The sequence below is a fragment of the Taudactylus pleione genome, unplaced genomic scaffold (assembly GCF_031769625.1).
Source record: "Taudactylus pleione unplaced genomic scaffold, aTauple2 ptg000404l, whole genome shotgun sequence".
Taxonomy (NCBI): domain Eukaryota; kingdom Metazoa; phylum Chordata; class Amphibia; order Anura; family Myobatrachidae; genus Taudactylus; species Taudactylus pleione.
In genome coordinates, this window is record NW_028284806.1 from 10,535 (window position 1) to 71,482 (window position 60,948).

Genomic DNA, 60,948 nt, shown 5'->3' on the forward strand with positions numbered 1-60,948 from the left:
CACTCACATATAATACACATTATACACAGTACAGCTGGGTATATCCCTGTCACTCACATATAATACACATTATACACAGTACAGCTGGGTATATCCCTGTCACTCACATATAATACACATTATACACAGTACAGCTGGGTATATCCCTGTCACTCACATATAATACACATTATACACAGTACAGCTGGGTATATCCCTGTCACTCACATATAATACACATTATACACAGTACAGCTGGGTATATCCCTGTCACTCACATATAATACACATTATACACAGTACAGCTGGGTGTATCCCTGTCACTCACATATAATACACATTATACACAGTACAGCTGGGTATATCCCTGTCACTCACATATAATACACATTATACACAGTACAGCTGGGTGTATCCCTGTCACTCACATATAATACACATTATACACAGTACAGCTGGGTGTATCCCTGTCACTCACATATAATACACATTATACACAGTACAGCTGGGTGTATCCCTGTCACATATAATACACATTATACACAGTACAGCTGGGTATATCCCTGTCACTCACATATAATACACATTATACACAGTACAGCTGGGTGTATCCCTGTCACTCACATATAATACACATTATACACAGTACAGCTGGGTATATCCCTGTCACTCACATATAATACACATTATACACAGTACAGCTGGGTGTATCCCTGTCACTCACATATAATACACATTATACACAGTACAGCTGGGTGTATCCCTGTCACATATAATACACATTATACACAGTACAGCTGGGTATATCCCTGTCACTCACATATAATACACATTATACACAGTACAGCTGGGTGTATCCCTGTCACATATAATACACATTATACACAGTACAGCTGGGTGTATCCCTGTCACTCACATATAATACACATTATACACAGTACAGCTGGGTGTATCCCTGTCACTCACATATAATACACATTATACACAGTACAGCTGGGTATATCCCTGTCACTCACATATAATACACATTATACACAGTACAGCTGGGTATATCCCTGTCACTCACATATAATACACATTATACACAGTACAGCTGGGTGTATCCCTGTCACTCACATATAATACACATTACACACAGTACAGCTGGGTGTATCCCTGTCACTCACATATAATACACATTATACACAGTACAGCTGGGTATATCCCTGTCACATATAATACACATTATACACAGTACAGCTGGGTGTATCCCTGTATATCCCTGTCACATATAATACACATTATACACAGTACAGCTGGGTGTATCCCTGTCACATATAATACACATTATACACAGTACAGCTGGGTATATCCCTGTCACTCACATATAATACACATTATACACAGTACAGCTGGGTGTATCCCTGTCACATATAATACACATTATACACAGTACAGCTGGGTATATCCCTGTCACATATAATACACATTATACACAGTACAGCTGGGTGTATCCCTGTCACTCACATATAATACACATTATACACAGTACAGCTGGGTGTATCCCTGTCACATATAATACACATTATACACAGTACAGCTGGGTGTATCCCTGTCACATATAATACACATTATACACAGTACAGCTGGGTGTATCCCTGTCACATATAATACACATTATACACAGTACAGCTGGGTATATCCCTGTCACATATAATACACATTATACACAGTACAGCTGGGTGTATCCCTGTCACATATAATACACATTATACACAGTACAGCTGGGTGTATCCCTGTCACATATAATACACATTATACACAGTACAGCTGGGTATATCCCTGTCACATATAATACACATTATACACAGTACAGCTGGGTGTATCCCTGTCACATATAATACACATTATACACAGTACAGCTGGGTATATCCCTGTCACTCACATATAATACACATTATACACAGTACAGCTGGGTGTATCCCTGTCACATATAATACACATTATACACAGTACAGCTGGGTATATCCCTGTCACATATAATACACATTATACACAGTACAGCTGGGTGTATCCCTGTCACTCACATATAATACACATTATACACAGTACAGCTGGGTGTATCCCTGTCACATATAATACACATTATACACAGTACAGCTGGGTGTATCCCTGTCACATATAATACACATTATACACAGTACAGCTGGGTGTATCCCTGTCACATATAATACACATTATACACAGTACAGCTGGGTATATCCCTGTCACTCACATATAATACACATTATACACAGTACAGCTGGGTGTATCCCTGTCACATATAATACACATTATACACAGTACAGCTGGGTATATCCCTGTCACTCACATATAATACACATTATACACAGTACAGCTGGGTGTATCCCTGTCACATATAATACACATTATACACAGTACAGCTGGGTATATCCCTGTCACATATAATACACATTATACACAGTACAGCTGGGTATATCCCTGTCACTCACATATAATACACATTATACACAGTACAGCTGGGTGTATCCCTGTCACATATAATACACATTATACACAGTACAGCTGGGTATATCCCTGTCACTCACATATAATACACATTATACACAGTACAGCTGGGTGTATCCCTGTCACATATAATACACATTATACACAGTACAGCTGGGTATATCCCTGTCACATATAATACACATTATACACAGTACAGCTGGGTGTATCCCTGTCACTCACATATAATACACATTATACACAGTACAGCTGGGTGTATCCCTGTCACATATAATACACATTATACACAGTACAGCTGGGTATATCCCTGTCACATATAATACACATTATACACAGTACAGCTGTCTGTACATACCTTGCACATGGCTCTTCTCATAATTATTTATTTTATTGGTTTTTTTTATCAGTTCTCTTTACATGGTTGGAGAAGGTGCTCAGCCGTCATATCTGTGTGTGATATCATTGCAGAGCAGCACCAGGTATTTACCAATTTCTTCTTCAGGGTCCATAGGGCTCTACAGGGAGACCTTGGGGTGTAGGTGGTGGTTGAGGACCGGGCACCACACAGTTAAAGCTTTCAGCTCCCAGGATGCACTGGTCCAACCCCCTATATCCCGCCCCCTGAGTTAGTCACCTCAGTTTCGTCGGTGCCCGGCCGGGGTCCGGTCACCATTATGCAGTGGGCTGCTTTGGCACCCCAGATAGCTTTTTATTTTTATGATTTTATTTACTTTTAGAACTTTATTTGTTGAGCGAGCAGCAGCAGACTGTGCGCAGGACATCTGCGCTGCCACTTCGTCACACCTCCGCAACGCCAGCATCGGCTGGTGATTTTGGTGAGCCTCCTGGGGTCCTCGCTAGCAGGCCCCACGGACGGACCCAGTCTGCAACCCGGACACAAGGGGGCAGGTAAGGCGGGTCATTGCTCACGGTGACCCGCGGTTTGGCCGTTGTACCTCTGGTCTCGGGACAGACCGGAGGCGCTGAGAGTGAACTCAGGCTTTGTCCACAGTGATCCACTAGACCACCAGGGTACATATGGAGCAGGAATCCAGCGTCCCGGTGATTAAAAAAATCAGCATGGGGAGGTCAGCTTTCCCCATTAAAGCGGCCCCTCAGCTCAGGGCACCATTCCTCTGAGGTCTCGCTTCCCTGAACTGCTCTCCTCCTCCGACCACGCCCCCTAAGAGGTCTCCGGCGGCCATTTTCTCTAGACTCTCAGGGAAACACAGGGTCTGGTACCGCTCCCTGGAGTCAGGTTATGTAGCGCTATAGCCTACCAGATGTTGAGTCACTGACCACAGAATCTGTGTAGTTGATTGTAGTGCCCTTCTGCGGTTATATGGTATTTCTGCATTGTATGTGACTTATGCTAGCGCTGCCTGCCTGTTTATTTCTCTATACTGTCAGTATATATCTTTCCCTTTTTTTCCTGACTTTGCCCTAACATACAGGTGTATTCAGGGTTTTTCCCAGTACCTCACATCTCTACAATTAATGTATTGCTGAGAGTTGTCACATACAGTTGGTTACTGCACAGTGCCATATTTGTGCTGTGCGCTCCTGCTGCTTGCCCAAGCATAAGACAGGACCAGTATATTGCTTTCCTACTTGTATCCTACATACCCAGTGGTTGCATTATAACCAGTGCCATATTGTGTGCTATACTACTCTACAGCTATGTCTAGCAAAGGCAAGAGTAACAATAGGCATCTGCTCCCATACTGCTATCATGCATGTTATGTGCTGCAGGCTTAAGTGAGGAGGATTTGATACAAGATGGGTTATGTAGTAAGTGTTATACTCCACCAGGCCCATCAGACCCCCCAGCTCCTGCACAAGAGCCCCCCTGGGCTTCCTTTTCTCAGGTGCTGGCTACTATTGCGGACCGCCTAGCGGTAACGGCTGTAATTCCCCCTATGGGGTTGCCACAACAGGTTCAGGTGATACAGGTACCTCCTGTGCCCTCTCCAAGGGTAGACGTATTCTCTAGCTCAGTACAGAGTCTGGTGGCTACCTCTACAGCCTTTCAAACTATGTTGCATGACGAGAAGCCCCTACCCAGTAAGCTTTCTAAGCGTCCTGTGTTATCATCACAGTCCACGCAGCTGTCAGATTCTGAGGTGTCATCTGAGGAGGCAGAAGATGCTGATCCCTCTAACACTGACTCCCTTCTGGGGGAGGACGAGAGTCAGTCTTAAATTAATATTCCTGCCTTGGTGTGAGCTGTTAGATCCATCTTACTCATAGAAGATGACGAGCCAGCCCCTAAATCTAAGCACCCTCTGTTTAAACGACGGAAAGTGGCTTCAGCAGAATTCCCACATGGCGGCAGCCTGGCAGATGCCTGGTAAGAGGTTTCAGCCCTAAAAACGTCTGACCTCTTGTTATCCATTTCCTGCGGCTCACTGTTCAAAATGGGAGACTCCCCCTGCGGTGGATTCGCATGTTAGGCGTTTAATTAAAAGCGCTAATTGCCTATCCCTACAGTATACTCTTTGAAGGACCCTACGGATAGAAAGGTTGAATCTTGCCTTAAATCAATATACTCTTTCAGCGGCTGTTGCCCGTCCGATCATGGCTATTGCATGGGTGGCTAAAACTATAGAGAGCTTGGCTGAAGACTCTTTCCCTCAGATGCTTCTAGGGAGCAGATGTCTTTCGTTGCTCAAATACAAGATCCAGTTTTTTATATTGGAGAAGCGACATTGGATGCCAGTCTCCTAACCTCCAGAGTCTCGGCCACGGCGGTGTCTGCCCGCCGTACCCTGTGGCTACGCTCATGGAAGGCGGATGAGGACTCCAAGAAAGGCCTAGAAGTGTTAACCTACAATGGGGAGATCTTGTTTGGCCCTGACCTTGACAACATTGTAACCACGTTGGCGGCATCAAAAACTGCATTACTGCCTTCAGCAGCTACTACTGCACAGCCCCGGACTGCATCTTTTAGGTCCTTTCGTCCTCAAGGAAAACCTAAAGGTCAGTCCTTTCCTAGGCAGTCAGCTTCCACTAGGGCCGCCACGCCCAGGACCAAGCAGGCCTGGACCACCAGACGCCTTGCTTCAAAATCTGAGGTTAAGCCCTCAACCTGACTGGACGGGCCTCCCTCTGGGTGATCCCAGAGTGGGAGGCCGACTTCTTCAGTTTGTCCAGTGCTGGTGTAAAACCACCACAGATGCTTGGGTAACAGAAGTGGCCTCTCATGGGTACGCCCTCTCATTTCTTCGATGCCCACCCCACCAGTTTTTCTACTCAGGCCCTCCTTCAGACCCAAGCAAGGCCTTACAAATCCAGAAAGCCATATAGTTCTTTCTGCAAGCAGGGGTAATTGTGCCAGTCCTGCTATCTCAGCGGGGGACCGATTTACTATTCTATTCTCTTTCTGGTTCAAAAGCCGAATGGGTCTCATCGGCCTATCCTCAACCTCAAATCCCTGAACAAATTCCTCAGGGTACCCAGGTCCAGGATCCATCATCCTCGCTATGGAGCCTGGGGACTTTATGGTATCTCTGGATATTCTGGACGCATACCTACTGTACATGTACCTATAGCGCCCTTACATCAGCGATATCTCTGGTTTGCTATACTACAGCAACACTTAAAATTCAGGCTTTTGGGCTATCCACAGCTCCACGGGTGTTTACCAAAATTATAGCTGTCATGGTGGCCCACCTGCGTGATCAGGGTATCCGACTGTTGCCATATCTGGACGACCTCCTGCTCTTAGCAGGATACCCAGAAGTGCTTCACCGCCATCTGTGGCTAACCATTGTTTTCCTTCACAAGCACGGATGGTTAATCAGCTGGAAAAAGTCCCTCCCTGAATCCCTCACAGAGAATGATTCATCTGAGAGCCCTGCTGGATTCTCAGGATTAGAGAATCTTTCTGATATCAGACAAGATCTCCACACTTTAACTACGAGTCTGCAGAAGTCTCCACAGTTGCCGGGTGTCGATTTATTCAGCAATGCAGATTCTGGGATCCATGGTGTCCACATTCGTCAGGGTGGAGTATGCTCAGTTCCACTCCAGGCCTTTGCAAAGGCTAATCCTCTCCAGGTAGAACGGGTTGTCCCATCGGATCAAAGCTGAGACAATGGTACTCTTTCCGGAGGTGCATCTGTCTTGGTGGCTACAGACTTCTCATCTAACCAAGGGTCGTCCCTTTTGGATCCCGCACTGGGTACTTCTAACAATGGACACCAGTCTCCGGTGCTGAGGTGCAGTGACCAGTCCACGCTCTCTTTTGGGTCGCTGGACATCGGTCGAATCAACCCTGCCAGTCAACATATTGGAACTTCGAGCGGTCTACAGGGCCCTCGTACTGGCCCAGAACATACTTCACGGAAAACCTGTACAGGTACAGTCCGACAATGCCACAACAGTGGCTTGCATCAACCATCAAGGAGGCACTCTAAGTCGGTCAGTGATGACAGAAGTGTAACGCAATCTGACATGAGCCGAGGGTCACCTCCAGGCCATCTTCAATGTTCATTCCGGGAGTTCTCAATTGGGAAGCAGATTTCCTCAGCCGTCATGACGTGCATCCCGGGGAATGGTCTCTTCATCAAGAGGTTTTTCAACTCCTAGTGAACAGATGGGGTCTTCTAGAGGTAGACCTCAAGGCCTCCCGACACGATCACAAACTGCCAGTGTATGGGTCCAGTACAAGAGATGCCGAGGCAACCTTTTGTAGACGCATTATCAGTGAAGTGGACCTACCAGTTTGCGTACCTATTCCCTCCAGTCTCCCTTCTTCCTCGAATTCTTTGGAAGTTCAAACAAGACGGAGGCACTGTCCTGTTGGTGGCTCCAGCTTGGCCCAGACGTCATTGGTACTCAGATCTTCGGAGTCTCTCCATTGACACTCCGTTCCTGCTGCCTCAATGACTGGACAATTGTGTCGTACCAGAAGCTACGACCCCCAAGTGTTTTAGGATTTCCAGAGTCCTGGCCTTCCTTCAGGCTGGATTGGACCTTGGACTCTGCCTGGCCTCACTGAAAGTGCATGTTTCTGCTCTATCCATTTGGTTCCAGCGTAGACTTGCTCCACTTCCGTATGTCCACACCTTCCTCCAGGGTGTCCTCCGTATACAACCTCCCTATGTCCCTCCAGTGGCTCCATGGGAATTGACATTAGTGCTTTGTGCCCTCCAGTGTCCTCTGTTTGAACCCCTGGATTCTGTGGAATTCAAGTGGCTCACAGCGATGACTCTCTTTTTCTTCTGGCTATGGCGTCCCCTAGAAGTGTGTCAGATTTAGGGGCGCTCTCCTGTCACTCCCCATTTCTGATATTCCATCAGCACAGGGCTGTGCTTTGGACTCGCCCTGGTTTTCTTCATAAAGTAGTTACTAGTTTCCACATTAATGAGGAAATTGTAGTCCCGGCCTTTCAATAACCAGACCTATCAGCAGGTGATACGTGCCCTCAGGATATACGTGGGCCGTAACGGTTCCCTTCGGAGATCAGACTCCTTGTTTGTGCTCTATGGATTTCACAAGAAGGGATGGCCAACCAACAAACAGAAATTGGCTAGATGGCTTCGCATGACTATCTCACAGGCTTACACGCAGGCAGGCCTTCCTGTACCGGCTACTGTTACTGCTCACTGTACTCGCTCTGTGGGTCCTTCGTGGGCAGCTCGCCGTGGTGCCTCAGCTGAACAGCTTTGTAAGGCAGCCACGTGGTCCTCTGTCCATACATTTCTGAGGTTTTATGCCTTCAAAACTTTTGTCTCTCAGGATGCTTCATTTGGGCGCTGGATTCTCCTCTCAGCTCAGGAGCTTCCTCAGCCTTAAATGACTGTTTTGGGACATCCCCAAGGTCTCCCTGTGGAGCCCTATAGACCCTGGAGAAGAAAATGAGTTATGGCAAAACTTAACTTTGTTAACTCTTTCGTCGAAGTCCATAGGGTCCACAGGGCACCTAGCTTCATATGGGTTATGTTTCTGGTCACCGGTTTTCCGTCTCCTTCGACATGAGAGTGTGATTCTTGTGTGTACCAGTCTTCCTTCTCTCTTTTCTCCCCCTCCGGCCTTTTGGCTTGTCACGATCTGAAGTATCTTGGAGGCGGGGTATAGGGGGTTGGACCAGTGCATCCTGTGAGATAGGGAGCAAATCGTACAGCCCACTGCTCCTGTGGCCACTTTAGCCTAGTAGCCTTGCGCTCAAAGGTGCACAAATAGACTTCGATGTCACCTGATGGTGTCAGCTTTAGCAGCACCTCCTGCTCCCATCCATTTTTCCTTATTTCCACTAATTCTTCAGGCAGTAACTGAATTTGGGTTGCTCTGTATCAGGGTTTGCTGCCCTGTAGCCATCACAGCAAACCTTCTCAGAACCTCCTTCATTTTACACAGTGTGTCCACTTTGTGGATAAACTTTAGCAGGTATAATTCAATTAGCCAGTTCAATAACCAAAGTGAAAGCTAGCAGCTAGCTTTGAGTGTTCTCCACCCGTACTGACCACACTGCCATAAATAAACACACAACACCGTGTTTCCTGGCCTCGAAGCCACACACACCAGCATTAGTTAAGTTCCGTATGACCAATTGCCATTTAAAGGCCGTCCCTGCTGCTGTTAGTGCGGCTCTGTCTCACCAAATCGCGGTGCAGGGAGTAGCGTCCTGTAGTGCGTCTTGCTGTCGCTGTGGGTAGTCCCAGTTTCAGGACTCTTTGCCGTGCAGCAGCATCCAGCAAAATGGTGCCTGTACGTGCACCAAATGTGACAAGGATCACATACACCGGTGTAAAAGTTCCCAATGACGGATTTATTACTCCACAGCTTTCCAAGACAGGCAGAAGGTCAGCAGGTCACAAGCAAGTCACTCCCTTTGGAGTAGTTGAACCTCGAAAAATGTCTTCTTAGTGGGCACCTACATCATGGAAGGAATATACCCGCCAATGTTCATGTTTCTAGGTCCAGGTGTTTGGGTGGGCTGGGTATGTGTGTGTGTGGGGGTATATATATATTATAGAAATTGTATAATAAAAAAATATATATTATAATATTTATCCCCATTATATAGATTAAAAATTGTGTTAATTATTTGGGTGTAATGCCAACTTAGGTTTGTTCCTATGTAAGGTGAAGCCCGTTTTTAAAGTTTGGAGGTCTCTCTAACAGAGCACATGTCAAAGTGAGACCCATCTATTCACGGAGGATGGACAAGGACCGGGGTCACATGACTGAGCGGATATTAAACATCACCCTAGAGATCATCTGCCTGCTGACTGGGGAGGTGAGGGTCTTGTATGTGTTTTGTGTGTTAGTCATTACAAGATTTTATTGTAGCACAAGTGGCACGGACCGAAATTGAAAGGCAATTTTTTTTATATTTTCATTTTATCTGCAAAAGTGCTTGTAGGAGGATTTAAGTTCCCCTCTCTCAACCCTGGATCGCTTATCACGCCGAGCACACTCAGAGCGGGCTTATATATGATTATCAGCCCCTCCGAGTGCTGCTTTCTGCTCAGGAGGGACTGATCGGTCCCCTCTGGGCTGCCTGTCACGCGATCCACTGTGCTCCGCTTATATGGGGGGGATATAGGGGAATCTATTAGAATGTGGGGTGTAGGTGTCATCACCTACGGATCTATGGTCACCGGGTTGGGGTGGTTTTATACTACTGGATGTTTCAAAGCCTATATCTCCTGTGGTCTTTACCAAGTTGATGGTGACCATACAATCACTACTCAGTACAAAGGTAGTGACAATCATTCCTTATTTGGATACCTACCTAATGATCAAAGTGGCCTCCCCAGCCTTACCTTAGGCCCAGGTGAAGGAGGCTGAGAAAACTTTGGGATCTCATGGTTGGCTCCTCAGTTTAGGCCATGTCTAAACTGGTTCCTTTCCAGAAAAGGAACCTTCTGGGATTATTATTCGATACCGTGCGACAGTGGAGGGTTTTCCCCACAGAGAAGATCCTCTGCTTTCAGGAGTACTGGGCAAAATGGTGTCCACTTTCTGAGGCGGCACAGTTTGCCAGGTACCACACAAGGGAATATCCGATAGAGATCCTCTCAATGTGGAAGAAGTATCGTGTAGACTTGTCACCCCAGTGGGGCCCATTATACTAGATCTGAGAGCGGACACATGGTCTGGCGTGCAGGCATTCATAAAGTATCATCATTTTGAGACCTTTGCATCCAAGGACGCCGGTTCTGGGTGTAAGGTGCTGAGCATCTCCCAGGGGTGTTACCAACCTTTCTGGGGCAGCTTTGGGACATCCCCTGTGTTTTAGTATCTATCCAGGGATGAAGGGGAATATGAGATTCTTGTAGTTAGGTTAAATCATTTTGTCAGATTCCATGGGGAATACTGAACACGCTCTAGTCCTTTTAGTTCTAGTTTCTTTGGCCCATCATAGTTTGCTCTTATTTGGACATGTTTCTCTCCTTTTTTAGTCTATCCCAACTTTGTCCTTTTGCGGGTCTAATAACATAAAAAAAACCTGAATTTAGAGTCCGCCATTGTGTTATAGAGGGGGGAGGGTTCATTTGAAAGTCCCCAGGCTCTTCAGACCACTGCCATAGTGCGGTGTTTATGTACCCACCCATGGAAACGGAGAAAAGATTTAACGTAAGAAAATCCTGATTATTTTTTTTATCATCTTTTACGACCTATGATTATATACATAATAAACTTGTTTTATATTTCACTGTATAAGTGTGGTCTTATGCACATTCTATGGTAATGTCCAATGATGTTTCTTTTCTGCTCGTCCTCGACCCTATTTTGATGTGTTTGAGCTCTGTGTATCTTTGTATTGCTATTTATTCTCTATTTCTGCAGTTGTATTTATTTATATTGTTATCAATGAACAGGATTGTACAGTTATAACTAAATCTGGCGAGCCTGTGAACCCCGGCAGCTGCTCCCGTGGGTCAGGAGGACTGAGCAGGACCCAGAGCCCCATCACGGTGCCTCCACCTCACTCACTGATACATGAGAGACACAATGACCAGAAGATCCTGGAACTCACCAACAAGATCATTCAGTTGCTGACTGGAGAGGTGACTGCTGGGAATGGGACATTATACAGTAACACCAGGGGATGTGTCTGGGTGATGACTGTATCATTGTGTGTGTCAGGTCCCTATAAGGTGTGAGGATGTCACTGTCTATTTCTCCATGGAGGAGTGGGAGTATATAGAGGAACACGGGGGTCTGTACAAGGACGTGATGATGGAGAATCACCGGCCCCTCACATCACTGGGTAAGAGGAGGGGTAATCACAGTCCTGTTTTAAATATCACTATGTGCAAACACAATCCATACATGTCAAGCAGAGGGCTAATGACACCTATAAATAATGGGGTATCGCCTACATTAGGCTAATAGTGTGGATGTGTATGAATGAATGTGTGCAGGGATCAGTCTACGTAAATCTGCATTGTAAGCACTAAGGTTGTCTTGTTTCTCCCTTTTATTACAGACATCTGCACAGCTAGGAAATATGACGTGTGTTGAATGTGGTGGAGCCAAATTAGGTAACCTGCAGCTCTCCGGCTGCTCGGGGGGCTATAATTCCCAAAGTGCCCTGCCGCGGCATGCTGGGCCTCTTAGTTCCACAAAAGCAGTTTGCCTAGCATGTGGCCGCGTGTGTGAAAGGTGGGGTGCCCAGGACCTTTTCTGCTGTCTGGACTCCATCGTGAAAACTCTCCAGACCTCCGACTAGTAGTTCACTGCTTGGAAGACTAAAGGGGTCGGGGGCAGCTCGGCTTAGCAGAGGCCTTGGGAAATGGACTGGGGCACACAGTTCTCCCCTGTGCAGTTACTCTGTCCCCCTCTACAGTTTTTTTCGAGAAGGGTCCGTTCTGTTGCTGTTTCGTGCACCTGCGTACTCTTCTTAGGATTTGCATGGAAGGGGCATACCAGAAAATTTAGGCAAGTGTGGAAAAATGATGCAAAGTAAGAATGCATTTAACAATAGAGGTGTTAATAGTTTATTTTTATCAATTAACAAAGTGCAAAGTGAATGAACAAAGGAGAAATCTAACTCAAATCAATATTTGATGTGACCAACCTTTGCCTTCAAAACAGCATCAATTCTTCTAGGTACACTTGCACAGTCAGGGATTTTGTAGAATTATAGTCAGGTGTATGATTAACCAAACAGGTGATGATGATCATCATTTTTATATGTAGGTTGAAACAACTTCACTAATGGAAACAAAAACAGCTGTGTAGGAGGCTTAAAACTGGGTGAGGAACAGCCAAACTCTGCTACAAAGGTGAGATGGTGGAAAACTGTTTCATGTCACAGGTCATACACCATGACAAGACTGAGCAGCAAGATACAAGGTAGTTATACTGCATCAGCAAGGTCTCACCCAGGCAAAGATTTCAAAGCAGACTGGGGTTTCAAGATGTGCTGTTCTAGCTCTTTTAAAGTAGCACAAAGATACGGGCAACGTTTAGGACCATAGACGCAGTGGTCGGCCAAGGAAACTTAGTGCATCAGATGAAAGACACATCATGCTTCCCTTCGAAATCGGAATATGTCCAACAGTGCCATCAGCTCAGAACTGGCAGAAACCAGTGGTACCCAGGTACACCCATCTACTGTTCGGAGAAGTCTGTCCAGAAGTGGTCTTCATGGAAGAATTGCGGCCAAAAATCCATACCTTCAACGTGGAAACAAGGCCGATGGAAACAAGGCCGAGCGACTCAACTATTCACGAAAACATAGGAACTAGGGTGCAGGAAAATGGCAGCAGGTGCTCTGGACTGATGAGTCAAAATATGACATATTTGGCTGTAGCAGAAGGCAGTTTGTTCGCCGAAGGTCTGGAGAGCGGTACAATGAGTGTCTGCAGGCAACAGTGAAGTATGGTGGAGGTTCCTTAAAAGTTTGGGGCTACATTCCAGCAGATGGAGTTGGGGATTTGGTGAGGATTAATGGTGTCCTCAATGCTGAGAAATACAGGCAGGTACTTCTCCATCATGCAAAACCATCAGGGAGGCGTCTGATTGGCTCCAAATTTATTCTGCAGCAGGACAACGACCCCAAACATACATCCAATGTCATTAAGAACTATCTTCAGCGTAAAGAAGAACAAGGAGTCCTGGAAGTGATAATATGGCCCCCACAGAGCCCTGATCTCAACATCATCCAGTGTCTGGGATGTAGAGACAGAAGGATGTGAGCAAGCCTACATCCACAGATGATCTGTGGTTAGTTCTCCAAGATGCTTGGAACAACCTCCCTGCCGATTTTCCTTTAAAACCTGTGTGCAAGTGTACCCAGAAGAATTGATGCTGTTTTGAAGGCAGAGGGTGGTCACACCAAATATTGATTTGATTTCAATTTCTTTTCTGTTCATTCACTTTTGCATTTTGTTAATTGATAAAACTAAACTAATAGCACTTCTATTACTGAAAGCATTCTTACTTTGCGGCGTTTTTTCCACACCTGCCTAACACTTTTGCACAGTACTGTAGCTTATTCACTATCTGCGCAGAATTATTTTTGGTAATCTAAAAAAAATGGTCACATATTAGTCCTGTGCTTCTGCGGTCAGAGTCTGGCATGCAAGGGTTTTTGTTTTTTTAAGCGGGTAGAGCTATTAAAATTCAATTTTAAAAATTAGCATGCATGTACTGGACAACACAACCTAGCCCCGTTCCCTAACAGCGCGACTGACCACCCGCGAATAGCCATTATCGCAAACTATACGCCTCCCTATTCCCAGGTGTATATTGCAATTTTCATCCATCGTACACAGAAACACTCTATTGCCAGATATATTTTGCATGGAGTTAACCCCTATTACCAAGTATATACTGTACCTGTACTACAGTGCCATGTATTGCACAAATCCAAAATCTATTCTCCAATCATATATTGAATATATAGCCCCCCCCCCCTTGAAGTTCTAAACATATATTACTGATACAGATGTCTTCACGCATACCTATCCTCTAAATCGCACCAAATAGCCCCTTTGAGCACCCCACGGACTTTGTGACTTGAAAGATCTACAGTAAAAAGCTAGACAATGTCTAGATAGACACCAGACAGTCAATATGTCGACAGGGACAAAAGATCGACTAGTAAGCAGGGCGACTGTTACAAATGGTCGACATAAAAAAATCTTCACTCTAACCCTCCCTTCTGGTGCCTAGCCCTAACCCTACGGTAAGTGCCTAACCCTAAAAAAAAAAGAAAAGCATATGGTGACCATTTTTTTTTTTTTTTTTTTTTTGTGTCAACAATTTTCATGGCGACCTGTTGAACATGTCGTTCATTTTTATCCATGTCGACCTATTGACTGTCTAACATCTGGTGTCTATCTCGACATTGTCTGTCTACCTTTTTACTGTAGATCTTTAGACTGGATCCCTTGTGACTTAGCCGCACCAAAACACTGATCCAAAGTACATAGTAGCACTATAACAGACCTAAGAAACAAAATTAAAAAACTAACAGTCTAGTAAAAAAAAAGCAGAAGACGGGTCCTATACTAGTGACCCTGGTCATGCTTCCTTATGCCTATACTGCGACTTTATACCAATTCCTTTGCTCCAAAAATACTAATCCTAAGTAACTAGTACACTATAAGCAAATGAAGGCGCATAATTGAGGAAAAAGTGCACAGTATGGTAATTGCTACCGATATGGCGCAAAAAAAGGCCAGCTGTATGAGGGAATATATGTCGCTATGCATTTTCTTACACCTTGGTGGGAAGACCGAGGTCAGGAAAGATTCATGTGAGCTGGAAAGTATTGCGTGTAGATAGAAGTGAGGCGACAGGAAACCTAGTTGAGAAGACAGACCGCTGAGCTGATTTTGGAAGCGAGAGGAGAACGAGAGTTAGGAGTGAGGCGCTGAAACGGGGAGAGCAGAGGAGTCCCCACGAAATGGAGCAGCAGAGGAGGAGGATACTGGTGGCTGAGTGTTCACCTGTGGATGGAGATATGGTTGTAAGGGTGATGGGAAGGGTGTGAGGTGCATATCATTTGTGATTTGTGCACAAATTGTGACGAGATGTGTTTAGAGGTGGAGGGCGCACTATATAATTGGGATGTGGTGTTAGGAGGGGGCACATCCACTGTCACTTATGAGGATAAAACCTCTAAATATTGGTCAGTATTGCGTTCGGTAAATATAAGTCAAACTTCTAAATTATTATTATTTTTTTTTTTAATCAGGTTTATCCGAAACCACACAGATCAAAGAGGATTCAGTCTCCCTCAGAGAAGGAGACCCCAGAGAACCGGATATTGATGCACCCACAGACCACGCAGAGGATACAGCTGCTCATATCAGCGACGGATCGGTCTCGTGTGAAGAAGTAGATCTCTCGGACACAGACACCTATACACCCACAGATCACACACCCTACACATCCACTTATTTTAAGGAGGAATCCACCTCCGGGGAAGAAGGAGACTTCTCAGACACCGACATTTATTCGCCCGCTGATCCTACGCAGTTTCTAGCTCACATTAAGGAGGAATCGGTCTCGAGCGAAGGCGGAGACCTCTCGGACACCGACATTTATACACCCACCGAGCAGGCAGAGTATCCCTCGGTTCACCAAGCAGCTAACACCACAGACAGAACGAGCAACCGCTCGGAGAGTCAAAACTATATCATTAACCGCATAGATCACCACAGAGACGACGGCCACGACGAGCCGCACTCCATCATATGCTCCGAATGCGGAGAATGTTTTTCATCCGACTCCATGCTGGTTCTGCACCAGGGGATCCACACCGGGAAAAAAATCTTTTCTTGTCCAGATTGCGGCATGTGTTTTAGCAACAGCACCTACCTCAGCGCCCATCTGAAAACCCACACGGGGACCAAGCAGTTCGCCTGCATCGAGTGCGGGAAACGTTTCGCCAACGAAGCCGATTGCCTCAAGCATCAGAACGCCCACACGGTCAGGAAGCCTTACATTTGCAACGTGTGTGGGAAGTATTTTTCCAACAACTCCAACCGCGTCAGACACCAGAAAATCCACACGGACGAGAAGCCGTTTTCTTGCTCCGAGTGCGGGAAGAGCTTTAGGCGGAAAACGCACCTTACTATACACAGCAGAGTCCACACGGGCGAGAAGCCGTTTAATTGCCCCGAGTGCGGGAAATGTTTTAGCTGTAGCGCGCACCTCACCGCACATCGCCGGATTCACCGGAGAGAAGCCATTTTCTTGCTCTAAATGTGGGAGCTGGTTTAGTTCTGGCGCACATCTCGTCAGCGGTGAAGTCACAAAGGAGAGGAACCAACTCCCGGAGGCAGGGCCTGTATATCTACAGTTCCTGTATGCCCCAATGCCAGGCATGAGAAACAATGTTTTGAGCGTGGCAGCTACACCTGAGCGAAGTCGTTCGTATGTTCTGTTTTGTGCGAGTTTTACAAGTCTTCGCTCACATCAACCTGCACAACTAGGACGAGGCGATAACAATTGTCTTGCTGTACAGGAGAAAGTTTAATTCAGACTAACAGTGCAAGAAGCCAACTCGGGAGCATCCACGCTCCAGTACCTGAGTGGACAGAGTTTCCTCATGCCATCTTGGACCATGTTTTTTTTCTTTTAGTTTGACCTAAACTCGCTACCTGTAGATGTGGGACATGCATAGACGGAAGTATGGTCTAAGTAAACGGGAAGGAGCTCTATGAAAAAGCCGGGCCTCCTTGCTGACCTACCGGATCTCTCCTGCTAAATCGCTGGTGGTTATCCATGAAGATTAAGGCTGACTGAAAATCTGCTAGCCACCACTGGTCCAGCAATTCCCATTCAGTGATTGAACATGGCAGCTTGTGAATGGACAAGCCCGTCTCTGTATGAAGTTGCGGTGTGACCGGTTTCACCTGCAGTGGAAAGGAGATGGACGTATATTTGTTACGTGTTCAGTGGCAAAGTATCATGTTTGTATACTTGATGTTGTACTGGGCAGGAGGATGACTAAAATGGCCGCCCCTTAGACCATTGCATCACTTTGGTACCTCAGTCAGGACCTGTTAAAGAGTAATCGGCTAAGACAATTCCCATTACATCTTCCCTCTTTCTGCTTTTAGTAAAGGCTCCTTTTGAGCTCTACTCTATTCCGGCACCTCCTAAGTTATCTGCAAAATGGCCGCATTCCCATTCAGCCAATCACTTACGCCCATCCAGTACACCCACATACTTATTTCCGTGCGGGCATTTTTGCGGTAGCGAGATTGAAAAAATTGATGGGGAAGTAGATTCTGGATGTGATTCGGTCGTAGGATGTGCCATTATAGCGTCCCTGCTAGTAATTACTTTGTGCTGCTTTTTATTTTGTGTGTTTTCGTCCTTTCCAGCTTTTATCTTGTTATGGTTTTTTATGTGTATCGTCCCGTTTCACAACTATTTGTTTTGGAGATTTGGGCTGGATACCTTCTGGAACTGTGCACTTTATGGATCTGTATCTCGACAATACACTCTATAGTAGGGGTGGTCATGGACCATTGATGAGTAACCATCGATGGCTTCCTACCGATGGTCGATTGTTTTGCCATCCATTGCAGAGATCCGATGGTACAATGCTTTGCAATGATTTTTTTTTTCCCGCTGGCGCAGGAGCACAGTATAGATCTGTCCCCTACGCAACATGCAAAGCTCCATCCCACCTCTGTAATACCCCTACTCCAGCTTTGGCCTCCTGGCGTTGATCCCTTTGTTAAATGAGAGCATGTATTTGCCTTACTTGTAATTTTGGGGCCTGAGAGATACTCAAATGTCCTATGTGGGCTTAAACAGTCCCTGGGGCCTAGTACCAAATAATAAGATTTGGAGACAGTGAAAGAACAGCAACGGATTAGGTATAGATGCATAAAATACAAATCAAACACAGGTCATACAATTCAGATCACACTTTGGAAACAAAGCAAAAAAAACTGACACAGTAGATATTGACCAGGGTATCCGGTCATTAGGTCTACAATAAAAAGGTAGACAATGTTTAGCTAGACAATACAAGTTAGACAGGGGCTGAAGGTCGACACACTAAAGGTCGACTAGTAAGAAGGTCGACAGGGTCATTAGGTTGACACTTTTTTATTTATTTTTTTAAGGGGTAGGCACTTACCGGAGGGTTAGGCACATACTCCAACGGTTAGACACCAGGAGCGAGGGTTAGGCTCTAGAAGGGACGGTTAGGGTCAGGCACCTACCCCGATGGTTAGGGTTAGGCACTGACCCCTATGGTTAGGGTTAGGCCCCAGGAGGGAGGATTAGGCACTAGAAGGGACGGTTAGGGTCAGGCACCTACCTCGACGGTTAGTGTGAAGATTAGGGCTAGGAAGAAAAAAAAGTTGACCATTTCTGTGTCGACCTACTGACCCTGTCAACCTTTTTACCAGTCGACCTTTAGTGTCTTCCTTCAGACCCTAATTGCCTGTCTGAATAGTATTGTCTACCTAAACATTGTCTACCTTTTATTGTAGCCCTAATGATCCACACCCAATAACCAGAGCCCTATGTCGTAGCCTGTGAGATGCAGACACGGCTCAATTTCCGACGAGTTAGCTTGTATTTTTAAAGCGCAAAAATACTTTAAATGGAAATACCTGGTTTTGCCTTTTTAAATTATCGGCGCTTTAAAATTACAGGTAAACTCGACCGGACTCGCGCCCGTGGCTTCACGTTGCAAGCTTTGACATAAGGCCCAAAGAGACACTTAACAAGATATCAACTGAGGTAGCTTAGCCGTCTCAGCACTCCCTAAAGCTGGGCCGTTGTACCCGTATATACCTAAGCTCATGCTGTCCACTGTTGTATTGTTTTGAAGTTGCCGTGTTTTGAGACCAGATCCTGGAACTCTCAGAGAGAAGCTACAGAGATGGCAACCGCAGCTCCACCGATGAAGTCACCACTTTGTAGCCATAGCTGCAGATATATGAAGGTGTAAAAAAAAGATAGTATGTCAATACATTGTCTAGTTTTCTGGCTGGTCTCCTGCCCCATCTTTCCTGCATAGGAGAGCTCCTTTAGGACAGTAAGGAAGAATAACAGCAGGCAGTACAGATGCCGAACACATCAATTATAATACTGTTCATTCTAGCACCCTGCACCTGTGACACCCCGTGCAGTTCCTCTTTCCTGCCTGGGGTGTCGCTCTGCTCTGGTGCCCCTGGCACACTCTGGTCTGTATCTCAGCAGTTTGTTGCATCAGCTGAGTGTGCTAGAAGCACCAGAGCAGAGAGTGACACCCCAGGCAGGAAAGAGGAACTGCACGGGTTGTGACAGGTGCATGGTGCTAGAATGAAGACTATATAATACCGATTCCATCTCCTCGACCCCAATCTCATGTTCTTGGAAGATAGATTTGCTGGGTATATGAATCTGGTGTCAAATCCAAAGTTGGTTTTGAACCAACAAAATTAAGTTTCTCTGTAGTTTTTTTTTTTTTTTTTATAAATCTGTATTATTTCAATTGTCTGTATATATGTAAAATTGTAAATTGTATTTGTCCATATAATGTGACATTTTAATTGTTAAATATGCTCGGTACGGTTTTGTGGCCCGCTTGTTCTGTTGTTTAGAGCTCGTTGAATTTAGGCTGACCGTGTACTTGTTTCGGTAGTCAGAGACTGTGCTGAGAGCAGTCGGGTGCTTTTTTTAAATTATTATTTTTTTTAACCAGTATGCAATAAAAATGCGTGCTCCGATCTATTGTGTATACCGTCCTTTCCTCGTTGTTTTTCACAGTGCCTGCTGGTAGAGCGGAGTGTTTGGACTTTGTCAGATCTCCCATCTGTAGGTCCTCGTCCCAGTTCTCCAAGTGCGAAATTGCAAAAAGAATTACCCTGCGTTATATTTGAACCTCGTATGCTACACCGTAAAAGAGGGATTTCCGCCATTACTCCACTAGTGCTAGTGATTGGTAAAGAGTTTAGATGCAAGACTAATGTAAATCCTGGTGTTCCCCAGAAGCTGGTATGATGACTCTGTGACTTCACTGCTAAATAAACCGAGGTCACAGCCACCGAGATCTTACTATGCGGCATCTTAAAATCCCATGGGATACAGACAAATCCAGAAACGAGCCACGTCGGAGTAGCCAGCACAGGAGCAAGTCCAGGCCAACTCAGACCAGATATATAAAAACAAGCCGAGTCAGGAGCAGGGATACAATTAATAGGGGGATAGGAAGCAACATCCCATCCAAAAAGATTAGGTTCCATTACTAGGCTCCAAGATGGCTGCCCAGGATGGGTCACTCAGAGTTCTCCTCCAGGACTCCACATTCAGCCACCATCCTCCATACGGGCATTTAAATACCTTTCTCGGCCATAAAGTACATACTAGCCTTATTACCGGAGCTACAGCTTCATCCTGGATCCACTTGTGCCTCAGAAGCCAGTGACCGCTTACTGTCTGCTACCTAGACCATGATAACCCTCCGCAATTGCCAGTGGATATTTTGTTTTACATTTCTTCAGTGTTGTATAAGTTGGGTTGTCCTGTTTTCTTTCTGACATGTCGCCTGGGGTACTATTAAATGTTTTACAGGAAGTCCCCATATGGCCAGGCTCTCCCCCCCCCCCCCCCCACCCCTCCTCTCTCTGAGGGCCATTGGCGAAACACAGGGGTGCCATTGCAGGGGCGTGCATATATTGCCCACTACGACGGCATACGCTGCCCGCGGCCTCATAGCGTGCGCTGAAGTAAGCAATTCCTGAGTGAGGTCTGACCTGCCCTTAACTGTGATTGAGGCTGCGATGGTACTCTTATTGTACCGATGTTTTCCCAGTCTTGCTTCACATTAAGGATGTGCGTATAGGTGAAGTGGGCGTTCTTATTTAGTGCTGCAGCGGGATTGCGATCGCTATGGATTAACATTCGCAGTGAAACCGTGCGTACGCAATTTTGCGTCCCGTAGTGAATCAGGCCCTGAGACAGGAAGTGCTAAATAACTAGAAGGGATGTGACATCACAAACGACTTGAGGCAGGACTCATCGTTATCATTCACCTCATTAACATCGATCAGTCTCTATATTGTCCCAGTATGCAAAGATGTACACATGCACCCTACATGGTGGGGACTCGGGCCCTGATGGAGATGGAGGCTAAATATTTATGCAGCGGCTGTGCGAAAATTATAATAATTAAAAAAAAAAAAAAAATTTGATCTGAAGTAATGAATAAAATTAAACAAAACAAAAAAAAAAACCTCATTATCATGCTGAAGTAAAATGAGCTGAAGATAGGCAAGCCCTCCTACTACGCAATGGTTAGCCAATCAGGAGCGGTCTGGGTTTATTGAGTACATGTATTTAATCTTGTTTACGATGCTGTTGTGTTCTATAGTAGCATTCTTCTATGGTATGGTTTTTCTTATTTTTTATTTTCTATATATACACCTATAATAATTCTCTAAGGTCCCCAGTCTCCTACATGCATGCGCAGTGGAAGGCTGTGCGCATGCCCATCTGACTGCTCCCACTGGTAGGGAGAAGGAACAGACCCAGCCTGAGAGCAGACGGGTACAAGAAACTCAGTGAGTATAGGAGCAGGATGGATGGGGTGGAGTAGTGGATAGAGGGGGGGGTTACATTTAATGATCATTATCACAGTTGTAAACTCCTAAAAACAAAACATCTGAACCTACTGCAACGAGATAACCGCATTAAACAGGCATAAATATGGCAGCACGGTGGCGTAGTGGTTAACATTACAGCCTCACAGCACTGAGGTCTTCAGTTTAATTCCCGGTCTTGGCCCTTGTTTGTGTGGGTTTACTCTGGGAGCTCCAGTTTATTCCCACACAAACATATTCTGGTAGATTACTTGGGTTATAACACAATTAACACTGCGTGTATGTATGTATGTCTGTCACTGAAATGTAAGGGAATTTAGACTGTAAGCTCCATATGAATGACCTTTTCTCCTGTAAAGTGCTGCGTAGACTGGTTGCCTTGGAGAAAACACAACAACGTCTAATTTAAAGTGCAATTTGAAAAGGGATCACCAATGACTAGAGTTTGGTAAATTGGGTTGTCCTAACAAATACAGTAAAGCTAGGTACACACATTGCCAATAATCGGGTGATGGGTCTGTTTTCCCGTAGTAAGTAGGCATGAGCGTTTTGATATTTCGCCGATAAAATGGGAAAAAAAATGACCACAATCGCTCTCCTTCGACTATCAAATTGGTCAGACTTGGCAGAAGATAACGGCCAAAAGGTCCCAATATCATGCAGTGTGTGGCCATTCTTGATAACCTGCCCATATTTCCTAGGCTTTTTCGTGACTGCGTTGTGCTCATTGTGGGCGGACATATGCAAATTATCAATCCATGAGCCTGAAAATCTTCAGCCCTTCCGTTTAAAAAAATTGTATAGTGTGTTCCGACGATATCCGGTCCTTCCACTGGCTGAAAAAAAACTTCCCGATTGCCCATTCAACCATAAAAATCACAGTGTGTAGATAGCTTTGTGTAACTACTGGTGATTTGTTGGGGAAACAGAAGCAGTTTAAAAAGATCTTTGGGGGAGATCAGATTTAATGTATTAACCAGACAATCGGAGGGCATTTCAATAGATTGCCAATTAAAATCATAAAAAACCCTCATTAGCTGGAACGACCAATCATGCTGAAGACCTGATATGAAATCAGTGGAAGAGAGGTAAGCCCTCCTACTAAACAATGGCTAGCCAATCAGAAGCGGTCATATGCATTGCGTACCGTAATGGGCCAAAATCTTTTGTACTGGCAGGTAAGCCAATGGGGGGGAAGTCACACTTTTTTTGCCTCAATAGTCAGGATTGGTTAATTTTACATCTTCATCCTCTGAAGAGGTCGCAAACTGTAACGTTTTTTTCCCCCACACGCATTGTGCGATGGCGTTTCCGTCCAATTATGAATAAGGTCCAACCTGAGCATGTTCTATGAACTAATTTTTTTTTTCAGTGGTGAATAGTTTGAATTAGGGATGTGCAGGCTCGGATTAGTTCAGATTTTCCCGCCAAATTCTGATGTATTTATTTTTTCCGCCAAAAATCGGATCTCAGAAAGAGGCAAAACGTCATCTTTCATGGACAAACATCATCATTCCTGGACAAAACTCCATGCAAGATGACGTTTTGCCCGAGAACCGATTTTTGGCGGGAAAAAATAATCTGAATTTGGCGGGAAATACGAACTAATCCGAGCCTGCACATCCCTAGTTTGAATATACAATTCTGTATAATCTCAGCAGTTACCAGGCATTAGAGCAGAATCGTTACACGCTACACAGCCAATAACAGGTCACCCCAATATCACAGCCGTGTGGGTTTGTTGACAGTCCCGTTCCACGTCCACGAGAATGAATACGGGCTTGGGCCCTCGCTTTGCGGCTAGAACATCTTCCACCTTCCTGGGAAGGCTTCCACTTGGACTGCGGACCGTGGCTGCAGGGATTCACATCCACTCAGCCCCAAGAGAGTTAAGGGATATTTATCAAGCCTTGGGTGATAAAGTGGAGAAGTTGTCCAAAAGCATCCAATCGGCTTCTAATCATTCAAAGACTGTGCTAGATAAATGACAGTTAAAAGCTGATTGGTTACTTTAGGCAACTTCTACAATTTATCTCCCTCCAAGCCTTGATACATCTCCCCCTTAGTGATGTGGGGCTGTAATGTTGGGCATGAAACACGCTCGCAGTCTGAGATAGAATTCATCCCGAAGGGCTGTGTGCAGGCCAGTCAAGTTCTTTCACACTAAACTATTTTTTTGATGGACCTCACTTTGCACATCGGGGGCAGTGTCATACCAAAGCAGGAGAAGTCCTTCCCCGAACTATTACACAAAGTTGGGAACATGCTGTTCTCTGGAATGCCATTGTATGCTGTAGCATGAAGATATCCCTACACTAGCACTAAGGGCTCCAGACCATTGTTTCCCCCAAGCTCAGGTCCTTAGGTCGAACTGTCAGCTGGTAAAATGTGGTCCATCTTCCCAGAGAAAGCGTTTCCACGGCTCCGAAGTCCAAAGGCACTCTAGCCAACGGCTGGCACCGTGCATGGTCATCTGAGGCTTGTATGCGGCTGCTTGCCAATGGGAACTCAATCTAAGAAGCTCCCAACCAACAGTTGTTGGGCTGTCGTTGCTACAAAAGAAGTTTGGAACTCGATAGGGTTTATTTTAACCCATGACAGATCTTTTACGTGCTATGCGCTTTCATCACCTGGCGGTTTCCATTCTGTGCGGCTGAGCTGTTGCTGCTCCTCGCCGTTCCACTTCACAATAGCAGCACTTACAGTTGTACTACCTAAACATTCAGGGTCTGATTCTAGGTCCCAGAGTCCCGTCTGCGAGTTTATGCAGATGCTGCTACAAACTCCCTCCCTTCAGTACATCCCGTGCGGCAGAATGTGCAGGGACTGAGTCGGCCACTTTTAGCGCCCGTGAACGCTGTAAAACCGATTGGTGATTCCTTATATGCCACCATCGGTCACGCTATCGGAACTTGCACCAGCCCCATAACAGGTGCAGTGTCTCCATCTGACCACGGCCTCCAATGCTTGCGACTGTGCATCAGTGAACGCACCCCGCTTGCATTGATGCGCCCATGGCACTCCCATAATACGCCCACTGAGCGGACCATTTTTGCGTTAATTTCTAGCCACAGGAGCGCCCGTCACTTGTCCACTTCATTTCTGATACCGTCCGTCTCTATCCAGCGGCGTCTCACTCGTCTCGGTGACACCTTGCGCGGAATCCTGGTAGAAGTTAGTTGGGCGCGCATGTGGCCTCGAGGGCAGGGGGCTTGCACTCGCGGGCAGGGGTGTGGCGCGTTTTAGTCACTCCGGGGATTCCGGAGATGCGGACTGCTCCCCCGGGGTCCACTCTGCAGTGCCGGCTCCCTCACTGTGTCAGGAGCTGAGTGCTGCACCTAATGCTGCAGTGCAGCAACTGGCTCCTGTCACTGAGGAGTCGGCAGTTTGGTGTCACCCCTCGGCGGGTGACACCCAGGTGCGGCCCGCACATCCATTGTGGCGACACTGTCTTTATCACAGCAGCGCCTTTGTCACGCATGCTCCGTAAGAGTTTTTAGACATTGCTAAGAATTGTGTGTGGCTGTGAACCAGACCCACAGTATGTAGATGAGATTAGGGACTACCAGATTGATGAGTGCCACCCACTTCTAGTTTGGACAATTGTCCATCTGGATTTAAAAAAGACCAACCCCTGATGCTCGGTTACCGTGCCTGAGACTCTCAATTCTGGTCAACGGAAACTCCGGAAAGACGATCAGACCAAACCTAAAAGTGATAAAAAGATTGTTTTTCGTCACAATGACTTCTATGTAGGGATGTGCAGGCTCGGATAGGTTCAAATTTTCCCACCAAAAATCGGGTCTCAGAATGAGGCAAAACGTCATCTTCCATGGACTTTTGTCCAGGAATGATGATGTTTGTCCATGAAAGATGACGTTTTGCCTCTTTCAGAGACCCGATTTTTGGCGGGAAAAATCTGAATTTGGCGGGAAAATTCAAACCTATCCGAGCCTGCACATCCCTACTTCTATATATTATGAATATTAGACACTTTCAGACATCGATCGTAAAACAAGTTGTATTATTTTATTACCAAAAACGGATATCTCTCACTTTTCGCACATTTGTAACTAATAATGTATTTATGTGGGTTTTAGTTTTCAGCACAATACAGATAAAAAAATACACGCATGCAATACGGTCAGCACAGTAATCCAAGTAAAAATAGAACCTAAACTAAATTGCCAGCACGTTCTCATACAAATCTTGTAGGGATAATACTTAAAGTGAGGCAGTTTTTTGTCGCGCACGTTAGGGGGAATGATTCAGCGTTTGCGCGATTGTGCACCAAGTCTCTGGCGCAATTTACGTCCGTGGAAACAGACACCGCTGCGACTACGCAAAAGGGGAACTATCTTAAGACGTGTGCAGGTCGGCAACGCTAACATCCGCGCCCGATTTACACCAGGCCAGTGTCACAAACACTTAGATCTTGCTACAGAGGTACACGCAAACCGTGCGCAATGCAGATTATCAAGTAGTTGTGCAAAGAAAACCCCCACAGCGCCTGTGTTACACAGGGTATGCGCACATACTGTAGGTACTGTATGTTTATAGCTCAAACAACTGCCCATCTCGTGTACAGTAAGAAATAACCAGTTAGCGTGAGTGGGGCATTTGCACACACCCGATCGCAAACAGCTCACAAGTGCTGGGGACTATTTTCACCTGAAACAAAGACAGGGAAAGGGAAAAAGGGGAATATCGTCGCACAGACTAAGGAGAAAGAATTCTATCTTAGGATAGTAGGACCACTATACTAATAATAAACTAGAACACATCTAGAATTAATGTATTGGGGCAGTGGTGGTGCTCCCTAGAGTCATATTCATGAACAAGAACAAACAGAAAAGGAAAAACTCTGTGTTGTGAGCACTATTGGGTATTGTACAAAAATTAATACGTAACTTTTAATCAATAACAAAAACCGTAAAATACATGCCCTATATAGACTACTTTGGAAAGTAGTGGGGATAAATGTAAATGGAAGAAATAGCTTCTAATATTCTAATTGGTAAAACTAGACATACACATATATTTGGTACATACATACAGTAAGACAAAATGAACAACTCCTTATAGATATATAATCAGCTAACAGTAAAGAACAAATAGTTGCGTAAGCAGAGCAGTAAGCTCTAATTTCTAACAATTCAAAGTTGATAAAGTATATAGATTTGTTGAGTCGACACCTGGCGAAATATCAAGTGGAGTAATATTCATACCATATCCAAAGCAATCATAGTGTCATAATGGTATATACAGTCAGTATTTATTAAATAAAAGCATCACATAGCATTCCTTGATAACCTCAAGGGGAAATAACAAAATAGTCAGTAGACAACAAGATTGCTGCCAGTAACTCAAATAGCTCCCACTTGGCCCTAGGTCATCTGTGAGAACAAAAGAGAGCTAGTAACAAGCGTTGACCCTTAGAATATAAAGAGTGAATGGTACGTTTCTCAGAATAAGTCTCAAATCCCCGGACGTCTTACTTGTGCATAGAACGTGCAGTGAAAGGACCGGTTATCTGAGCTAGTAACCACACAGTTAGAAAAATACAATAGTGTAAGAGTATTTATTGAACACCCAAAGATGGCAGTATATTACATTATGTGCAAAACCATAGTGACAAGTTTGTGTCAACCAAATAGAGAAGAAATATCAGAAAAGCGAGGGAAAAGAACCGATACTCCCAGTTCTACCACTACTCATTTAGTCCAAGGCCATTGATGAGAGGTGTGACATGGGGGGACAGTTATACCCTCTGAAAATAAAGAGTGAGTGATACGTTACTCAGATGTTCCTTTCGGCTTTCTGATGTCATGCTCTAGGCATCGAACAACTGATTAGAGAAGTATTAATCTGAGATTGTACCTAATCAGTCAGAGTGATACAAAGTATTAGACTAAGTAATTATAGCTGCTGTTGAATAAATATTTAAATAGAATATGTAGACATAGTGAATTTTGTTAACACAATCAATAAATCAACGTATATGAACAAGGACATTTTCGATCCGCCCACACAGCTGTCCTCTCCGTGAACAAGCCGTTGGCGAAACGCACGTCGGCAGACAGGAAGGGTGCCCGTGGCTGCGCAGCACGGGACTCGATAACTATCAGTCGGTATTTAGTTATGTGCCCCTTTTTTATATCTAATTGTGTGACCTTTATTCGATATATCACTATGTCTTTTATCCTGTAAACTTGTATGGATAATCTTTTTTATACTTTAACACTTATCGGGAGATGTGTTCTAAATAATACTATTGGCACCCTAAACTAAATGGAGTTTTGTTGAATTGCTGCTCCGAGTACATACCTTTAAAAAGATCCTCAATTCCACGTTCTCTTGGGAAGTTATATCAGTGATTTGATATTTGGATATACCTCTACATATGATTTCCACAGAGGATCGCGATTTTGCTTATGTTTGCAACTTATAGCTTTTACCAAGTTCACATTAATGTTTGCATGGCTTAGCATTCTCTTATATACAAAAGTTCTTATAAGACAACATTAGGGAATTAACATTAGGATACTTTTCCCTGTGAGAACACGTAAGGATTGTGATTTTGTTTCATTACAAGTTGTTACACTATCCAGCAGACACATTAGGTTTGTCTGCTACAGTGTTTTTCTCACTAATACGTGATTTATTGATGTGAATATTTGACTGATATAACTTGATTGTGTTAACAAAATTCACTATGTCTACATATTCTATTTAAATATTTATTCAACAGCAGCTATAATTACATAGTCTAATACTTTGTATCACTCTGACTGATTAGGTACAATCTCAGATTAATACTTCTCTCATCAGTTGTTCGATGCCTAGAGCATGACATCAGAAAGCCGAAAGGAACATCTGAGTAACGTATCACTCACTCTTTATTTTCAGAGGGTATAACTGTCCCCCCATGTCACACCTCTCATCAATGGCCTTGGACTAAATGAGTAGTGGTAGAACTGGGAGTATCGGTTCTTTTCCCTCGCTTTTCTGATATTTCTTCTCTATTTGGTTGACACAAACTTGTCACTATGGTTTTGCACATAATGTAATATACTGCCATCTTTGGGTGTTCAATAAATACTCTTACACTATTGTATTTTTCTAACTGTGTGGTTACTAGCTCAGGTAACCGGTCCTATCACTGCACGTTCTATGCACAAGTAAGACGTCCGGGGATTTGAGACTTATTCTGAGAAACGTACCATTCACTCTTTATATTCTAAGGGTCAACGCTTGTTACTAGCTCTCTTATGTTCTCACAGATGACCTAGGGCCAAGTGGGAGCTATTTGAGTTACTGGCAGCAATCTTGTTGTCTACTGACTATTTTGTTATTTCCCCTTGAGGTTATCAAGGAATGCTATGTGATGCTTTTATTTAATAAATACTGACTGTATATACCATTATGACACTATGATTGCTTTGGATATGGTATGAATATTACTCCACTTGATATTTCGCCAGGTGTCGACTCAACAAATCTATATACTTTATCAACTTTGAATTGTTAGAAATTAGAGCTTACTGCTCTGCTTACGCAACTATTTGTTCTTTACTGTTAGCTGATTATATATCTATAAGGAGTTGTTCATTTTGTCTTACTGTATGTATGTACCAAATATATGTGTATGTCTAGTTTTACCAATTAGAATATTAGAAGCTATTTCTTCCATTTACATTTATCCCCACTACTTTCCAAAGTAGTCTATATAGGGCATGTATTTTACGTTTTTTGTTATTGATTAAAAGTTACGTATTAATTTTTGTACAATACCCAATAGTGCTCACAACACAGTTTTTCCTTTTCGGTTTGTTCTTGACTATTTTCACCTGCCAATATGGCTGACATTTTGTACTGGTGTACATCCGTTGACATGGCCACACCGCTCTCTGTACAGATGGGTCCTTACCCATCTTTGCCGCAGTCGCACTATAAAAGCCCCTCTCGGCGCGCCCGATCCCGCGAGTCTCTGCTAGCGCCTGGCATCTTTGTTTGCCAGAAATGCGATTAATGAGCATATTCAATATGGGGCTAAAAGTCCGTTATCAGCGATAATTTATCGCCGATGACGTAATTATCGCCAGTGTCAGTTATCCCCGTATTCAATTTCAAAGATTTTTCGCCAGTGCGAAAAGTCTTTGTAAAAAAAACGGGGATAAGTTTCCTCCATGTAATACATGGCGAAAAAAAGTGCAGAATTGGGCTTTCGCGGTGCAGAATTTAAAAAAAACAAAAAACCTGCAGACGTTTTAATGTCCCCGTAAAAGTAATCTGTGTCAAAAAATGTATAAAAAAATTCTTAGGACACCACCAAAAAATGTACATTCATTTTGGGGGCAAAAAAAAAATAAAAATATTGGGGGACAAAGTTCTAAACTAGCGACATTAACTCCTGAGGGGTTCCCAGGTATGCGGCAGGTGTTTTCTAGAATGCGGCAGGTGCATTTTTGAAGAATTTAAAAAAGTGACTTTAGGGACTTAAAAATATGCTTGCACCCATTTTCATGTACCCCAAATTTGTTGGGACTAGTTTTTTTTTTTTTTTAAACTTAAGTGCTATTCTTCACCACTTCTTCTAAAGCCGCATTTATGCACCTGCCGCAGCTATTTAAGGACCCCGACTACCTTCAGCAGGCCAAATCGAGGGTACCCATAGTGATTCCCCCATGTCAGGACATCTTTTGGGGGGTGACAGCATGATTTCCCCAAAAACTGACAGGACTTTTCGCTACTTACCTTTCCGCCGGGTACCGTTTTCGCCGGATCCTGATTGAATACGGGCACGTGCCCGATACTTTATCCCCTCCTAAAACGACGATGATGGCGAAAAGTCCGACCTCTGACTTTTCGCCTCATATTGAATATGCCCCTAAATTGCAGTGCAATGCGACTAGGACACACCAGCAGACTGTGCTGATTAATCCGATAGGCGACACTTGTATATCTGAGTGCTACTGAGTCTCTGAATCTATATACAAGGTGCTATAATGGGATTCAGTATGGTTTACCGCCGGCCGCATGTGAAAATCCCGATCGTCGAGAGGTAAGTATTGACTAACCTATTCTCCCCCCTAACCCTAACCTCCCCCCAAGTGCCTAACCCTAAACCTAAGTCCCCCGGGGAGGGGGGCCTAACCGGGGAGGGGGGCCTAACCCTAACCTACCCCCCGGGGGTGCCCAACCCTCCCTTCCCCTAGCCTAACCCTAAACTCCCAGGGGGGTGCCTAACTCTAAGTCCCCCCCGGGAACCCTAAACCTAACCCCCCCCACAGCTCCCAGCATAGGGAAAATGACAGGCGTCGGGATTACGACGCCTGTCATTTAGCCCTTGCCGGGATTAGACAGTCGGGATCCCGACTGCTTCCCGCTACAATGTAGCGAGTGCAATTCCAGGTTCCCGACTTGTGCTTCATATACAGTCTCAGGTGCACACAGATGTACAAGTGTCGTATATCACATTCATCAGCGCAGTCTGCTGCTGCGTCCTAGTTGCATCGCACTCTGACTTGGACGCAATTTTCGGACAAAAAAGCGCTAGCGGAGTAGCACGGGACCCGGAGGCTCACTCACGCCATGCAAGTCGCGCTGCGTGGTGTATTTCACAGTGGATACGCTACGCCAAACTGGTGCAGCACTAGATATCAGGCCCCGGGTGCTTCGAAAGAGAGTCAGAGGAGCGAAACAAAAGGAACAGGAGAAAACACTTCCACCTAAAACAACATTTTTAGAGGGGTGTGAACTTTCTGGTGCGTGACGAGCGTTGATTTCTGGGTGAAACGCCTCCCGCACTCGGAGCAGGCGAACGGCTTCTCGCCTCTGTGAATCCGCTGATGTATAACCAGAGTCGATTTCTGCGTAAAACTTTTCCCACACTCAAAACAGGAGAAGGGCTTCTCGCCGGTGTGGATCCTCCGGTGCACCACCAGGTCAGATTTCTGTGTGAAACATTTCCCGCAATCGCAGCATGAAAACGGCTTCTCCCCCGTGTGGCTTCTCTGGTGTATGAGGAGAATGGACCTCTGTATAAAAGACTTTCCACACTGGAAGCAGGTAAACGGCTTGTCGCTTCTATGGATCCGCTTGTGCTTGACTAGGTGGGACTTGTACGCAAAACACTTCCCGCAATCAGAGCAGGTAAATTGTTTCTCATCTGTCCGCGTTACCTCGCGGAAAACCATATCCGATTTCTGCGCTGCGTCACAACTGGGAAGCGGCTGGTCGCCCCCGTGAATCCTCTGGTGCTCCACAAGGGTTGTTTTGCGCGTAAAACATTTCCCGCACTCGGAACACGAAAACGGCTTCTCGCCGGTGTGGATTCTCTGGTGTCTGACCAGACTTGATTTCCGTGTAAAACATTTATCGCATTCCGCGCATGGGAAAATTTTATCACTTTTATGAGTTGTAGGATCTCTCACTATGTCCGAGCTGTCGGGAAACCAATCGCCATGTACAGAGGTATCGGAGGATAGATCTGCACTGTGACGTGCTGGGTGTGAGTTTGAGGTAATGAGGTTCCCTCCTGGGGAATCCTGTGTCATGGTCTTATCTTCTGTTCCATAGTCAGGAGATACAATGAGATGTCCTGATGGACTCCTTCTGTTGTGTCCATCTGATGGGAACAAGAGGTACATATTGTTAAGTCTTTCTTTACTACAACAATTTAAAAGCAGACTTATGCTGGGTACAGACTAGTTTGATGGGCCGACCTATCTGACGATTGGCAAGTGCATATACACTCGCCAATCGTGGCGGATGTCACAACAGGACGGGCATCTAAATTTGAACCCCGAGTCCCTGTAGCAAGTCGCCCGTACACACCAGCAGATGCATCGATATATCTGCAGATATACATCGGCCATCTGCAGTGCTGCACAGCCGATGCGATATGTCTGTGAACTACGTCGTTCAGAGTCATATCGGGGGTACATACCCGCCGACGTGCTCGCGATATATCGACCATCCGATTGAACAGCCGATATATCGCCCAGTGTGTACCCAGCTTAAGGACACAGGGCCTGATTCAGACCCGCTCGCGAGCGCTAAGCGCTCGCAAACGGGTCGATGGTGGCCCAGTGCGCATGCGCACGACGGAGCCGGCTCCGTCGTGCGCATGCGCGAGACCCGGATAGCGACGGCTCCGGGTCTCGTACCAAAGGGGGCGTGCTGTCGATGTTGAGTGACAGCACGCCCCCTTTGGTGGGCGGGCCGTGGGCGTGGCTGCCCAGATGGAGGCGTTCTTGACCATCGCGACCGTCATCATTGCCACTCGCATAAGCTGTGGGTGGTAACCCACAGCTATGCGAGCGGCCAAGAGGCCGCAACAATAATAATAAAAAAAAAAACGCCCTGATTCAGAGCGTCCGGCTCTGAATCAGGCCCACAGCCGCCAGGCATGTCACTGTCCCAGGAATCCAGTCAGTGAAAATTCTTCGAGGCCTATTCATTATAGTGGATGCAGTTAGCTTATCGATATTCAGAATGTCAGCAATGACAAGGGAGGCAGCGCTATGTCGAAACCGGCATGCCGACACTGATGCGATGCTTTGCATGTCGTTACTACCGTGACTGCTTTGGAACTTTAAATATCATGCTTTATAGTTATGTTTAAAGTTCGAGAGCTGAAGCAGTTAAAATGCTTCACATGACATTACTACCATGTCGACATGCCGGTTTCGACATACCGCTGTCTCTCTTGTGCTTGTCGACATTAGGATTGTTGATCATACATACCCATCCACATTATCGGGGATTGATTGGCTCTCGATAATTAAGTTTTCAATGGCAGTGGATACTTTAGTACAGCGTTTACAAATGCGCACAGAGAGGGTGACTGTACAGGGAGGGGTCCGGTCAGATGAGAGGTAGTTTAAATCCCGGCTCCGGCATCCAGACGGTAAGTACTGGGGTTAGGGGGAGGGGTTAGGTTTAGGGTGCATATGTAGGGGTTATTGACTGTAAGGGCAGATAAAGTGTGGAACTCAGTAACCCTCTGATGTTATCTACTAAACATAGCTAGATACCATATTTCTTGGTAACTGTTTTAATTACCGTGACATAATCTATCATCACCACCTTATGTGGTAAGGATTCCACAGTTTAACCGCTCTTACAGTAAAGAACCCTTCCAATGCTGACTTGATTACCCCTTCTTTATGGTCCTTGTTGTATTCACCTCATTCATTTTTTATTAATTAAGTAACCTCCAAGGTGCCCTTTTTTTGTCTAAATTACAAAAACCTACCAGACAGCTACTTTTCCCTCATTCATTTTCTCTGTATTTAGTGTTTGTGTGACAGGATGTAATTAATAAAAATTATCTAAAATGTATGGTTAAAGTGAGATAATAATTATATGTAACTTAAATGTCACACAAGACTTTCCATCCTAAGGCAAAAAAGTGATGTTTGCCTTTCCAAGGTACTATTGAAATTAAACAGAGTTAAAAATGAATGTTGAATTTAGAGGAATCGGTATAAATTACCGCTGGACCTAAGCCCGGCGGATGAAATACCGACGCTGGAAGGCCGACACATTAAAATCCCGACAGAGGTGAGTAAGACCTCTAACCTTCCCTCTCCCCCACCTAACCCTCCCTTAGGGGTGCCTAACCCTAACCTCTCCCCAGGGGTGCCTAACCCTAACGCCCCCTTCCTCCCTGGACCCTGAACCTAACCTCCCCCGGGGGTGCCTGACGGTGACCCTCCTTCCCCTAGCCTGACCCTATCCCTCCCCGATGGGTGCCTAACCCTAAGACCCCCCCGGGAGTACCTAAACCTAACCCTCCCCCCCCCCCTGCGGCTATCACCTCCCGACGCCCGGCTTACCTACGTTCGGCGTGCCGGGCGTCAGGATTTCGGCTTGGGGCTAATGATAGGCGTCAGTATTTAGACCCCTATCATTAGTCCCATGCCGGGATTTCACTGTCGGGAAGCCGGCGGTCGGCATTTCGACTGCCGGCTTCCTGACTACATCCCGAATTTAGGGAGACAGACAATATAAGTAAATGTTTCTACATGCTTAGATATAATGTACATTGTTCTGTTGTATGAGCAGCATACATCTTCATAATGCAGATACTAAATGTAGTGTCCTGCTTAGAGTATTACTGCCACCTACGGTCTAAATTTCATATCAATTGGAACCAAAGACCTGTGAAAGTATAGTACCTTGTGTATATTCTTTTGTATCTTTCTGGTGGATGACAAAGCAATGTGCCCCAGTCTCCTCAACCTGAAGATTCTTCTTGAAGGTCATACACGATTCAACTTTAGGGCTACAGATTTGATGGGATCCTCCATGCTGATTTAAGACTGTCTGAGTTACAACCTTCTTATTCGATGCTAAGCAAAAATAATTTTTATATTATTCTTCAATCACTTTGTTATAAATATTGTGTTAGTGACTCTTTCTTAGCGTTGCTATGTCGGGATGGTGAGGGTTACTCACCTGTGGAGATATCTGTAGGGATTTCTTCTTCTTTACATGGTGGAACGTTTCTACCATACAGATCTTCTTCATCTACAGCCTCTACTTTAACAATAATGAGATCATTGGCCTAGGGAAACATCACAATCATAGCGATAATGCATTAAATAATGTCTGCCCTTTTGAACTGTGGTTAAACAAAATGTAATTTTATAATACGGTGATGAATGATGACCCCATTCACACAAGACAAAAAAAATTAAAAAAAATCAATAAATACAGCAAAAAAAAAAAAAAATTAAAATAAATAAATAAATGTAAAATTAAATCGTGCTTCTCTGAAAGTTTTCAAATTTTTGGCAACTCGTTCACACCTCCTTGCAGTTTTTAGTTCAGTTTTTGTACATGTTCTACTGCATCGAAATTCACACAAGTACAAAAAAAAATATCTTGTTTTCTGTTTTTATCCCTTTGCGGACACTGCAACCATGGGTCCATATGTAAGCGTGAGTTTGCATTTTAAATAATTGATATTTTTTTAAAAAAGAATAAAATTCCGTAAATGTAAATTAAATTGCATAATTTAGGCACTGTACTCCTCAGCAGAGTAACTTACAGAATATTTACTGCAGAGTACATTATTCAATATATCTAAGACCTACAGAGCCTCTCTGTACAGATCATATAGTGTAATGCAATTTTCGAACAGTTATAATTGGTGAGACCACCCTCCTTCCTCACAATTCCAGTTACCTGATAATCTTCTGAGTTATTGTGTTTTTCCTCTTGGGAATGATTGGGACGGGGACATCTCTCTGGGGTATTTCTGTTACTGGCTCCATCTGTAGGAGACACACAGTGACTGATTACATTGTATATATGTTCTTTACTTTGCAATAAATCAGTCTCCTCTTACCCAGTGATGTGAGGGGTCGATGATTCTCCATCTTCAGCTCCTTGTAGGGCTTCACGTCCTTGTATAGACCATTGAGTTCTTCTAAGTGCTCCCATTCCTACATGGAGAAATAGACAGTGACGTCCTCACACCTTATAGGAACCTGACCCATACAATGATACAGTCATCACCCAGACACCTCCCCTGGAACACATGCGGCCGGCGGTTCAAATCCCAACAGCGTGGGCCTGGTAGGGGTGAAAATCCAGATCGTCCAAGGTAAGTATAATAACGCTCAAAAGTTTGGGGTCACTTAGAAATTTCCTTATTTTTGAAAGAAAAGCACTGTTTTTTTCAATGAAAATAATATTAAATTAATTTGAACTACACTCTATACATTGTTAATGTGGTAAATGACTATACTAGCTGCAAACGTCTGGTTTTTAAAGGAATATCTACATAGGTGTATAGAGCCCCATTTCCAGCAACCATCACTCCAGTGTTCTAATGGTACATTGTGTTTTCTAAGCCCGTTAGAAGACTAATGGATGATTAGAAAACCCTCGTGCAATTATGTTAGCACAGCTGAAAATGGGTTTGCTCGTTAGAGAAGCTATAAATCTGGCCTTCCTTTGAGCTAGTTGAGTATCTGGAGCATCACATTTGTGGGTTCGATTATACTCTCCAAATGGCCAGAAAAAGAGAACTTTCATGTGAAACTCGACATTCTATTCTTGTTCTTAGAAATGAAGGCTATTCCATGCGAGAAATGGCCAAGAAACTGAACATTTCCTACAACGGTGTGTACTACTCTGTTCAGAGAACAGCACAAACAGGCTCTAACCAGAGTAGAAAGAAGTTGGAGGCCCCTGTGCACAACTGTGCAAGAAGACAAGTACATTAGAGTCTCTATTTTGAGAAATAGACGCCTCACAAGTCCTCAACTGGCAGCTTCATTAAATGGTACCCGCAAAAACGCCAGTGTCAACATCTTAGTGAAAAGGCGACTCCGGGATGCTGGCCTTCTAGGCAGAGGGGCAAAGAAAAGCCATATCTGAGACTGGCCAATAAAAGGAAAAGATTAATATGGGCAAAAGAACACAGACATTGGACAGAGGAAGATTGGAAAAGAGTGTTATGGACATACTAATCGAAGTTTGAGGTGTTTGGATCACACAGAAGAACATTTGTGAGATGTAGAACAAGTGAAAAGATGCTGGAAGAGTGCCTGACGCCATCTGTCAACCATGGTGGAGGTAATGTGATGGTCTGGGGCTTGTGTGGTGCTGGTAAAGTGGGAGATTTGTACAAGGTAAAAGGGATTTTGAATAAGGAAGGCTATCACTCCATTTTGCAACACCATGCCATACCCTGTGGACAGCGCTTGATTGGAGCCAATTTTTTTCCTCCAACAGGACAATGACCCAAAGCACACCTCCAAATTATGCAAGAACTATTTAGGGAAGAAGCAGGCAGCTGGTAATCTGTCTGTAACGGAGTGGCCAGTGCAGTCACCAGATCTCCACCCCATTGAGCTGTTGTGGGAGCAGCTTGACCGTATGGTACGCAAGAAGTGCCCATCAAGCCAATCCAACTCGTGGGAGGTGCTTCAGGAAGCGTGGGGTGAAATTTCTTCAGATTACCTCAACAAATTAACAGCTAGAATGCCAAAGGTCTGCAATGCTGTAATTGCTGCAAAAGGAGCATTCTTTGATAAAAGCAAAGTTTGAAGGACAAAATTATTATTTCAAATAAAAATCATTATTTCTAACCTTGCCAATTTCTTGACTATATGTTCTATTCATTTTACAACTCATTTGATAAAAGTCAGTTTTCATGTAAAACACGAAATTGTCTGGGTGACCCCAAACTTTTGAACGGTAGTGTATGTTCTAACCTAATTTTACCGCCTAACCCTCCCTTAGGGGTGCCTAACCCTAATCCCCCCTGTAAGTGCCTGATCCTAACCCCCCTTCCCCGCCGCCTAAACCTAAGTCCTCCAGGGGGGTGCCTAACCCTACCCCCCCGGGGGTGCCTAACGCTAACCCCCCCTTCCCCTAGCCTAAACCTAACCTCCCGGGGGGGTGTCTATCCCTAAGTCCCTCCCGGGAACCCTAAACCTAACCCTACCCCCCAACCCCCCGCGGCTGTCCGCGCCCGGCTTACCTTCGATCTGTAAGCCGGGTGTTGGGCTCCCGGCGTAGGTGTAATGACCGGCATTGGGATTTCGACGTCGGTCATTAGACGCCTGCCGGGAGTAAACAGTCGGGATGCCGACGGTTGGCATTTAGACCATCGGCATCCCGAATGCATCCCCCTCCCCTGGTGTTACTGTATAATGTCCCATTCCCAGCAGTCACCACTCCAGTCATCACCCACACATCCCCTGGTGTTACTGTATAATGTCCCATTCCCAGCAGTCACCTCTCCAGTCATCACCCAGACACATCCCCTGGTGTTACTGTATAATGTCCCATTCCCAGCAGTCACCTCTCCAGTCATCACCCAGACACATCCCCTGGTGTTACTGTATAATGTCCCATTCCCAGCAGTCACCTTTTCAGTCATCACCCAGACACATCCCCTGGTGTTACTGTATAATGTCCCATTCCCAGCAGTCACCTCTCCAGTCATCACCCAGACACATCCTCTGGTGTTACTGTATAATGTCCCATTCCCAGCAGTCACCTCTCCAGTCATCACCCAGACACATCCCCTGGTGTTACTGTATAATGTCCCATTCCCAGCAGACACCTCTCCAGTCATCACCCAGACGCATCCCCTGGTGTTACTGTATAATGTCCCATTCCCAGCAGTCACCTCTCCAGTCATCACCCAGACACATCCCCTGGTGTTACTGTATAATGTCCCATTCCCAGCAGTCACCTCTCCAGTCATCATCCAGACATATCCCCTGGTGTTACTGTATAATGTCCCATTCCCAGCAGTCACCTCTCCAGTCAGCAGCTGAATGATCTTGTTTGTGAGTTCCAGGATCTTCTGGTCATTGTGTCTCTCATGTATCAGTGACTGTGATTTCATGATGGGGTACTGAAACCTGCGTAATCCTCCTAATACACGAGGGCTGTTACTGGGTGTCACACGTTCACCAGATGTTTTCTTCACAATGATATAATCCTACGTATTGAGAGACTAGAATGAACATTATGACACAAGGAGTTGAGACTTACATTTGTCCCCGAAATTCTCCATTAATCAAAACATCTTGTATGTCCCAATCAAATGGGACCAGTGAGGTCCCTGTGGTAGTGATAAAGGTAAGAGTGATGTCACTGTGACACTCCCAGACTCCCTCACCTCCCCAGTCAGATCCCTGTGTTAATAATAGAGATAATAGTTATGTCACTGTGACACTCCCAGACTCCCTCACCTCCCCAGTCAGATCCCTGTGTTAATAATAGAGATAATAGTTATGTCACTGTGACACTCCCAGACTCCCTCACCTCCCCAGTCAGGTCCCTGTGTTAGTAATAGAGATAAGAGTGATGTCACTGTGACACTCCCTCACCTCCCCAGTCAGGTCCCTGTGTTAGTAATAGAGATAATAGTGATGTCACTGTGACACTCCCAGACTCCCTCACCTCCCCAGTCAGGTCCCTGTGTTAGTAATAGAGATAATAGTGATGTCACTGTGACACTCCCAGACTCCCTCACCTCCCCAGTCAGGTCCCTGTGTTAGTAATAGAGATAATAGTGATGTCACTGTGACACTCCCAGACTCCCTCACCTCCCCAGTCAGGTCCCTGTGTTAGTAATAGAGATAAGAGTGATGTCACTGTGACACTCCCAGACTCCCTCACCTCCCCTGTCAGGTCCCTGTGTTAGTAATAGAGATAAGAGTGATGTCACTGTGACACTCCCAGACTCCCTCACCTCCCCAGTCAGATCCCTGTGTTAGTAATAGAGATAAGAGTGATGTCACTGTGACACTCCCAGACTCCCTCACCTCCCCAGTCAGGTCCCTGTGTTAGTAATAGCGATAATAGTGATGTCACTGTGACACTCCCGGACTCCCTCACCTCCCCAGTCAGCAGATAGATGATCTCCAGGGTGAGGTTTAATATCCTCTCAGTGGTCTCCTTCCTGTCCTTGTCCATCCTCTATGGATCAAAGGTGTGTGTCCAAGTAGTTATTGTGAAAAGGAATGAACATGAAGACACTTCAGCTGAAAATATCCCGTAATGTGGCAAAATCAAACTGCAAAAAAATAAGTAATTTGTACAGGTGATCAGTCACATATGGGAAAAAACAATTTCAACAATTATCAATGACAAAGAAAACAACCCCTTCCCTCAACCACACTGCCCGATCAATGGTCAATTCTCCTGCAGCAAATACACATCTTGATATAACAAAACACAATACACAACTAATTAAACACAGATAGACAGTGATATTTTATTCCATCTATAATGATAAAGAATACAAAGGACACTTGTCCAGTATTATGACCATCAATAAGCCACCAGTAAAGACCATTAGCCAGCTACCAGTAACAATTATGTCCAGTAGCCAGCCACCAGTAACCGTAATGACCATTAGCCAGCCACCAGTAACAGTAGTGACCATTAGTCAGCCACCAGTAACCACATAATGACCACTAGTTAGCCAACAGTAACCATTAGCCACCAGTAAATGTGATGACCATTAGCCAGCAATAATCATAACAACCATTAGCCAGCAGTAAGTAAAATGACTACCAGCTAGCCACCAGTAACCATAATGACCATTAGCCAGCCACCACTAACTGTAATGAGCATTAGCCAGCCACCAGTAATAGCAATGACCATTAGCCAGCTACCAGTAACAATTATGACCATAACCAGCCACCAGTAACCATAATGACCACTAGTTAGCCACCCGTAATCATAATGACCATTAGCCAGCCACCAGTAAGTGATGACGATTAGCCAGTCACCAGTAACCATAATGACCACTAGTTAGCCAACAGTAACCATAATGACCACTAGCCAGCCACCAGTAACAGCAATGACCACCAGCCAGCCAAGAGTAACAGCAATGACCATTAATCATACCAGCACTTTCTTATTCACTGCTGAGCCTTTGTATGATCTTACTGGGCCTATGTGGGGAAACCTGAATTTTTCCCACTTAAAGAAAGTCTGCATTTGTGGTTTTTAGTTAAGTTTTCCTTAAGCAGACTTTGCATAGCCACAGTAGCCAGGCTGAGGGCACCCAGCGACAGACATCCGACTTATCTGACCATACCTCAGGCTAGGGATGGCCATAGATGGCTTTGCCACACCATCGAAGTCGGCGCCTGATGTTGAGAAAACATTGGTGGGGCCGGTCCGGTGGCTAAACCATTGATGGTCTAAAAGCATCGGCCATCGATGGTCATCACTACGTCAGGCCAAAGTGGGCTGTTGTATAGCAGCAAGGCCACTCAGCAGGAAAACTTACTTCCTCAAAAGATTCTTTTGCATATAGAACTGCACAATTGGGCATAGTACACATCTGTACTCCTCAGTCTCCATACCATACCACAGACGGATGTTTTAAGTACCTTAGAGAACATACTATCACATGTCCAAAAATACAGTGTCCAAGAAAAGACCATATTGTAGTCTGACGTATTCATTTGGGTCATTCTATGTCAAGTGGACCAATTTTGAAGATCGGCCCCACCTGCTGGTTGTGCACTGCAGTCTGTGACAATTGCAAATAACACACACACACACACACGTACGTACGTACGTACGTTTAGCTGCTACTCCATTTTGTGAACTAACATTTTCCCAAAAAGTTAGCCTGACATATATGCCAACCTTCATGTAACATTTTACCACAATTGGAGCTGGTCAGGTGAAGGGCCCTGATCTACTTGACATTGAATGACCCATTCATAACAAACGAGACCATCCACAAGGGGGATTGCCGATCATCACTGATGCCGTTTTTTGTGTGAAATCAATTGAGACTATAGCTGCATTATGCATTTAAAAGGAAATTTGTGAAGATCTAACAATTAACCACTGGCCTGGTGTGTTCCAATCAGATGCAACCACTCCAGGCTGGGCTTTCCCTGACATGGCTGCATCTGAGGCGACCAGTCAGGAAAACCCAGTGGGTGGCTGCTGGAAGGGATGGCCATAGATGGCTTTGCCACCCAGTGGGTGGCTGCTGGAAGTTAGTCTTCCAGCAGCCACGCGTCTCACAGGGCCCCTCTAGGTGTGCCTGTCACCGCTTGTCGAAGTGATCAGCAGCCCGATGGCACCGCCCTGTACAGAGAAGCAGCCGCAGGCAAATCCATGCTGCCCCCTCTCTATATACCCGATAATGAACTGACAGTGGCGCCTCTCCCCCTCACTCTATACCCGTCAGCTGTAGAGGAGCAGCTGCCAGGGTAAGCTAGCTTGCCTCCACTGTACATAAACATAGGGGTGCCTCACTGATGGACATCCCACCAATGGCCATCCCGACCTCTATCCCCCAGTCAGTCCCAATCATCGCTACTTTTGATTGTCCCAATACATCGGAAAAAAACTATTTTGTACGGAACCATCCATGGTTTTCTAGAGAAGGTTTATAACCATCAGCCATTGATGATACAGCCGTCGAAGGCCATCACAACAGTATACCATAAATAAATATATATATATTTTTATGGTATACTGCGTTAGAAACTTTTTTTTTATAAAATTGTGTTTGATAAGTTTTAAAAATAGATCTTCTTGACCGAATTCAATCATAAAAAAAACCCAGACAATTTCTGAGCAATTTTTGGAAAAGAATATCAGCTGGTTAAGTGGTTAACAGAACAGCCAGGGTAAACCCGAAAATACAGTGTACAGGTATTAAGCCATAATTCCTGCCCCACCCATCTCTCCTGAATTATGCTATAAGGCCTTATGGGCCGATTTATAGGTGGACGTTGTCTAGGTTTGCGCAGTTGAACTTTTTTTGCTACTGCGCATGCGCACCACAGAATGAACGCAGACACCGCTGTTGTGAACAGAGGGGCTCATTCCGCATTGCACGCAAGTGCAATGATGAACGCAGAGTCCCGATTATCGGGAATCTGCGTGTGCGCAGGACCCATTCTGCAAGTGTGCACCCCCAGAGACGCTTGTAATAGAGCTGATGGGGGAAAAAGGCCATCTGGAATTATTTAATAATTAGGAGTATTTTTCCTGCAAAAAAAATGGGTGACATTTAGCATACGCTATATACAGCAGCTAGATGCAACAAATGTAACATAGCATACAAAAATCAAACACTCTTAAATCTTACGCTGGGTATACACTATGCGATATGTCACTCATTCAGCCAACAAACGACATATCGCATAGTGCCATGTCCACGATATGTCTGTGAAAGTTAGCCCTGCCGAGACCACCAACACTGACATCTCAACTGGGCGGGCAAATGTAAATGTGCCAAGACATATCGAGCGGCAGATATGTAAGTGTATACTGGCTTACCTATAGGCTGCTCGGTCTGCGGACAAGTCGGCCAGGTGTGTACCCAGCATAACTCTCCCTGCACATATTACATGTGCGCACCCCACCTTCCTGCAGTGCAGCAAGGTTTTACCAAGGTGTAGTTACTCCTTTTTTTGCTCTGCTCCCAAGTCTGAATAAGCCCCTCTATCTATCCTACTAACAGTACATAGGAGGGGGGGACGGCACACCGTATCCGCCAGCATCTCAACTGGTGTGAGAGATAACGTGCAATGTCGGCACAACCGTAAATGCTGACGTGCAGCACTAAGCTTTGATTTGGATCTTCTACATAAGAGCAGATACAATTAAGCACCAAAGACACCGGAAATGACTTCCAACGGCTTTACGCACCCCTCACAGAAAGCCGATTCTGCTCGCAGCCTTAAATATTTATTTATTTTTTCGAAATATGTGGCAATAATTTATTACCAGGCCGGTTTTATTACTACACTGATTTTTTTAGTTTTTTATTTCTAAAAAGTACAGATATGTCCTCATACATCTAGCGTCAATACGGCACGCAGCGCGACTTGCCTGCCGTGAGTGAGCCACCAGCGCCCATGCTACTACATGGCGGGCATCTTTTCCACCGAAAATGCGCAATGCGATGCGACTAGGATACACCAGGAGACTGTGCTGAGTAACATGATATGTGACACTTGTATATCTGTGTGCACCTGAGTCTGTATATGAAGCACAACGGAACATGGAATGATAAAAGCTGCGCCCGTTACATCAAATTACTCAGCACAGTTTGCTGGTGCATCCTAGTTGCGACTTAGGGCCGTATTCAATTAGAGGCGGAAAAGCCGTAATCGGCGAAAAAGTTTTGCTTATTGCCGCTTTTCGCCTGGTCGGAACTTATCTCCTAATTCAATTCCAGCCGGAATTTGCCTAAGCGGAAACACAATGCAATGTAGTACCTCTTTTACACCAATAACCCAGGTCCGACCTGGGATTTCAGAGATGGTTCCAACCCAGGTCAGACACCGTTTACACAGCACCATCGATCTGGGTTATTCCCAGGTCAAACCCGTTCACACTGAACCTGGGCCTGCTAAACTTGTGAGGTCATAAAAAGTTGGAGGTGACTGCTACACAGCCACCAATCAGCTAATTTTAGGCATGATGGGTTGCACCGTTTACACTGCACCATTACCCAGGTCCACCCTGGGTCCAACCCTGGTAGCTACCTGGGTTGGATTGACGGGTCACTTGACCCGGGTTATTTTTCAGGGACCCTTTTACACTGAACTGCAACCCAGGTAGACCCAGCAATAACCCAGGTTTTTGCTATGGTTTAAAAGGGGTATAATAGGCAAAATCTTTATTTTAGGGTGCAAACTTTGGGAAACCACCCAGAACCCTTGGGACAGCACCCCAATGGACAAATCTGGCAAAAAAAAACAAAACAAACTAAGAACACCCCAAAAAAGTACTTTCATTCTTGGGGCGAAAAAGTAAAAAGTGGGGGGACAAGCATAAAAACTAATGAAATAGACTTTTTGGGGGTCTGCAAGGCTGGGTCAGGTGTTTTTGGGATTGCAGGTGCATGTAGCAGGTGCGTTTTTGAAGTTTTTTTAAAAGTTCACTTTAGATACATGAAAATATGCTAGCGCCCATTTTCAGGTACCCCAAATCTGACAGGACTACTCATTTTCACCAGAAAATACAGCTTAATGCCATTCTTCACCACTTTTACATAGACGCTAATTAGAAGCTATTTAAACAACTTAAGTACCCCACTTATATTAGGGCTATTAGTACACATCTACATTGGTTCCCTATGTTACTGCATCTTTTTTGGGGGTACAAACTGATTTCCCCACTTCTGACCGTACTTTCCGCCTGTTCCGTTTCCGCCTGTTTAGCAATTGAATAGAGCGAAAAGCGGGGACGCACACGAAAAGTTTTAGAGGCGAAAAGTCGGACAGGCGTAAAGTCCGGCACTTTTCACCTTTAATTCATTACGGCCTTAGATGCATTTTTGTCGAAAACAGACGCCCTGCGCTAGCAGGGTCTCGAGTGACCAGGCGCGCAGAGAGGGGCTTTTTAGATATGTAGGGACACATCTGTAAGAAATGATCATTTCATCGGTACTGACCTGTGATCTGTTAAATTTACTAAAAGTGAGAGTTTTTAGAAGTGAGTTTTCAAAGTGATGTTGCCCATAGAAACCAATCAGATTCTACTTAACATTTAACTAGCACCTTCTAGAAGCGAATAGCTAGAGCCTGATTGGTTGCTAAGGGCAACATCACTTTTAAAACTCTCACTTTAGTAAATTTATCCCTAGGTGTTTATAAGTACTTTAAATCAATAACAGCACCTCCAACAAGCTGAAATTCTCACAGTACCTTTGTTTAAAGACAGGATATAGAGGGAGCAGCTGTAAATATATCCACCCTGCTTTATGTAAACGGGGGTATTCGATTATTGGGCGATGGCGTTCTGAACATTAATCCTACCACCTCACGACCCCCAACAGAATTTTCCATAAGGGTGTGTAGGAAAGTGTGCAATGTGGCCGTACCGTAATAATCTGTCACGTGCGCAGCCATACATCGCCGATAACGGAATACCCCACATATTGGGCCTGGTTCTGAATTTTCACGCAGCAGCGTCTAATGGCGGCCGCCGGTCTGCGATTTTATGCAGATGCCGCTACAAACTCCTTCCCTTGTGTACATGGCAAAAATAAATCGCACAACTACGTGGCCATTGGCTGCCTGCGGCTCGGGACTAGGCCCAATAGAGTAACGGAGCCATTATTGTATTGAAAATAGTACTAATTAAATTGAATTGTAAAATAGACATAAAAGTGTATATATAAGGAGAATAGAGTGGTTGCCAGCTCTATGTTATTACATTAGGGCGGCAGTGTCTCCTTTTCTGGCTAGCTGCTCTCCCCACAGTTATAATATTAGTATCACAAGTGAAAAATATTATTATTATATTAGCTACTATTTATTAATTGAAGCTGCATACACACACACACAACGATTTAGTAAATGAACGATCTTAGTAAACTATTTTCATTCATTTTTTCAAGGGAAAAATGAACGAAAATCGTTTACTAAAATCGTTCATTTACTAAACGTAATGAACGATTTTTTTTAACTACAAACGATTTTTGCATATTCCCTTAATGAAAATCGTTGAGTTGGTCAGTCTGACTGAACTACAAAAGTGAACGCACATGAACGATAATCGTTCATCATTTTAACTCAGAAAGTGAATGATTTTTTCAACGATTGAACGATATAGTTATCGATAATCGATCAAAAAATCATTGTGTGTATGCACCTTTATCATTTGAAAAAGAAAAAAAAAATTAACTGTGTAAGTTAAATTTTGACATTTTGATTACAGGACGGGATGCAGCAAAGCTGAAAATGCAGTTAAAACCCCCGAAAAATTGCCGCATTTTCCATATGCACCAACTTTCCGGAGCTTGGAACCGATAGGCACCGCCATCGATAGACGATGTTGCCTAATATTAATCTATGAGATTCTTATCAGGACACTTCCCAGAGAGGAACCCAATAGGATCCATCCCAGCGGTTCCCGCAAGGGCAGAGACACCCCGGTCATAAACCCGAAAGTTCCGGCGCCGGGGGCTCTAGGTTCACTCTAGGTCCGGGGCTCGCCCAAAAAGAGGGTGTGGCCAATGGAAAATGGGCATGTCTTTAAGACTCTTGGGGGCGTGCCCGGCACTTACGGACATACTGGGCTGCCCCCAAGCACTGCTGTCAGTGTGAATGGACATTCACCGGCGGTGACCGGTACACCACAGTTTTCCCCACCTGCGGAACACTGCGACCCGCAGATGGGGACGGCACTCGCAGGCTGTCTTTTTTATGCACATACAGCAGATGCAATTATGGACGACTTGTGTGTGACTGAATCAGGCCCATGCTGGAGCGGAGCTACATAACCGGACACTGGCTGCATCTTTGTTATGTTTGTACAAAGCAAAATTATGGTTTTAGAATCTAAATTCCTACTCCTCTGTGCTAGATTTGGTCAGTAACTATTGCAGTTCTCAGTAGGGATGGCCATCGACCATCAATGGTTAACCACCATCGATTATATGCCATTGATGGCTGATATCTGATTGTTCTCCACCATCGATGGCACAGAGCCCCGCAAAGGTTTTGTTTAGATTTTTGGCTACGGGACACAGGAGCATAGCTCCAACCCCTGACGTGACCCATGAAGCACCGTTCCCAACTCACTCTGACTGGTCTGCTGCCCGGAGAGTAAGAGAGCATGGATGACCAGCAGTGGGCGAAACCATCGATGGTTCCCCACCGATGGCTTCATACCATCCATAACTACCAAGAGTACCATCGATAGTTAACCCACCGATAACCATCCCTAGTTCTCAGTACCCTCCAACAACAGGACATAGATTCTTGGGTATATGTACTAAGCCAGTGAGAGAGATAAAAAGGATGGATATAAAGTACCAACCAATCAGCTCCTGTCATTTTTCAATTAGGAGCTGATTGGTTGGTACTTTATCTCCGTCAACTTTATCACTAACCAAGGCTTAGTACATCTCCCCTTTGATGCTGCATTCTTTCACCATATACCAGAGTTTTCCAAACTCCGCCATTACAGTCCAGGTTTTAGGGATATCCAGGCTTGATTCCAGATGGTTAAATCAAATTGATTGAGGTACTAATTAAGTCACCTGTGCTCAAGCATGGCTATCCTTAAAACCTGGACTGCAAGGATGGAGTTTGGGAACCTCTGCTATATACATTATTTTGTGGAGCAGGGGGGCTCTCGCCACCGAATACCATTTTTATCCCCAACAAATTATTATTATTTAGTATTTATTTAGGTAGCGGCCAGCAAACGCTGCAAGCCTTCGCAGTCTTTATCAAACAACCCCAACGAAACCAGATTTGGGCGTCATCAGACGGGCAAAGCGTTAATAAGAGGGTCCCCCGCTCATACGCTTACAGTCCATGCCGCCATTTGCAAATGCACCAGGGCTGCAGCAGCTATTTGGGTGCCCGACTATTCCTCAATGCCATTCAGCTGTCACACAAGTAATCACCATTGGCAATCCTGCTATGCCCCCCACCAGTCACTATGGGGTTAATCATACAGATGGCACAGTGCACATCACAGCTGTAGGGATGCCAGATCCCTCCAGGGTCCTCCCCATAGGCTGCAGCCTGTACAATAATCATATTATTATTAGTATTATTATTATAGGATGGTTATTACCTCTTCCAGGACTCACACAGCCCCAGCCTCCAGCAGATATATACCCTGCACAACGGGAAATAGCCAAAGGGATGAGCACAGGGGGCTTCAGGGAGTTGTAGTTCTTTGCAGACAAAGCAGGGAATTCTGGGAGTTGCAGTCCTGTACTTTGTATATAGAATAGATAATAGTGCTGGACCACGAGAAAATGGCCGCTGCTCTCCCAGCAATGAGGACAGCTGTGGCTCTATTAGTTGTCACCGTTATCGTTTATACACAAACATTGGTTATTGTTGCACTAGCTCAGGTTTGAAAAGAAGCACCGACCAATCAGGAAGTGGGGGGCGGGGCTAGTTCCCTTTAACTTCAATGATCGGTCCCGGATTGGGTACAGGCGCTTGGAGCTCATTAATATTAATAAGAGATATAAAAAAAATGAATATTTATCGGGTTGGGAGTGAATTGTTGGCCCCCAGGTCATCATCATCCACCTGTGCTGAGTCCCCATCAGTCCCTGTCTGTGCCCATTGTGATCCACATAGCAGCCTGTGTCTCTACATTCACTGTATAACACATACTCCCTTAAATAGCAGCAATCTCCCTGAAGTGTCTAGGGCAGTGGGGTGGCACCCTGGGGTGCCTCAGGACACTTGCAGGGGTGCCTCAGGTTGGTGGTCCAGCACTAAATCATATTATTTATAGCCAATGTAATGTGTAAATATGTAGTCAAACAGAAGCTCAACCCTGTCCACCCCCACATAACTGACCCTCCCTAAGGATGACAGGTAAGTCGTTTACGTCACTGTATTCCTTTACTACATTTATTTTCTGAATTTCTCAATAGGAAACGTTTGGCTTAGGGGTGCCGTGAAAATCATGCTGATACTCTTGGGCAGTGGTTCTCAAACTCAGATGTAGTGTGATATATTTGCATAATTTCACATTGCGAATTTAGGAAATATTACAGGGATTTAAAAAAAAAAAATCCCTTGCAGGGATAGAGATCTGTCCCTGCGAATCCCGTCCGCACATTTCTCCCTGTATTTTTTTGGAAAATGCCCCCTCCACCGGATACCGCGACCCCCACCCTCACGACCGCCCTCCCGCACGACCCCTTCCAGATTACACTAACCACGGTGATCGGTGCTCCAGTGATGTCCTCTGGGGCTCCGGCCAGCTGGTCTCCCATCCTGCACTGTGACCACGGTCAGCTGTTCTATGTAGCACTGACCAGGGTCACAGTGCAGGAACCGGGAGACCAGCTGGCCGGAGCCCCAGAGGACATCACCGGAGCACCGATCACCCTGGATGCAAGTTGTTGTTTTTTGTTTTTATTTGAAACTATTTTTTTATTTTTTTTGCAGTGATCAGCTTGTGGTCTATTTAGACCAAACAGCCGATCACTGGAGCCGGCTTCCGGCTCAGCCTGTCAGAGCAGAGCAGGAGTCGGGGGACCAGGGACTTAGGGCTCGATCCAATTAGATGCGAATTGCAAGTAGAGAGTTTGTTTCTTTAAACTCGCACACTTCGCCGCGAAGCGCGCTCCCAACAATTCTCCAATCCAATTAAAATTGCCTATTCGTACTACTCGCAGCGGAGGGGTACGAACTGACTGCCAAATGACATTTGCGAGAAATGCATGACAATGTAGGGAGACCATCCGGGACCCCCCAAATGGATAATTTCGTTAGCAGGACCGTATAGACGGCTGTTTGTGGCCATTAGGAAGTTACTGTACGTTTTGAAATGGTGTCAAATGGCTGATTTGTGCTTTTTTTTTTTTAAATGCAAGAAAATTTAAAAAAATAAACTTTTTTCATTTAATCTCAAACGAATTAAACAAAAAATGCAAAAAAAAGTAGGAAAAAAGGTGATTTTGGGGTACTTTGAGGGCACCTTGAAAAATGGAAAAAAAAAATATAAAAACAATTATTTTTCAATTAAATTATTGTAATTAAATTTGGGGTGCCTAAACTAACGAAAAAGTTGATTTTGGGGTAATTTGAGGACATTTTTTTACCCCCAAAAATGACATGTTATTATTGGACTAATTAAGCTAATTGGAAACTTCCAAATGCCTAATTAGCCATTAGGGGTGGTGTCCAAGGGGTTCAGCACAGTGTCCCCACATTTTAACCTTAAAATAAAGATTTTCCTTCCCATCTATCACCCTCAGGGAGGTGCGAGTGGAAAGTTGCGAATTCAGTCTGACTGATCAGTGTGAGTTGCTAATTGGATTGCAAAATTAATTCGCTATGCAAATTTGAAGTGAAAATCGCACCTAATAGGACTGACCCCTTATTTCTTTACAATATATTTTTAGTAAATCTCAGGTAGATCACATTTCCCATTTTACATTTGAATGTAAGTACATTTTATGACGCGCCTCTCAGATGTAGCAGTACACGCCCACTTTACCGCCGCGCTCATAGGTGCTGCTTTCACCATCTCCCTGTAATACTATTTCAGAAGTAGGCAAGTAGGATCTATAAATAGATATATATCTTATAAATGCCCCATTTTATCATGGTCATATTATTTTCATATTGAAATCGGGTGTCGTTCCCGGACCCCACAAGAGTAAGCAAGTTTCCGAGAATGGTCGTCCCCCACTCCCCGTGCGCCCGCACGCGAAAGTGGGCGGTCCAGGTGGGCAATGACATGATTTGTGCTGAATCACGACATTGTAGCTCCGCCCCCTTCTTTACAATGCCGGTAATATCGGCATTATAAAGCGGGGGGGCAGGGACGCGGTCCGCACACCCCCGCACTGCCCACTGAAGCCGCCTACACACCACCTGCTGCACCGATCTGGCAGCCCACTCCTGGAGGGGTCTGCCAGAGTGTCGGTAAATGACATGTGGTCCGTAGCGTCATACAGGGGGCAAACAACACCGTAGTACATTGGGACACAGTACAATACATTATACAATTAATAGCTCTGGTGAGTAAGAGTAGTGGATGATGAGACAGAAGGGAGGAGGGCCTTGCTCTTAGGCCGGGTACACATCAGAACAATGTGTTTCTGGCCGATGGAATGACATTGCGGTTGCCCATACACAAAGAACGATATGGCGCGCGACGTACCGTTCACTGGCCGCATCCTGAATCATGGGGTCGTACACGATGTCTTCTGATTGACTGTGCCGCACGGCCAACCAGAAGATTTCGTATACGACCCACCAGAGTGCGCAGTCATGCGTACACACTGTGTGATCCGCACGACATGTCGTTCCAATTGGCCTGGAAACCCAGCCTTAGGAGCTTACATACTAACCATACCCCCTATGCCAATGCTGAGATCTCAGATGTTGGGAGTCATGTTATCCCCACCTTCCAACAGCTGTCAAAATTTAGGCTGGACGGTGCCCCCCATCTAAGTCTCAAACACACCACACACCCCTCCTCACATTGCCACTGGGACAGCTTTGTCCCAATTTCCAGACAGTCACGTTGGCGAGAGGATCTCTGGTGCGGGAGTGTTTTTAGGAGAAAGATATCCAGTGCCGCATGGTCAAGTAAGAAAGAAGATCTCCAATGCAGGACTTTTTTAGAGAGGAAGGATCTCTGGTGCGGGCCAGTTCTTTTACAAACAATTACGATGTGGAATAGTTAAACAAGAGAGAGAATCTGGCGCAGGAGGGACCAGGGTCGTAACTGGGGGTGTGCGCTACCCTTACAGCTCCCGGGAGCATCATGAGGATATAATCACTGGTGATTGTGGCCCCGCCCCTCCATGTAACGTCACACGGAGGGGACGTGGTCTGCGTCTGGAGTGCTAGTTACAGCGCTGGAAGGGACACATAGGAGAGATGAGATGGCTGCTTTAAATGATACGCCCGTGGGTGGGATGACAAATACTTGGAACTGATGGTTATGTCAGGGGTCTGCTCCTACCTTTCGTACGCTGCAACTTCCCCATTATGTGTCATCTCTTCTATGCGTTGCCGATGTAACTGGTGTAGAGCAACAAAGATGGCTGCCTCGTCTGGTACCTTGGGTGAGTTATGTAACCTGTGGAATTTATTACCCAAAATGGCCGCACTAATCCTGCATTAAGTTTATTGTCCCCGTTCACTATGTTCGTTGTTTTTCGATTTGTTTTCTTCTTGCTGTGATACAAAACCTTTTGTGCTATGCTTTTGATGCTTGTAAACTTGCTTTGAGTCCTGCTGGAGAAAAGCGCTATATAAATAAAATTATTATTATTATTATTATATCTCTGCGTGGGACTGTTTTTCAAAAAGTTGAATCTCTGACACAGGATTGTCATGAAGGAGATGGGATTCCTGGCATCAGAGTTTCACATAGGAGCGAGGATGTTCGGCAAAGCTCTCCAGTGCAGGGCAATCATGAAGAAAAGAAGATCTCTGGTACGGTTCTGTTATTAGGATAAATATTTGTGATGTAGGAGAGAATACGTCTCTGGCGTGGGACGGTCGCGTAGGTTAGAGGATCTCTGGGGCAAGACGGTTTTTCAGTAAGATTTTTGAGGGGGAATGGCCATGTAGGTGAGAAGAACTCTGATGTGAAAATGTAGGACAGAATATCGCTGGCGTTGGTCAGTTTTTTTAGGAATTGGATGTCTGATATGGACCAGTGATGTAGGAGAGAAGAACTCTAGCGCAGGACAGGTTTTTTTTTAGAAGAGAGGATTTTTGATGTGACATGGTCACAAAGGAAAATCCCTGGCACAGGATGGATCTGTAGGACAGAATATCTCTGGCATGTAGAAGAGAGGATCTCTGGTGCAGGACTGTTTTTTAGAAAGAAGGATATCTGACTTGGGACGGTCACATAGGAGAGAGTATCTCCGACACAGTACAGATTTTTTAGGAGGAGTATATCTGGCGTGGCCAGTAACGAAGGAGAAAATGTCTTTGGTGCTTGATGATTATGATGGAGAGAAGATCTCTGGTGTGGGGCAATCATGTAGGAGAGAGGATCTCTGTCGTTGGATGGATTTGTAGGACAGAATATCTCCGGCATGAGATGGGCACATAGGCCTCTTTCTGGGGTCGGTTTAAGAAAGGAGAGGGCCCATGTGCAGCCTCCACGCGGGCCCCCTCCTCTCCCGCAGTGCAGTAGATTCTGGATTTGTGCCAGAGTCTACTGCACATGGGCAGGTCTCTGGGAACATGGCGACGCAGGACCTTGGTTAGGTAAGTATAATTACATGGGTGCAGTGTGGGAACACCCTTCACCGTTTATAGATATGCCAATAATAAGAGGATCTCTGATGCATGATGGTCATGTAGGAGATAGGATCTCCAGCATGATGGTTACGTAGGAGACAGGATCTCCAGCATGATGGTTACATAGGAGACGGGATCTCCAGCATGATGGTTACGTAGGAGACGGGATCTCCAGCATGATGGTTACGTAGGAGACGGGATCTCCAGCATGATGGTTACGTAGGAGACGGGATCTCCAGCATGATGGTTACGTAGGAGACAGGATCTTCGGGCCAAAGAGGCACGTAAGATAAATGTTCTTCGAGACGGAAGAATATTCTTTAGGAGGAAGGGTCTCCAAAGTGGTATGGCTACATAGGACGGAGGATCTCCAGCTCAGGACAGTTACAATCAAGAAAGCATCTCTGGCGAGGGACAGGTTTTTAGAAGAGACGATCTCTGGCACGGAACAGTGACATAGGAGATAGGATCACTGGCCTGGGGTGTTCACGTGGGAGACAGGATTTCTGTGGCCAGACAATAATGAAGGAGAGAGTTTGTGCGGCATGGGACAATCAGGTAGGAGACAGGATGTCTAGTGCAGGACGATCATGTAGGAAAGAGGATCTCTGGTGTGGGATCGTTTTTTAGGAGAGAGGATCCCTGAGCCGGGCTGGTTATGTAGGAGAGAGGATTTCCGATGTGGCGAGATGTCACATAGGGGAAAATACTTCTGACACGGGTCCGACAAGTAGGAGAGAGGATCTCGACATGGAAAAGTTATTTTAAGAAGGAGGCCTTCTGACAAGGGATGATCACAAATATGAATCACTGACATAGGACGGTCTTGCAGGAGTTTAGGAAGGAGGATCTCCAAAACGAGATAGTCACGAAAGAGAGAGGATCTCCAGAGTTGGACAGTCACAAAGAAGAGAACGATATCCGGTATACAGGACAGGTTTTTTTTAGAAGGGAGGATCTCTGACACGTACAGTGACATAGGAGATGGGATCACTGGCATGGAGTGATCATGAAGGAAAGAGTTTGTGTGGCACGGGACAATTAGGTAGGAGAGAGGGTCTCTGGCACAAGATGATCATATAAGAGAGGGGGTGCCTGGCACAGGACAGTCACTTGGGAAAGAACATCTCCGGTGCAGGACAGCCGCATATGAGAGAGGATCTCTCTGCATGTAGGACAGCGGATATCCAACATGGGACGGTTACGTATGACAGAAGGACAGAGGATCTTAAGGCCACCATACATCTGCCGGCCGATTCCCGAAACCGTCGATTGCCATCGATGATCGCCCATCCATCGGGGAATTGGTGAAAATGTTACTAATCCCCGATTTGCTGATCCCAATCCTATTTTGGTCGGGTTTGGCAAATCAAGGAAAATCAACATGTTGGATTTCACCGATGTCCCGACCTGGCATCTGGGAATCGATGAATTGGCCCAATATGGATACGGAGTGTTCATTTTTGGTTGCTACCGGCATATTATAATAAATATGCCCTGCTGCTCCGTCATATTCCTATGTACAGCTCCAAATTCCCACAGACCATTTGCAGATTCAACAATCCAATGAATTGACCCAGACTATTATACAAGAACTTTTTACTTGTGGTAATTTGGAGACTGATGTAGTCAGATTGTATTATTATTATTACTTTTTATTATTATATTGTTGTGCTGATCATTCCATATATAACCTGTGTGTGATGTCCAGGAGCTCCCTCTAGTGGTGAATTGTGATATCAGCCCGTACGACATGACAGCGCTCCGGTATATGGAGTGATGTCATGTGACGACAAGTACAGGCCGCACATTTCGGGTGTATGTAATAATAACAACAAGAGGGTGCGGAACGCGGGACCCAGAACTCAGCTGGAACGCAGAACCCGAAAGCCAGCTGGAACGCAGAACCCGGAAGCCAGCTGAAACGCAGAACCCGGAAGCCAGCTGAAACGCAGAACCCGGAAGTGACATGTAAAAGGAATTTAAGAGGAAATTGAATCGCTTTCTTGGCGACCCCCGGCTGTGATTCGTGTAAAAGCCGCTGCAGGTCAGTATTGAGGGGCTATGCTACATGAAAATGTGTGTAATAAGAGGCAGTAGGCACATATAATCATCAGGTGTGGCCCTATGATGGCTTTTATGCCATTATTATCCAATATATGTGCCCCTCCCCCATTTCCTGCTGCCCAGGCACCCGTGCCCACACCTCCTCCTGCCCTTGCCCCCCTCACTTCTAATATGTCCACCCACTTTGTTCTGCCCAAGTACATGTGTCCTCCATGTATGTGTGTGTGAGTACATGTGTCCTCCATGTATGTGTGTGTGTGATGTGGGGTGTATAATAATCCTGTGTACCCCCTTTTTCACTTTGTGTGTTTTGGGAAATATGTGTACCCCCACCCCTTAACCACCTATTTAGCCAAAAACTGCTCTGAAATTTTTTATTTTATTTAAATATTTTATTGGAAATAAAAACAAAACTTAATTTGGGAAGACTGAAATAACCTTCTACATAGGCCCCAAATTGTAAGAGCACCTCCAAACTCTCAATGGCAGTAAAACCGACAGTGGCACTATATCCCAAGTGGCATTACTCCCCCCACCACCAAGATATCATCATCAACGATCGTTCTCCCATATGGAAAATGAACGATATTGTCCAGGTTGCCCTGCATGCATGGACGATATCGTTATCGTCCAGCGGGAGCGAGCATAGTTGGTCGTTCATTGCATACACACGGAACGATATATCGTTGAACGTTATCGTTCAAAGATATCGTCTCGTGTGTATGCACCTTTAGCTGGGGGAAGCAGAGGAACGGTCTGGTCTGGCCCAGCCTGCTGCGGTCCCATCCCACATTCCAGCTAGGTGGTGAATGAGGGAATATGTCTTTGTACCCTATTGCCCTTACTTGTTTCTCTTACCTTTCATATTCCAGGGTAATGGGGGGGGGATATATACGCCCTCTAGCTGCCGGAGGTGGGCAGCACGGTTTGGATCTATAGTTGTAATGACAAACCGAGTGTTGGGTTCCTTGAAATTGTGAGGACGTCACTGTCTATTTCTCCATGCAGGAGTTGGTGTGTTTAGAAGGGCACAAAAATCTGCACACGGAGGGGATGATGGAGAATCACCGGCCCCTCACATCACTGGGTAAGTAGAGAATTTCATTTATTGTAATGGAGAGAGCAGCTATGGGACCACCTCACATATATACAGTGTAATCAGTCACTGTGTGTCTCCTACAGATGGCGCCAGTAACAGGAATACCCCAGAGAGATGTCCCCGTCCTCTTTATTCCCAGGATCATACAGAGGAGAATCACAGTGTCCCAGAGGATTATAAGGTGGATTGAATTGAGGATCTCCCCAAATAACGCTATACGTGAATATATATGTAGACAAGCTATATGGTTCTTATACACTAATATTTTCAATTTAATTTCTGCCTACTTAATTCATAGTTATTTTTATGGTTTCATCTGTTTAGGATCTAGGTCTGATTGTTATCAAAGTAGAAGATATAGAGGAAGAAGAGCTGTATGACCAGCAGTGTAAGGAGGAGGAAATCCCTATAGATATCATCACAGGTGAGTACTGATAAATACAGAGAAGGGTCACATTTGGGTAAATGTAATAGCCTGACACTTGGAGGCATAGGTGAGTTCCCGGGGAGTCTGACGGATGTTTTCAAGGGGCAATCACTTAAAAGGCAATACAAGGTTGGTTTTGCCTATTAAATGATTGCCTCTTTAAAACATCGGCCAGACCCCCCGGGAACTCGCCGATGCCTGCAAGTATCGGGCTATTACATTTACTACATAGTCACAACTACAATTTCTTGTTCTACCCGTCAGTACAAACTAATGAGGACAAAGTATCTGCCCAGTGGTAGAGTCTGGAGTCATTTGCCCCTATCAGACACTAGATAATGGGCTTTGTATGGTACTCTGGACAGTGGACTCTCTATGGTACTCTGGGCACCAGGCAGTGGGCTCTCTATGGCGCACCAGGCAGTGGGATCTCTATGGTATTCTGGGCACCAGGCAGTCAGCTCTCTATGGTACTCCAGGCAGTTAGTGTTAGTGTAAGTCTGTTTGTGTTTTTATTTTATTAAGTATTTTATTAGACACAACTTTCCCCCCTATAGTAAATTATCCTGTATATTAGAGGTCCCCCTCAGCCTGTATAAGAGCATTCACCTTCAAGGAAAGCCCCCCGCAAGCGCTCCCACTTCCCAGTGAGTGACCGGTATACGAGCTAGCCCAAGGACCCTTGCTCCTTTATTCTGTGCAGCAGTTCAGGAAGACTGTGTTCCTTGTCCTGGCTTCTCCTCTCCTCCAGCCTGACTGACATGTGGCCAGACCTATAGGCAGGAGCGCTGGTAGCCATGGTGACAGGCAGAGAGTATATCGTCTGCTAGGGACGGCAGCTACAGTGGGATGATTTTTGTCTCTATGTCCATGTCCTGTATCCTTGCTTTGCCCAATGGAGAAGGAGCACACTGGTACCCCACAGCTCAAGGACAGTAATGATAATAAACTAATATACTTAATTGAAACTGTATTACAGTGATTTTTTACTAATGCAGGGTTTTTTTTTGTTTTGTTTTGTTTTTTTTTTTGCAAGTGTCACTGACAAAATATATAATCCAGTTTACACCTAATGACCAGTATAACCAGTAGTTTGTGCCTCATGGTGTAAAAACGCCAATACCCCCATTTGCCGTATGATTACGCCACGATGCTATGTACTAGTCACATGACCGGATTATCTGTTATGTAACCGGTAGGTGCCCGCAGCCACTGCTGAGATTTATAATATCAGGGCGGCAGGGTGGAGAAAGTCAACACTTCGTTGAGCTGATGTCATCATACCAATCCGCTGTTGCCATGTCAACTAGCTTTTCTGTTCCAGCAATGGCCGCGAGGGGCTGTCCCGGGTACACAATGGCACTACTGCTCGTATGCACCAATGGGCGGCAGCTTTGCCCTCGTGTCATGGACTTTGGCCACCAGAGTGTGGTAGTTAGTCACCATGGCAACATGAAGTGGTATTTGCTCAGACCAGATTTAACTATAATGAAGGACAGAATAACAAAACACCCACGTTCCGCACTGTTCTATGCAATAAAGAAACGGTAAACCATTCAGCTGTACTACAAACAGTGATACTTTAATATGTTTATTTAATTCGCAGTAGATGGACACTACAACAGGAATACCTCGGGAGACCGTAAAGAGACTCCAGGAGAAAACCCCCCTAACTCATTTCAGCGCTCTAATTGCAGCAGTTCTTCTCCTGCCAACTCGCATACTGTTACCCCCAGTACAGCTCAACCGAGCGGTAAAATGTTTCCCTGCCTTGAATGTGATAAATGTTTTACCCGTAAAACATGCCTTGTTCAGCATCAACGAACCCACACAGGTGACAAACCATTTCCATGTTCTGAGTGCGGGAAATCGTTTACTCATAAATCCTACCTAGTAGAACATCAGAGGACGCACACGGGCGAGAAGCCGTTTTCATGCCCCGAGTGCGGGAAGTGTTTTGCACAGAAGTCCATTCTTGCTACTCACCAGGTAGTCCACAGCACAGAGAAGCCGTTTGTATGTTCAGTCTGCGGCAAGTGTTTCGCGCACAAGTCCTATCTCATGATTCACGTGAGAACGCACACAGGCGAGAAGCCTTTTCCCTGTTTTGAGTGTGGGAAAAGCTTTTCACAGAAATCGGCGCTGCGCAAACACCAAAGGACCCACACGGGGGAAAAGCCATTCTCCTGCTCGGAGTGTGGGAAGAGCTTCATGCAGAAAATCATCCTCATTAACCACCAGAGAATCCACACTGGCGAGAAGCCGTATTCATGCTCCAAGTGCGGGAAATGCTTCTCGTACAAGTCCAATCTTAATGACCACGAGAGAGTTCACACCGGCGAGAAGCCTTTTTCGTGTTCCGACTGTGGGAAGCGTTTCACCCAGAAATCCACAGCAGTTAAACACCAGAAGACTCACGATGGAGTGAAAGCTTTTTCGTGTTCTGTCTGCGGCAAATGTTTCTCACAGAAAACGCATCTCATTAAACATGACCGGACCCACCAAGAGAAGAAGCCCTTCCTGTGCTTCGAATGCGGGGATTGTTTTTCAAATAAAGCAAGTCTTGCAGACCATCAGAAAAGTCACCTACCTTTACACAAGTAACAGAAAAGGCATGTTTGATAAAAAAAAAGCTCAGGAATCATATAATATTTCTCCAACTCTAACATGGACCTCTTTATATATCATATAAGAGATATTTTAGTGGATCCCTGTTTGCTATTATTGTACTCTTTTATGTTATATGCGACTTGCATGCTAAGTTTTCCTAGTCATTAAAGATGTATCTTCTAAAATACTGGTTGATTTCCGTAGACCAGTCTGTGATCTTTTACCCTAAAGCGGTTGTCTGGTAAGTTGAGCGTTTGGGACACACCATCTAATAATATTACCCTTAATAATGCCATATGGGTACTACTGATTTTTTATTTATTTTTTTTCCTTACAATTAAAAAAAAAAAAATTGTATTATATATTTTTTTTCATTGTAAGAAAAACAAAAACAAACAAAAAAAAAAATATATATATATATATATATGAAAGGTTATATGTGCTTTAAATATTAATAATACAGCTGTGTCAGCAATGCTGCTTGTAAAA

General features: G+C 45.1%; 3 protein-coding genes across 6 annotated transcripts; 2 read left to right on the forward strand and 1 right to left on the reverse strand.

The window, feature by feature from the left end:
- Positions 1–2,897: 2,897 nt before the first annotated feature.
- Positions 2,898–19,649, forward strand: LOC148506427 (uncharacterized). 2 transcript variants are annotated; one of them, XM_088446770.1, is made up of 5 exons: positions 2,898–2,966; positions 9,616–9,730; positions 11,319–11,507; positions 11,587–11,710; positions 15,650–19,649. In XM_088446770.1, exons 1-5 carry the CDS (start codon positions 2,905–2,907, stop codon positions 16,660–16,662), a joined length of 1,503 nt encoding a protein of 500 aa, XP_088302896.1. In that variant the 5' UTR covers positions 2,898–2,904; the 3' UTR covers positions 16,663–19,649. The 2 variants fall into 2 exon arrangements, with proteins under 2 accessions (XP_088302896.1, XP_088302897.1); XM_088446771.1 differs by lacking the exon at positions 11,587–11,710 and adding an exon at positions 11,930–11,984.
- An 11,713-nt stretch (positions 19,650–31,362) lies between these two features.
- Positions 31,363–49,143, reverse strand: LOC148506428 (uncharacterized). 2 transcript variants are annotated; one of them, XM_088446759.1, is made up of 8 exons: positions 49,083–49,143; positions 40,392–40,569; positions 39,304–39,489; positions 36,373–36,469; positions 36,210–36,298; positions 35,478–35,586; positions 35,198–35,371; positions 31,363–32,640 (listed from the first exon to the last, which is right to left on the reverse strand). In XM_088446759.1, exons 2-8 carry the CDS (start codon positions 40,467–40,469, stop codon positions 31,742–31,744), a joined length of 1,632 nt encoding a protein of 543 aa, XP_088302885.1. In that variant the 5' UTR covers positions 40,470–40,569; positions 49,083–49,143; the 3' UTR covers positions 31,363–31,741. The 2 variants fall into 2 exon arrangements, with proteins under 2 accessions (XP_088302885.1, XP_088302886.1); XM_088446760.1 differs by lacking the exon at positions 49,083–49,143 and adding an exon at positions 48,813–48,860.
- A 6,916-nt stretch (positions 49,144–56,059) lies between these two features.
- Positions 56,060–60,702, forward strand: LOC148506429 (uncharacterized). 2 transcript variants are annotated; one of them, XM_088446783.1, is made up of 5 exons: positions 56,060–56,303; positions 57,332–57,410; positions 57,506–57,603; positions 57,747–57,846; positions 59,459–60,702. In XM_088446783.1, the coding sequence occupies exons 2-5, from the start codon at positions 57,377–57,379 to the stop codon at positions 60,451–60,453; spliced, it is 1,227 nt and encodes a 408-aa protein (XP_088302909.1). In that variant the 5' UTR covers positions 56,060–56,303; positions 57,332–57,376; the 3' UTR covers positions 60,454–60,702. The 2 variants fall into 2 exon arrangements, with proteins under 2 accessions (XP_088302909.1, XP_088302908.1); XM_088446782.1 differs by having other exon boundaries at positions 56,061–56,303; positions 59,456–60,700.
- Positions 60,703–60,948: the final 246 nt, after the last annotated feature.

Bases quoted from the DNA above. Each gene is read 5' to 3' on its own strand.
- LOC148506427 (XM_088446770.1), top strand. From the start codon at position 2,905: ATGGTTGGAGAAGGTGCTCAGCCGTCATATCTGTGTGTGATATCATTG. The intron at 9,731-11,318 runs GTGAGGGTCTTG...ATCAATGAACAG, and splicing joins TCTGCCTGCTGACTGGGGAG to GATTGTACAGTTATAACTAA. The intron at 11,711-15,649 runs GTAAGAGGAGGG...TTTTTTAATCAG, and splicing joins CCGGCCCCTCACATCACTGG to GTTTATCCGAAACCACACAG.
- LOC148506428 (XM_088446759.1), bottom strand. From the start codon at position 40,469: ATGGACAAGGACAGGAAGGAGACCACTGAGAGGATATTAAACCTCACC. The intron at 36,299-36,372 runs GTAAGAGGAGAC...TGTCTCCTACAG, and splicing joins TCGACCCCTCACATCACTGG to ATGGAGCCAGTAACAGAAAT. The intron at 35,372-35,477 runs GTGAGTAACCCT...ATTTTTGCTTAG, and splicing joins CCCTACAGATATCTCCACAG to CATCGAATAAGAAGGTTGTA.
- LOC148506429 (XM_088446782.1), top strand. From the start codon at position 57,377: ATGATGGAGAATCACCGGCCCCTCACATCACTGG. The intron at 57,604-57,746 runs GTGGATTGAATT...TCATCTGTTTAG, and splicing joins GTGTCCCAGAGGATTATAAG to GATCTAGGTCTGATTGTTAT. The intron at 57,847-59,455 runs GTGAGTACTGAT...TTTAATTCGCAG, and splicing joins CCCTATAGATATCATCACAG to TAGATGGACACTACAACAGG.